This window comes from Phyllobates terribilis, unplaced genomic scaffold (assembly GCF_046119375.1).
Source record: "Phyllobates terribilis strain yellow unplaced genomic scaffold, ASM4611937v1 Scaffold_35__1_contigs__length_13245226, whole genome shotgun sequence".
Lineage (NCBI taxonomy): Eukaryota > Metazoa > Chordata > Amphibia > Anura > Dendrobatidae > Phyllobates > Phyllobates terribilis.
In genome coordinates, this window is record NW_027362795.1 from 6,718,828 (window position 1) to 6,790,916 (window position 72,089).

A 72,089-nucleotide genomic window follows, 5' to 3' on the forward strand; every position below is an offset into this window, starting at 1 on the left:
GCCCCGCCCATCAGTGACCCCATCACGTGATCGCGGGTCACCAATGGGTGGGCATGACAACTCAGGATCTGCAGCAGACGCCTGTGGTTGTCATGTCTCAATTGCTATGAGCGCCACCTAGTGGTCAGCGCTCATAGCAAGTGAGCATTTCTCCTGCATACAAGCGATCTGCTCATCGCTTGTATGCAGTAGAAGCAATCAGACAACTGCTGCTTCTAGTCTCCTCTGGAGACTATAGAAGCAAGCAGAAAGTGTAAAAAAAAGTTTTTAAAAATATTAAAAAAATAAAAAATATATAAAAGTTTAAGTCCCCCCCCTTTCGCCCCATTCAAAATAAAATATATATATATATTAAAAAAAAAACACATACACATATTTGGTATCGCCGCGTTCAGAATCGCCCGATCTATCAATATAAAAGAATTAATACAATCAGTAAACGGCGTAACGAGAAAAAAATTTTAAACGCCAGAATTAAGTTTTTTTGGTCGCTACAACTTTGCAATAAAATGCAATAACGGGCGATCAAAACATCGGATCTACCCCAAAATGGTATCAATAAAAACATCAGCCCGGCACGCAAAAAATAAACCCGGCCCCAGATCCCGAAAAATGGAGAAGCTAAGGGTCTCGGAAAATGGCGTCATTTTTTTTTGTTTTTTTAGCAAGCTTTGGATTTTTTTTTCACCACTTAAATATAAAAGAACCTATACATGTTTGGTGTCTATGAACTCGTAACGACCTGGAAAATAATGATGGCAGGTCAGTTTTAGCAATCTGTGAACGTGGTAAAAAAAGGACCCAAAAAACAACTGTGGAATTGCATTTTTTTTGCAGTTTCACTGCACTTGGAATTTTTTTCCCATTTTCCAGCACACGATATGGTAAAACCAGTGATGGTGTTTAAAAGTACAACTCGTCCTGCAAAAAATAAGCCCTCACATGGCCATATTGAACGAAAATTAAAAAAGTTCTGGCTCTGGGAAGAAGGGGAGCAAAAAAGGAAAACACAAAAACAGAAAGACCCATGGTCGTTAAGGGGTTAACATATTTCACAGGAAAGCACTTTCACTTTCGTTTTTGAACGTTTTATTGTGAGCCTGTAAAAGTGGCTTAATACCTCTGACCACGTTGTTGACAGCAGTGACCTGGGGGTCAGAAATGCTTCCAGGGCGATCCCCATGCTGTCCCCATGTCATTTGAGCACTGTCACTATCGTTTTGGGCACTTGTTAGGCTTTTAAAAGACTGCCGGGGGTGCCACCGCAAAAATGCTCGGGTCTCCCATAGACTAACATTGGGCTCGTTGCTCGGGTCGAGCACCCGAGTATCACAGTGAGCTCGGCCCGAGCTTCGAGCACCCGAGCATTTTAGTGCTCGCTCAACACTAATGTTTAACTTCAAGTTTACATCAAAACAATGTGTTTCCTTATTCAGGAATGTGGACATACAATTTACATAATGTTTAATGATCAGCTGTGATTCACTATATGTATCTCACAGTCGGACCCTGTGCACACGTTCAGTTTTCTTTTGTAAATGATGTATCTGCTTCCTGTGAATCACTATCTGATACACCATTCACACTTGTATTTTCTCCTAATAATTATCTGGCAATGCGTTTAGTAAGAGACGATAAAACTCCTTTATGAAAGCTTTATATATTTCTATCTGTTCTTTGCAATTGTATATATTTCCATCTGTATCTATTGCAGTAGTGTAGACGGCCGGTCCATTGGATCGTTGGCTTTTGTTTTACAATTCTTCCCATTCATTCCACTCACCTGCCATGTCTGCTGCATTGGTAGCAATGGTTCCTCAGCCAGGACTTCTGGGACCAGTTGTTCCTCAGAGGTTCCAGTATGGTGCTGGCAGATCCGTTCATCCAGGCCGCCGGTATAGTTTGCTTTTTAGACAGATATAATCATTTCTTACTTGTGACGTTGTGGTACTTGAGTTACATTGCTGGCCATGTTTGCCGTGTCCTCATTGGTGGACGTTTTTTGGGACTGCTGGGATATGTTGTCCTTTAGCAGAGTCCATCGCAGAGTCGGTGTATTTACAGTTGAAACAAGAAGTTTACATACACCATATAAAAAGACACATGATGTTTTTCTCTGACATGAAATCAGAATAAACCTTTCCTGTTTTAGGTCAATTAAGATTACCATCATTTTTAATATTTGCCAAATGACAGAATAATGAGAGAGAGAGAGAATGATTTAAGGCATTTTTATTACTTACTGCAAAGTCAAAAGTTTACATACACTAAGATTACTATGCCTTTAAACAATTCTGCCTATATGATGTCATGTGTTTAGAAGCTTCTGAGACACACCTGTGGATGTATTTTAATGCACACCTGAAACACACTGATTCTTTGTGCAGCATCATGGGAAAGTCTAAAGAAATCAGCCAAGATATCAGAAAGAGAATTGTGGACTTTGTAATGCAGCGGCTTGCGGCATTACTGTAATGGTCCAGGGTGTGTTTTGGCGGACCATGTACCTCCCCCAGGTGACTGGTCACATGACTGTGATATCGCACAGGTCCTGTGCACACCCCCATCTGGGAAGCCATAAAGCCACAGCTGTGTCAGAACAAACCTGAAGCAGCTAAAACCCGTCAAAGGTAAAAACACTGATTGATGTGGACATTGATATTGTTACCTTGCTGAAGGCTGTAACTGGAGCCATGTGGACATATCTGTCACTGGACATTTTATGTGTAATATGTCGGCGAGCCACTGAGATGGACTTGGTGATAAGCAGTAGAAACTGCTGGATTGTGAAATACCGGAAAGGTGTTGCCTGGTGTGCTTTAATTGACCCGGTGAAGCGAGTGTCCCCCAGCATGATGACTAGCGCTGCCTTACATGTGGTTGGAGAATGCGGGCAACTGCAGCCCGGTTGCTAGGGGCAACTACAGCCCGGTTGCTAGGGGTAACGGCACAGGACGACGAGTGTGGATACAAGCATCTTGCTGTGGCTCGGCGGGGTCACGAACATTAAAGCATCTTGCTGTAACTCGGCGGGTTACGAAAATTGTCCTCACACTCAAACCTGGTTTGCTGTGGCTCGGCGGGGTCACGAAAATTAAAGCATCTGGCTGTAACTCGGCGGGGTTACGAAAATTGTCCTCGCACTCAAACCTGGTTTGCTGTAACTCGGCAGGGTTACGAAAATTGTCCTCGCACTCAAACCTGGTTTGCTGTGGCTCGGCGGGGTGACGAAAATTAAAGCATCTGGCTGTAACTCGGCGGGGTTACAAAAATTGTCCTCGCACTCAAACCTGGTTTGCTGTAACTCGGCGGGGTTACGAAAATTGTCCTCGCACTCAAACCTGGTTTGCTGTGGCTTGGCGGGGCCATGAAAATTTTCCGGGGAGAGCGGTGTGAAGGGTCTAGTGTGAATAGTGTACCGCGATGGCTGTGAACGGAGCAGCAAATGAAACTGAAGCTATTGAGTGATTAAAGTGCCGGTTAAAACCGCAGCAGGTATTTGAGAAATGTCTAGAGGACATGGTGCAGGTACGGCAGGAGCTGTGGGCACCGTATAGAATGGCAGCAGTGGACCATTCTGTGAGATGTTGTGAACTGGATCCTAAGACTATTGTTGATTTTTTTTTGTAAAATTCCCCCTACAGGTGTGGGTGTCCAAAAGGGGGCAGAGTCTCAAAAGGGGGCAGATTTTCAAAAGAGCATGGAGTATAGAAAACCAAAATTTGTTACTGGTTGTGGGTTGGTACCGCCTAAAAATGACAATTTGACCATTGATAATGGGGTAGCTCCAGTAGAAGGGGTTGACGTCAAAGTGGGAGGTGACCTGTTAGTCCACAAAACCATGGGGAGTGACACAGAACCCATAGCTGACGGTGACACTACGAAAGTAGAAGGAGAGTTCAATCAGGAGGAGCTAGACGAGGAGAGAAAGTCCCCCTCTGGTCGTTGACGGCGCAATGGCCACAAAAAGGTTGCTCCTGCAGTCTTTGCTGAAAGTGAAAATAAAGAAAATGTAGTACTGTGTGCCTTTGTTTCAAGTGTGGATCCTCCTTTAGAGGCAGAAGAGGAGGTGACGTTGCCAGTAGCAACCTCCGGTACAGTACTGAGACAGTAGGATCAGGATCTGACAGCCCTGAAAGAGGAGGTGGCCAGTCATGACCAAGAGCTGGAGCCTATCAGGCAACAGTGTCAGAGTGATGTGCAGCAACTATGGGAAAACCTGGAGAAAGTGTCCTCAGACCAGCAGAGCCTGGAGTCTGAACGGCAGAAAATATACCAGGTTGTGAGGAACTTACAGCGAGACCTGGAGGGAAGCAACGAGGAAATTAACCAATGGAAGGAAATGTTGAAGGAAATTAAGGAGGACCGCCGCAAAACCAAGGAGGAGGTTTTGCAGTTGAAGCTTGAGAAGGAGGCGCTGCAGGATGAAGTTTCTGGGCGTGAACAAAACCTAGAACGACTGTGTGAACAGTTCAACCGGGAGCTGTGTGAATCCAAGAAGGAATATGGTGAACGCAGTGGGGAACTGCACCAAATTAAGAGAGACTATGAGGATCTCCTCAGGGTTAAAGAAAAACTAGAGGATGATAAGGCAGATGCAGAGCAAATGCGCCAAGTGGTTGAGACCACTCTGCAGGACAACCGTGATGAAAATGATGATCTCCGCAGAAAGACCCTAGGTCTGGAAGCTCAGGTGAAGGAGCTGCAGACATTCTGTGATAATCTCCAAAGGGCAGAGTCGTGCCTTAAGGAAAGAATCAGCAAGATGGAAGCTGAGCGGAAACAAATGGAGGAGTCTATCAGAAGCCACAGACCTCGGCCAGGAGTTGGCCACTGGAGATGGGAGGTATGAAACAGATACCTCCTCGAATAAAACGAGCTCGGGTGATTCCGTGGATGTAAGAGCAGAGATCAAGGAGCTCAAGGAGATGCTACAAGCCCATTTGAAGCAAGAGAAGCTTGAGAGACTGGCTGTTGAGAGCCGAGTGGGCGCATTGGAGACAGAGAGGTCTGAGAGAACTCTACTGTTAAAGGAGCAGTTGAAGCAGGAAGAGCTTCCGAGATGGGCTGCTGAGAGGCGAGTAGCTGAGCTAGAGGAAGAGGTTTTCGGGCTCAAAAGTCGCCTGGCAAAGTATCACTCAGTGAACGAGGCCTCCTTGGAGAAGGAAAAGGGAAAAAAAGTTGCACTTACTCCTTTATACCATGAGAAGGTGGACCTGAGGAGAGCTAAGAGAGTATTAACAGAAGATAAGTATGAGATGGAAGTGGTCAAGACAAAAATTCTTGAATTTGTAGCTGTGAGTCAGCTCAGGGGAAGCATACAGGGTGAAGAAGCTGAAAGTCAGTTGCCCCTGAAACCTGAGCTAGATGATCATTTGGAGACCACTGGTGAGACAGAAACCTCTCGGTACAAGTGCCTCATAGATGTACCCGAGGATTTGAGAGAAGAATGCACCAGTGAGTCCGTGCATGAAGAGTTTAAGAAGGCCGTGGGAGCCTATAAGGTGTACTCGAACTCAGAAGCTAAACAGCTGCTGGTCCTGTCCACAACCAAAGTCACAGTGAAGAGGGTGGCTATCCTAAGTGACATGCACTGGCGATGTATTCGCACAAAGCGGTTTCTCCGGTTGAAGACGGAACAAGCCGTTAGACAACTGGAGCTTATGAGAAAAGCTCAAAGTCTGCATGAAGAGGTCATCCAGGTGCCTCAGGCTCTGGTAAGAAAGCTTATTGGGAGAAATGGCCGAGCCATGCAGAGGATGGTAAAGAAGTCTGGTGTGATCAAAGTAAGCAGTCCACGTGATCGTCAGGACTGGATACCAGATGAAGACGGCATGGTGTCATTCTCCGCTTTAGGAACGGAAGAAAGTCTTGCATATATACACATGCTGATGGAGTACCGAGTGACCTACCTGCGAGAGGTAGAACAGTTGAATCTCGCTAGACTGCGAGTGGAAAGATAGCATCATCTGAGCAGCAGAAGATGGCAGCCATCTAGAAATGGTGAGACCAGACAGAGAAAGGGCCCCCTAAATAACAGAACAGCTACAGCTGAAGTTAGGGACCTTTCAAGATGTCCTGAGAGTAGTGGGCGTGGGTTTAGAGGTAGTGAGACCTCCAGTAACTCAGGTTTGAGAGGCCCATACAAACGACCCAATAGAGTATGGGACAGTACGGAGTCTAACCGGACCTTAGATACCAGGGCGTGTGAGTCGCACTGCTGTATGGACTGCTGGGAGCGGGGGAGGTCTGACAAGGTTACGACCCGGAAAGGTGACTTGACGAAGTCAGTGACAATGACAGATGGTAGGTCCCCAAGGAATGGGTTAATGTCGATGACTAATGTTCCAGGGGCTGAGCAGCGCAATTGTCAAGTACATGGTCTCTGTGTGAACTGTGGGTTATAAGGCGATTGTGTATATTATGTGTTCAACCCCACAAGTTTGAACAGAGGAGGGGGATATGTAATGCAGCGGCTTGCGGCATTACTGTAATGGTCCAGGGTGTATTTTGGCTGACCATGTACCTCCCCCAGGTGACTGGTCACATGACTGTGACATCGCACAGGTCCTGTGCACACAGAAGGTCTGATCACATGACTGTGACATCAGCACAGGTTCTGTGTGTGCACTAGAGGATAATAAAACCCTGGTAGATTTGAGACAGAGGTGAAAGGCGTGAGGCCTGTTCCCATGTGGGACACCGCTAGAGTGTGAGGCCTAGTGAAGGCTGGTGAAGCCTGAAAGGCAGAGGCTGGATCCTTATGTGTAAGCGATGCCAGTAGCCTTGGAGGGCAAGCGGCTTGGAAGACAAGAGTCCTGGAAGGCAGAGGCTGGATGTTGTTAGGTGTGTAAACATACCAGTAGCCTTTGAAGGTACGAGGGCTGAAGACCCCCATCTGGGAAGCTGTAAAGCCACAGCTGTGTCAGAACAAACCTGAAGCAGCTAAAACCTGGCAAAGGTAAAAACACTGATTGATGTGGACATTGATATTGTTACCTTGCTGAAGGCTGTATCTGGAGCCAAGTGGACATATCTGTCACTGGAAAGGCTCTTTGACATTATATGCGTAATATGTTGGCGAGCCACTGAGATGGACTCAGTGATAAGCAGTAGTGAAGTGTAATAAAACTGCTGGATTGTGAAATACCGGAAAGGTGTTGCCTGTTGTGCTTTAATTGACCCGGTGAAGCGAGTGTCCCCCAGCATGATGACTAGCGCTGCCTTACAACTTGCACACGTCTGGCTCATCCTTGGGTACAATTTCAAGATACCTGAAGGTGCCTCGTTCATCTGTACAAACAAATATACGCAAGTACAAACAAGATGGGAATGTCCAGCCATCATACCGCTCAGAAAGGAGACGGGTTCTGTGTCCCAGAGATGAACAAGCTTTGGTCCGACATGTACATATCAACCCAAGCAAAAGACCTTGTGAAGATGATGGCGGAAGCTGGTAAGATTGTGTCAACATCCACAGTGAAACGAGTACTATATCAACATGGGCTGAAAGGCCACTCTGCCAGGAAGAGGCCATTACTCCAAAAGAAAAATAAACAAGCCGGATTAATGTTTGCAAATGCACACAGGAACAAAAACCTTCATTTTTGGAGACCTCCTTTGGTCTGATGAAACTAAAATTCAACTTTTTGGGCATAATGGCTATTGTTACGTTAGGAGGAAAAAGGGAGAAGCTTGGAAGCCTAAGAACACCATCCCAACTGTGAAACATAGGGGGGGCAGCATCATGTTGTGGGGTTGTTTTGCTGCAGGAGGGACTGGTGCACTTCACAAAATAGATGGCTTCATTAGCAAAGAAAATTATGTGGCAATACTGAAGCAACATCTCAAGGCATCAGCCCGGAAGTTAAAGCTTGGGCGGAAATAGGTCTTCCAAATGGACAATGACCCGAAGCATACTGCCAAAATGGTTACAAAGTGGCTTAAGGATAACAAAGTCAATGTTTTGGAGTGGCCATCACAAAGCCCTGATCTCAATCCTATTGAAAATTTATGGGCAAAGCTGAAAAGGCAGGCGAAAGCAAGGCGACCTACAAACCTGGATCAGTTACATCAGTTTTGTCAGGAGGAATGGGCCCAAATTCCAACCAACTATTGTGATAAGCTTTTGGAAAGATATACCAAATGTTTGACCCAAATCATTCAGTTTAAGGGCAATGGTACCAAATACTAATGAAATGTATGTAAACTTTTGACTTTGCAGTAAGTAATAAAAATGCCTTAAAAACATTCTCTCTCTCTCATTATTCTGGCATTTGGCAAATAAAAAAATGATGGTAATCCTAATTGACCTACAACGGCAAAGGTTTATTTTGATTTCATGCCAGATATTGAGAAAAACATGCATATGTGTCTTTTTATATAGTGTATGTAAACTTCTGATTTCAACTGTATATATTGTATCATGTGCCCCCAAAAATCTGCACTTTATTCCTCGTTGGTTTTGAGTTAGTTACTCAAATCTATACCCTTGATGTCAATACAATGCAGTTTTTTATTCTAAGGCCCCGGTCCCACTATCAGTATTCGGTCAGTATTTTTTCTCAGGAATGGGGGATAAATGCAGAATTGGTGCACTTGTTTCTATTATAACTTTTCTCTGATTGTTCCTCACCTGATTTTGGCTCCCACTACGGAGAAAAAATACTGACCGAATACTGACCAAATACTGATAGTGGGGCCGTGGCCTAAGATCGCTAGTGTTTCTACACTGTGTTCCAAATTATTATGCAAATAATATTTTCTCAGATTTTCCCAAATTACCTATATGAATTGCAGTCATTGTAATTTTACAGTCAAATAACTATTAGAGTACAATTGAAAGGTTTTTTGTACAAACTGCCTATGATAACAGTATATTTAGAAAAATAAAAAACTCAAACTGCACTCAAAATGCATGTTCCAAATTATTATGCACAGCAGAGTTTTCAACCTTTTCATTTTAATAAAGAACAAAAAAATGGTCATTTTTGAAATTATAAGCATTAGCAGGTTATTACAAACTGAAATCAAACAGTTTTCAACTCAAAACTTTATTCTAGGTGATGTTACATTTGCACATAGGACCCCTTGTTCGAAAGGAGCTTCTGAACTCTCTCGTCCATTGAATTTGTCAGGTTTTGGATGGTTTCTGCTTTAATTGTTTTGCATGAGGACAGAATACCCTCCCAGAGCTGTTGCTTAGATGTGAACTGCCTCCCGCCATCATAGACACTCCTTTTGATGATGCTCCAGAGGTTCTCAATGGGGTTGAGGTCAGGGGAGCTTGGGGGCCACACCATAAGTTTGTCCCCTTTTATGCCCATAGCAGCCAGAGATGCAGATGTGTTATGTGCAGCATGAGACGGGGCATTATCATGCATGAAATGATCTCGATGGTCCAGATGGATGGAGTGGAGGATGGCTGGTTGATGGACACCCCATGCAAAAACGGCTACGGCGCTAACAAGGAGGAGGTGGAGTAATGTTTTGGGCTGGAATCATGGGGAGAGAGATTGTCGGCCCTTTTAGGATCCCTGAAGGGGTAAAGATGAACTCCATAATGTGTGTTGAGTTTCTGAAACAGCACTTCCTTCCATGGTTCAAGAAGAAGAACCGTGCATTCCGCAGCAAGATCATTTTCATGCATGGTAATGCCCCGTCTCATGCTGCACATAACACATCTGCATCTCTGGCTGCTATGGGCATAAAAGGGGACAAACTTATGATGCGGCACCCATGCTTCCCTGACCTCAACCCCATTGAGAACCTCTGGAGCATCATCAAAAGGAGTGTCTATGATGGCGGGAGGCAGTTCACATCTAAGCAACAGCTCTGGGAGGGTATTCTGTCCTCATGCAAAACAATTGAAGCAGAAACCATCCAAAACCTGACAAATTCAATGGACGAGAGAGTTCAGAAGCTCCCTTCATACAAGATGTCCTATGTGCAAATGTAACATCACCTAGAATAAAGTTTTGAGTTGAAAACTGATTTCAGTTTGTAATAACCTGCTAATGCTTATAATTTCAAAAATGACCATTTTTTGGTTCTTTATTAAAATGAAAAGGTTGAAAACTCTGCTGTGCATAATAATTTGGAACATGCATTTTGAGTGCAGTTTGAGTTTTTATTTTTTTAAAAATATACTGTTATCATAGGCAGTTTGTACAAAAACCTTTCAATTGTACTCTAATAGTTATTTGACTGGAAAATTACAATGACTACAATTCATATAGGTAATTTGGGAAAATCTGAGAAAATATTATTTGCATAATAATTTGGAACACAGTGTAGTTAGGTAAGGATGAGGTTGCTTTAATATTTAACTTTCATTGCAGGGGACATTGGCTTCAGCTGGAATGGGCATTATGGTAAGTAGGGTTTAATTTAGAACAATAAAAGGTGTCTGTTTATTTAAAATAAAATATTTTATTCATGATGTTGTTGTAGTTATATCACATTTCACTTTCACTATGGTATTAGTAATGGGGGCATCTTATAGACGCCTCTCCATTACTAACCTGGGCTTGATGTCAGCTGGCCTTATAAGCTGACATCAACCCCAGCCCTATAACCCCACTGCCACCGATACAGGGCAGTGGGCAGAGAGGAGGCTAAGTGCCAGAATTGGTGCATCCTATGGATGCGCCACCTCTGGGGCGGCTGAGGGCTGCTGTTTCTAGCCTCGGAAGGGGCCAATATTCATGGCCCCTTCCTAGGCTATTAATATCAGTCCCCAACTGTCTGCATAGCCTTTGCTAGCTGTTAAAATAGGGGACCCCAAGTCATTTTTTGGGGGTCCCCCATTTTAATAGCCTGTAAAGGCTAAGTATTCAGCTGGGGGGCTGATATTAGTAGCCTGGGAAGCTCCGTGGGTATTACCCCCTTCCCAGTCTTTAAACATCTGCCCCAGCCGTCTGCTTAACCTCTGCTAGACTATAAAATTACGGGGAACCCACACCAATTTTTTTTTTAATAAATCCTTTAATTTAACAATAAATGACAAGTACAGTAACCAACACTGTCATTGTACTAATTATATACATGACTGACACCTTTTTATCTATCTATTCTATGTGTATAGCTATTCTTTCTATTCTAAATTGTCGGGTACCGATGTATTGTAACTGTATGTGGCTGATGAATTGCCGGCTTTTAAAGAGACGGGTGCGTGAAAATCGAATGGCACTTGCATGGTTCGAGTGCTGTGCAATTTTTTTCACGCACTCATTGACTTGTATTGGCGAGTCTCGTCCGAGATACGTGGCAAATCGCAGCATTCTGTGAATCAGCCCGATTTCAGCTCAGAAAAAAAATCGCAGATGAGATGTCACTCATTCATTAACATTGGTCCGAGTGCAATTCAATTTTTTATTGCTCTTTCCCAAATAAGGCAGAGAGGGAAAGCGCGTGGTGGATCCTGGGCTGTCATGTGCGGTGAAACCCCGACCACAGTTCATCAATCAAGCGGGAGCGTCACTTGCTCACGTCCGACTGCAGCCGGAACTTGACGTGACATCAGTGGATATCGGAGCCGGCTGCAGCCGGGGTCACGTGATGGCTGGTGAGCGGCCAGCAATAGCGCCGCTCACAGGCAATAAAGAACAAGCAAGGTATTTACAAAGAGACTTGTTGGCACAATTTAAATCCATGGAGGCATTGATAATAGTAGTGGACAACCTCTTAAAGCCCTGGGGGGAGGTCAAAAGGTATCTTTTGGTAGATAGTGACTGGACCAAAAGAGTTGCTACCCGCAGACGTAGGAAGGCTCCTGTCTTTAGGGTGGGGGATTTTGTGTGGTTGTCCTAAAAAAATCAGCGCTTAAAGATCACATCTAGAAAGTTTGCACCTAAATTTGTAGGTCCTTATAAAATTATTAACATTTTAAATCCTGTGATATTTAAGTTCCTATTGCCTGGAAAATCAATAATTCTTTCCATTCTTCTCTTTTAAAAAAAAATTGAGGGGACCTGAAGACATAATTGAGGTGTATTTGGAAGGGTATTGGGAGTATGAAGTAAGGCGAATTCTTGGTTCCAGGTGGGTCAGGTACCGTCTGCATTATCTCGTCAAGTGGAAAGATTATGGTCCTTAAGATAATTCCTAAGTTAATTTGGGGTGTTATGGATAAATTTATGTATGATTATGGAAGTTATATGAAAATGGAACTCCATACTTTTATGTATTAAGAATTGCAGACAATCCAAAATGCCCTCCTCCTGCCCGTACCACATTGTACCAATAACCTCATAATGATCAAACATCCACATACTACGTGGAACATGGAATTATGGAAAATCCCTAATGATTATTGACTAACATATTAATCTGATAATAAGAGCTTGCTAATGATCTTTATTACTTTTAGGGAAATTACAGAATAATAAAAGATAAGTGACCATATTGATTGACCTTTGAACCTTACGTGCAAGACGGACTTAATTGATTTAATTGAGAGTCAGCTTGACTTAATTGTTTACATATTAAAAAAATGACCCATTAGCGACAGATGTCAGCCATAATTATGAGATAAGGCAATGAGGTAATGTGTGGAAAGGTCCCTGATTTTTCCTATAAAAAGCCTCTTTGAGGCACTTCTTAGTGTTCATTTGTGATTTCTCCGACCGTATAGATCCTATATACAATTTGACGGCAGACAACCAAGACGAGAACACACACATTTTGTGTGCCCCTAACAGGGGGATCTTCATGCAATCAGATAGACAGATTATTGGGTGGGGCTGGGGAAAACCCAGCAGTCATGGTACACGTTGGTACCAATGACAAAGTTAGAGGGAGGTGAAAAGTCTTTAAAAATGATTACAGGGAATTAGGAGAGAAGCTGAAGTACAGGTGGTGTTTTCAGAAATACTGCTGATTCCATTACGTCACTAGAAAGTCAGCGGGAACTTAAGGAGATAATTGTCAGGAAGAAAGGGTTTGGGTCCATGGAGAACTGCGCTGACTTCTCTGTCAGCTACAGGCTCTACGATAGGGACAGGCTGCACCTCAATGGGGAAAATGCAGATGTGCTGGGGGAAAAAATGATCAGATAGATGGAGGAGCTTTCAAATAGGATCTGGGGGTAGCTGGGTAGCTGTGCAAATAAGGGGATAGAGTAGACAGAGAGTGAGACATTCAAGGAAAGTAAGGAGGCGAGTAGCAGTAATAAATGTGCTAATAGTATTAAATATCCGCAGGCAAATGAAAGAAGTCTTGAAAACAAAATGAATGAATCAGAGACTCTTAGGTCAGCCACAGATTACAGAAACCTGGTTGGATGAAAGCCATGACTGGGTGACAAACAGAGGGTTACACTACATTCAAACGGATAGGAAAGAAAAATAGGTAGACGGGTGGGTATTTTTGTTAAAACCAACTTAAGACCTCAAGCTCAATGACGACATGGGGGGCAGCTTCGACAATGTACAGCACACATGCCCAACTCTTGGTGATTATATTTGACCCACGACACCAGAACCACACCTATGTGGGGCCATTATTCTGCATGGAGGACTTTGTGGGGCCGATTTTACTGTATGGAAAGCTATGTGGGGTCAATCATACTGTATGGAGGACTATGTGGGGCCCATTATTCTGTATGGAGGACTATGTGGGGCCCATTATACTGTGTACTGTGTAGCATCGGCGTCTCTGCCCCCTGCCAGGCTGAGACGCCGTCCCACTCACCTCCGTGCTCCCCGCGCTCCCCGCTCTGTGTTCTCCAGCGCTCCCCGCTCTGTGTTCTCCAGCGCTCCTCTTCCTACTGCCGGCGCGCGCAGCTCCCCGGGCACTGTGCTTAGGGCGCGTGCGCTTTCTCCATCTTAAAGGGGCCGGGCGCACCGTCCTAAGGAGTCCCCGGCCAATAGCTGTGGGTCCTCCCATATATTAGGCACCTCCTCCAAGATGGAGGTGCTCGAGCAAAAGTTGTTGCACAGTGTTTCTTACCTCTGCTTCAGCCCTCAGGTCCCGCTGCTAGCCTTACTACCTGTCCTGCCTGCCAGCCTGTTACCTGCCTGTTGCTTGCCGTACCTGCCAGCCCGCTCACCTGGGAGCACTTGCCTGTTACCGGCCAGTTACCTGCCTGTTACTTGCCGTACCTGCCGGCCCGCTCACCTGGGAGCACTTGCCTGTTACCTGCCAGCCCGCTCACCTGGGAGCACTTGCCTGTTACCTGCCGTGTCTGCCAACCCGCTCACCTGGGAGCGCTTGCCTGTTACCTGCCGGTTACCTGCCTGTCACTTGCTGTGACCACCTGACAGCCTACCTAGAGGCCCCTGCCCGTCACCTGCCGTATCCACCCGTCAGCCTACCTGGAGGCTCCTGCCTGTCACTTGACGTGACCATCTGACAGCCTACCTAGAGGCTCCCGCCTTCCGCCTGCTGTCTCTGACTGTTCATCTACCCAGATCTCTAGTCAGCCTGCCTGCTGTGCTCATCTGCTGTACCGGTCAGTCCCAGCTATCTGACCCGTAGGAGTCACCTGCTCTCTTACAAGGTCGTCCCAAGAGTAGGACCCGATCCCTCTGCTCGGTCCCTCCCAGGTCACGGAGTCGTTAGCCGCCGTTCGACCTGGGTCGGGCCGAGTTGATACTTAGTTACGCCCCTCTGGGTCCCTCCTTGCACCACAGCACAGAGGTTCCACCACCCGGATCCGTAACAGTTTGCTCGGGCCATGGAACCCGGTGGTCCCCAAGCCCCCTCGCTCTCTGACCTGTACCAGGAGGTTTCTCGTCAGAGATCCCAACAGTAAACCATCCTGAACTTCCTGCGGAGTGTCAACTCCCGCCTGGACACACTGACTGTTCCACCTGCGTCCGCCTCGAGTCGTGCGACTCCCGCTCTGGCAGCGCCGCTGCCCACCAATACCATGGCATCCAACCCAGGTCCCCGGCTTTCTGCACCTCCTCGTTTTGGAGGTGACCCCGCTCTTGCTCGGGGTTTCATAAATCAGTGAACCCTGCACTTTGAACTTTTGGCACACCAGTTTCCCTCCGACCGTGCCAAGGTGGCGTTCATCATGTCTCACCTCACTGGAGAAGCACTGGAATGGCTAAATCACCTGTGGGAGAGAGGGGATCCCCTGGTGTCCGATCTATCATCTTTCCTCGTTGCTTTCCGGAAAGTCTTCGATGAACCAGGACGAAAATCCTCTACTGCCTCCTCTCGGCTTCGTATCCGCCAAGGGAGTCTCACCGTGGGCCAATATGCCATATGGTTCCGTACCCTCGCTTCTGAGCTTGCCTGGGACATCGAGGCCCTTGTGTCCATCTTCTGGGAGGGCCTTTCCGGTTGGATTAAGGACGAGTTAGCTGGACGGGACATTCCTACCACCCTGGATGACCTGGTGTCGCTAGCTACCCGGATTGACATCCGTTTCCAGGAACGTGCTAAAGAGACTACCCGGGAGCGAAGATTTCCTCGTCTTGCTCCTACTTTCCAGAGACCTGTCTCTCAATTAGCCACTCCCCGGGCACGCTAGCCCGACCCTATGCAGGTCGACCAGGCCAAGATGGTCGAATCTCGCCAAGAGTCAAGCCGAGCCGAGGGGAGCTGTTTCTACTGTGGCAGTAAGAAGCACTTCATCCGTTCCTGCCCGGTGAGGCCGGGAAACGCCAGTGTCTAGGACCGCTCGGAGAGGTCATCCTAGGCAAAAGTAAACCCTCTCCTTCCCTGACTTTGTCTGTCTCCATCTCCTGGGGAGAGAACCGCTACTTTGAACTTGCACACCTAGATTCCGGAGCTGCTGGGAACCTCATTTCCCAGTCCCTGGTAGAGAAATATCACATTCCCACCAAACCTCTGGCTGAACCATTGGCAGTCGCCGCTGTGGATGGAAAACTTCTCCCGGTGACCATCCTGCTCGTCACTGAGCCTATAACCCTGCAGGTGGGAATGCTGCACTCTGAGAGGATCTCCTTCCATGTGCTTTCCGGTCTCTCTCACTCCCTATTGCTAGGCCTACCCTGGCTTCAGAGACATGAACCCGTGCTGAATTGGCACTCCGGCGAAGTTCTCCGTTGGGGGCAGGATTGCCATAAGACCTGCCTGGTCCCAGTTCGCCCTCCACTCACTCTGGCTAATCTACCCGGCACCTTACTGGTCCTATGCAGATGTCTTCGACAAAAAGGAAGCAGAGACACTGCCACCTCATAGGCCATATGATTGCCCAATCGACCTGGTACCCATAGCCACTCCACCCCGTGGGCGTATTTACCCATTGTCGTCGGCCGAAACCCGGGCCATGTTGGAGTACATTGAGGAGAATCTGGCTAGGGGATTCATCCGGAAATCTACCTCCCCGGATGGAGCCGGATTCTTCTTTGTCAAGAAGAAGGATGGCTCGCTACGCCCCTGTATTGACTATAGAGGACTCAATCAGATCACGGTCAAAAACAAATACCCCTTGCCGCTCATCTCCGAGTTGTTTGACCGCCTTAAGGGCGCCCGGATCTTTTCCAAGCTGGATCTACGTGGGGCGCATAACCTGGTCCGAATCCGTCAAGGAGACGAGTGGAAGATGGCATTCAATACCCGGGACGGTCACTATGAATACCGTGTGATGCCCTTCGGTCTCTGCAATGCTCCCGCCGTCTTCCAAGAATTGGTCAACGACATCTTCCGTGATCTTCTTTACTCTTGCGTGGTAGTGTACCTGGACGATATCTTGGTCTTCTCTCCGGATCTTCCCACACACCGGAGGGATGTTAGTCAGGTCCTGCTTAGGCTCAGGCAGAATCACCTCTATGCAAAATACGAGAAGTGCCTCTTCGAGCAGACCTCTCTTCCATTCCTGGGCTATGTTATCTCCCAGACAGGCCTACGAATGGATCCAGAGAAGCTCTCTGCTGTCCTAAAGTGGCCCCGTCCCGAGGGGTTGAAGGCGATTCAGCGATTCCTGGGCTTCGCCAACTACTATCGTCTCTTCATCCCGCACTTCTCTTCCCGGACTGCTCCCATATCTGCGCTCACCCGTAAGGGAGCAAATCGCAAGGTATGGTCGCCCGAAGCTGAGGAGGCCTTCCTTTCCTTAAAGGAAGCCTTCTCCTCTGCCGCAGTACTGCACTGTCCGGACTGCAACAAACAGTTCTACCTGGAGGTTGATGCTTCCTCCTCCGGAGCCGGAGCGGTGCTCACCCAAAAGTCTTCATCCGGGAGAATGGTAACCTGCGGCTTCTTCTCCAAATTCTTCCCCTCGTCTGAGCGCAACTACTCCATTGGAGACAGAGAACTGTTAGCCGTTAAATTGGCGCTGGAGGAGTGGCGTTACCTGCTTGAAGGGGCTCTATACCCGGTGATCATCTATACCAGAGGTCCCCAACCTTTTTTGCACCAGGGACCGGCTTTAAGTAAGACCAGTTTTCCATGGCCCGGTGGGGGTGGGGGCGGGGCTTTGGTCATATGGGGGTGGGGTTATGGAGGGGTGGAGCTGTATGGGGAGGATGCTGGCGGGACCTCGGTGTACAGCGCTGCTAAGTAGCAGCATTGTACATTGAGCGTCAGTGTATACAGCGCTGCTGCTTAGCAGCGCTCCACACTGAACACCGGTACCGGGAGCCGCGTCACTGAAGCCAGTCTGCTGCCCCAGCACGCCCCACATAACATGTTCTGCCGGGGGCGTGTCAGTGAGGAGAGCCTGCCGCCCCACCCAGTCAGGAACACACCATGCTGTGCAGGAGGGCCGCGTCACTAAGACCCGCCCGACGCCCCACCCCGTCCTGCATAATGTTCTCTGCCGGGAGCTGCGAGCTGCCACGGCTATGGCAGAAAACATTATAAATCCACACAGAGCGAGCTCTGACCAGGCGCAGGGCCGCGGAGCTAGCTGTCAGCGGCGCCGCGGACCGGCTGAAAAACCCCAACGGCCCGGTCCTGGTCCGCGGACCGGCGGTTGGGGACCTCTGATCTATACGGATCACAAAAACCTGGCATATCTCCAGAATGCCCAAAGACTCAATCCGCGTCAGGCCCCGTGGTCTTTGTTCTTCGCCCGCTTCGACATCGTCCTACATTTCCGCCCGGCGGACAAGAATGTCAAAGCCGACGCCTTGTCCCGATCCTTCCTGTCCTCCGATCAAGAGGAGGAGCCTATGCACATCATCGACCCCTCCAAAGTGATGAATGTGGCCCCCTTGGATCTGACTCGTCTTCCACCCCGTAAGACATTTGTAGCAGTACCAGATCATGAGAAGGTTCTTCACTGGGGTCATTCATCTAAACTAGCCGGCCATGCTGGCCAAAATAAGACCTTCCTGCTCATTACCCGGCATTACTGGTGGCCTACCCTGCGCAAGGATGTGGTAGACTTCGTCTCGGCCTGTCCGTCCTGTGCCCACAACAAAGTTCCCAGACATCTTCCAGCCGGTCGCCTCCTGCCTCTTCCCATACCTGCTGCCCCGTGGCAGCACATTGCCATGGACTTTATTACTGATCTCCCTGTTTCTGCCGGTTGTACAGTCATCTGGTGGTCGCCGACCGCTTCTCTAAAATGGCCCACTTCATCCCTCTGCCTGGTCTCCCGTCTGCATCCGAGCTGGCCAAGGATTTCTTCCGTCATATCTTCCGTCTCCATGGCCTACCCCTCCACATTGTGTCGGATCGAGGGGTTCAGTTCACCTCTCGTTTTTGGAGAGCTACCTGTAAGCTGCTGGATGTCACCCTGGATTTCTCCTCCGCCTACCATCCACAGTCCAATGGCCAAGTGGAGCGAATCAACCAAATCCTTACCAGCTACCTCCGGCACTTTGTTAACGCTCACCATACCGATTGGGTGGAGCACCTACCATGGGCCGAATTCTCCTACAACAACCATGAGAGCGAATCTACTTCTAAATCCCCGTTCTTCGTGGTCTACGGTCAACTTCCTCGGATTCCGTTTCCCATCTCTGCCTCGGTGGACAACCCTGCCGCAGAGGCTCGTCAGCGAATTCTCCTCCATTTGGGAAAACACCAGGTCCGCACTTCTTCAGTCATCCGAGCGGATGAAGAAACATGCTGACAAGAGACGTCTGGATCCGCCTCAATTCCGCCCGGGAGATAAAGTCTGGCTCTCTTCCAAACATGTCCAACTCAAAATACCCTCCTATAAGTTGGGCCCTCAGTTCATCGGTCCATTTGAAGTTCTCAAACAAATCAATCCAGTGGCCTACAAGTTAAAACTCCCGGCCACCTTACGGATTCCCAACTCCTTCCATGTATCTCTCCTCAAACCAGTTGTGTTTAACTCTTTTTCCAACAATCCAGGTACTCCTCCTGCTCCGGTTTCCGCTGAGGACGTTTTTGAGGTAGAGAACATTCTGGCCACTAAGAGGGTAAGAGGAAAGACCCTTTTTCTTGTGGATTGTAAGGGGTTTGGCCCAGAGGAGAGAACTTGGGAACCCAGGGAGAACATTCATGCCCCGCTTCTCCTTGGAAAATTCCTTTCTGGCCTAAAAAAGGGGGGGGGGGGGTACTGTAGCATCGGCGTCTCTGCCCCCTGCCAGGCAGAGATGCCGTCCCACTCACCTCCGGGCTCCCCGCTGTGTTCTTCAGCGCTCCTCTTCCTGCTGCCGGCGCGCGCAGCTCCCCGGGCACTGTGCTTAGGGCGTGCGCACGCTCCCTCCCTCTTAAAGGGGCCGCGCGCGCCGTCCTAAGGAGTCCCCAGCCAATAGCCGTGGGTCCTCCTATATATTAGGCACCTCCTCCAAGATGGAGGTGCCCGAGCAAAAGTTGTTGCACAGTGTTTCTTACCTCTGCTTCAGCCCTCAGGTCCCGCTGCTAGCCTGACTACCTGTTGCTTGCCGTACCTGCCAGCCCACTCACCTGGGAGCACTTGTCTGTTACCTGCCAGTTACTTGCCGTACCTGCCAGCCCACTCACCTGGGAGCACTTGCCTGTTACCTGCCAGCCCTCTCACCTGGGAGACTTGCCTGTTACCTGCCAACCCACTCACCTGGGAGCGCTTACCTGTTACCTGCCGGTTACCTGCCTGTCACTTGCCGTGACCACCGGACAGCCTACCTAGAGGCCCCTGCCCGTCACCTGCCATGACCACCCATCAGCCTACCTGGAGGCTCCTGCCTGTCACTTGCCGTGACCACCTGACAGCCTACCTAGAGGCTCCCGCCTTCTGCCTGCTGTCTCTGACTGTTCATCTACCCGGATCTCTCGTCAGCCTGTCTGCTGTGCTCATCTGCTGTACCGGTCAGTCCCAGCTATCTGACCCGTGGGAGTCACCTGCTCTCTTACAAGGTCGTCCCCAGAGTAGCACCGGGTCCCTCTGCTCAGTCCCTCCCAGGCCACGGAGTCGTTAGCCGCCGTTCGACCTGGGTCGGGCCGAGTTGATACTTAGTTACGCCCCTCTGGGTCCCTCCTTGCACCGCAGCACAGAGGTTCCACCACCCAGATCCGTAACATACTGGTTGGTCCACGACTTTGTCCAAGTTTTTCATTTTGGCCCGCTGCATGTTTTGAGCTTTACATCCCTGATGTAAAATCAGTATGGATAATGTACATGGAAATGGCAATAATGGAAAGCTGCTAATTGGACTTTGCTACAAGCCTCCTAATATAGCTGAACATGAAGAGGATGATATGCTGCAACATATTAAAAAGGCAACAAAAATAAGTCATGGTCAAAAGTGTTGGCTCCCTTGAAATTGTTCCAGAAAATGAAGTAATTCTCCCAGAAAATTATTGCAATTACATGTTTTGTTATACACGTTTATTTCCTTTGTGTGTATTGGAACAACACAAGAAAACGGAAAAAAAAGGCAAATTTGAACATAATTTCACATAAAATAGCTCCGACAAAATTGTTGGCACCTTGCCAAAATTGTGGGTAAACAACTTTGTTTCAAGCATGTGAAGCTTCTTCAAATGCAATTGTGGCAAGTAACAGGTGTGGGCAATATGAAAATCTTAACTAAAACCAAATAAGAAAGGGAGACGTTGATTCAATCTTTGCATTGTGTGCATATATGTTCCACACTAAGCATGGAGAAAACAGAAAAAGGAGAAGAGAACTGTCTGAGGACTTGAGAACCAAAATTGTTGAAAAATATCAATAATTTCAAAGTTATAAGTCCGTCTTTAGAGATCGGTATGTTCCTTCGTCCAAGGTGCGCAGCATAATCAATAAATTTACAACCCATAGAGTCAAATATGGTGGAGGTTCAAAGGTGTTTTGGGGTTGTTTTGCTGCCTCTGACTGTGTGCAAGGCATCATGAAATCTGATGTGTCAGAAAGCTGGGTTTGCGTCCTAGGTCATGGGTCTTCCAGCATGACAATGACCCCAAGCACTTCAAGAAGCACCCATAAAATGGATGGAAACAAAGAGCTGGAGAGTTCTGTCCTGCAATGAGTCTGGATCTAAATCCCATTGAACACCTGTGGAGAGATCTTAAAATTGCTGTATGGAGAAAAATAATAAAATTTGAGAGTCTTCAGTGGTTGATACCATCTTTTCAGTTAGTCATTAGTCAGTAAGCTTTCGAGACTACTCAGGTTTTTCATCAGACATAGTACAACACAAAATCTGAAGAGCCACATATTTATATGTAACAGGGCACAGGAATAATGCAATAGATAACACAAGTGACGTGAAGCAGAACTATCAGTTTCGGAAAGGGAAAAGCAGTTGTGGCCATAAATATGTGTGGACACAAGTAGATCTATTCTTTTTTTCTTTTTTTGTGTGGCGGTGAGAATTCATCCTTGTTTTAAGTTTTTGCCTTGTCTCCCCTACATACAGACCCCCAGTTGGACATTTGCTACATATAATTAAGTACATTACATTAGTTGTGATGCAGCTGAAAGTACCTGCGATCTTGTGGTCCTGATGTGAGTTGGGAATCTTTATCTTGTCCATGGTCATTATAAATGGACGGGTTTTACATATACAGTTGGTGAGGATGAATTTTGTAAGTTTCACCACAAAGGTGAAAACTATCCTCCCGGTCAGTTTGCTTTCCCTCCCAGTACCTTTTCATTCTAACAATGTTAGGTTTCTGGGAGATTATACTTGTTCCTTTTATTTTTGGTTCTCCTTAGCTTGCCTTCTTTGCCCTATATGAATGTGTTTTTGATTCTCATTCAGGGTTTTCGTATTTTACTTTATACTTTCCTTTCCCCTTGTTGATAGTGTGTTGCGGCCTCCCCTCTGGTTCCTCAGGAGGTATGAGAAACTCCTCAACGACTTATTAGGGAGTTAGATCTGAGGTGGCGATTTTAGTTGTGCAACTAGAGCCTTTCTTGTCTGTACAGACTAGTTGGGTGTAGTTGCGGCATTCTCCCCTGTGTGGGTTCTCCGGTGGTTATCAAGGGTATCTTTCTGTTTAAAACATTTTCCATATTCTGAACATGGAAAAGGCTTCTCCCCTGTGTGGGTTCTCTGGTGCTTAAGAAAACTAGATTTCTGGTTAAAACATTTTCCACATTCTGAACATGGAAAAGGCTTCTCTCCTGTGTGAGTTCTCTGATGTTTGATAAGAGTAGATTTCTCTGTAAAACATTTTCCACATTCTGAACATGAAAAAGGCTTCTCCCCTGTGTGAGTTTTGTGATGTTTGATAAGATTTGATTTCTCTGTAAAATATTTCCCACATTCTGAACATGAAAATGGCTTCTCTCCTGTGTGAGTTCTCTGATGGTTGTTAAGAGTTGATTTCTCTGTAAAACATTTTCCACATTCTGAACATGGAAAAGGCTTGTCTCCTGTGTGAGTTTTGTGATGTTTGATAAGATTTGATTTCTTTGCAAAACATTTCCCACATTCTGAACATGAAAAAGGCTTCTCCCCTGTGTGAGTTCTCTGATGTATATTAAGATATGATTTCTGTACAAAACATTTGCCACAATCTGAACATGAAAAAGGCTTCTCCCCTGTGTGAGTTCTCTGATGTATATTAAGATATGATTTCTGTACAAAACATTTGCCACAATCTGAACATGAAAAAGGCTTCTCCACTGTGTGGGTTCTCTGATGCTTAAGAAAACTAGATTTCTGGTTAAAACATTTCCCACATTCTGAACATGGAAAAGCCTTCTCCCCTGTGCGAGTTCTCTGATGTTTGATAAGAGTAGATTTCTCTGTAAAATATTTCCCACATTCTGAACATGAAAATGGCTTCTCTCCTGTGTGTGTTCTCTGATGGTTGATAAGAGTTGATTTCTCTGTAAAACATTTTCCACATTCTGAACATGGAAAAGGCTTGTCCCCTGTGTGAGTTCTCTGATGCATATTAAGATATGATTTCTGTACAAAACATTTCCCATAATCTGAACATGAAAAAGGCTTCTTCCCTGTGTGGGTTCTCTGGTGCTTAAGAAAACTAGATTTCTGGTTAAAACATCTCCCACACTTGGAACAAGAAAATCTATTCTCTGCTGTGTGAATTTTTTGATGTTTAAGAAAAGACTTTTTGAGAGGAAAACTATTTCTATATTCTAAATGTGAAAATGGCTTCTTTGCATTAGGAGCAGTTTGTTCTTTAATGCTTATTTTGTGACTTTGATTTTCCTTAGTAGTCGGTAATGAATCAGAAGACAGGACGTGTTTCAAAGGATCAGATGACAGATCTTTGCTGTGAAGGGATGATGGTAAATCTGGAGAAATGTCATTCATTTCAATTGTATCCTGTGGGATTTCGAGATCATCTGATTTAAAAATTGAAGATGTTGGCAGTCCCTCTGATCTCCTGATACAGTCATCTGCCAAGAATAAAACCAATTATTATTTTTTAATAAAAAATCCTTGAATTTTATATTTTTGAACATTTCTACTTAAACTGTCTGTAAAAAAGGCAAGTTATATTCACTTATTCACCAGGACAATGACCATCTAATAGAAAATCTCATAGGATGAACCAGTAGAGCGTGGTGTTCAACTGTTTGTTCATTCTGCCTCCCAAATATGGAGTAAAAGGTGCAGGCTCTGTCCAGCCACTAAGATTAGGGTTGCTGGGACCTGTAGTACCATCCAGTCTGGCAGTATGGGTGTGTGTTCTGTCCAGCTGGATTAATCCGCTCCCTGCTTCAGCAATTTGGAAAGCACCACACACTACTAAAGCTGGAAGCATATTGCTGGAAGCTGCCAGATACAGCCTTGTTCTCCTCTGGTTCAGTCCTCTGTGATCAGCTCCAGGCTTGTGTATTTGTTCCCTGTTGTGACCTCGGCCCGTTTACTGACTACTCTTGTGTCTTCTGATTTTGTATTTTCTCTGCCCTCTTCTGACCCGGCTACCTGACTATTCTTCTTCCCATCTCACTCCACCAAATAGCAGGTAACACCGTGGCTCAAGCCTAGGGGTCTCTGTGTAGGTTCAGATCCATGTAGAGGGGTTAAAGGGTGATGAGCAAAGTAATTTGTGAAATCTGTAAACAGGGTAGATAGTGACAAGCCTGTTCATGGTAGCCATCTTTTGAGCATTCCTAATAGCTAAATGTCACTCCTTACCTTCTTAACCTGCCATGTGCCCAAACAGTACTGTACAACCGTATATAGGACATTGTCAGAGTCAAAAGAAGTTGGAAAATAATTTGTAAGGTCCATTTGTTTCGTATTATCCTTTGTAAAGGATTCCAAAATTATCACCACATAAAGTGACACACGTCAGATTTGAAAAATGGGGCCTAATTAGGAACACAAAACTGGCTGCAGGTAGGGGTTAAAGCAGAGGATTACTGAAGTCAAAAACTGTGACTATACACAATAACACATCTACTGAAATGATCAAACTGAACAGTCTTCATCAGTAAAAATGAGTAACCAGTGGTGAAACCTCTCTGGGGTATTTGGAGTATGGGGCTCGGTGGCTGTTAGCAATCTAAACTATCATAAGGGACAATATTTTCTATCAGATGAGTTTCAAAAAGAAAAAATAGACATTCAAAGTGAACTTTTTATAATAGTGCAGAGCTGAGGTGTTTTAAATTTAGATCTTGGGCATCTGGAAGAGGCAATGGAGATCTTTTTGAAAGACTACCAGGGAGTAGAGATGAGCGTTGTTCTACTCGAACTGTTCGCCAATCTCAAATTCGAGCTGTTTTGGGCGGTGTTCGAGCCGTTCGGCGAACACGAACAATTTGAGAAAAATTCGGCTGTTCGAGGTTATGTTCGATAACTGTTCGTGCACCAAAATCATAACTGGATTTTTTCTCAGTAATGATGAAAATTAATGTTAATACGCAGCTTGAGTGTACAGCGGGGTGGGGGGAGGGGCAGGGGATGGATCTCTGCAGGAACAATGAAGATCTCCATTTTTTTTTTCTCTTTCCCGCATTTACAGTGGGGAGGTGCAATCTGTCAGCCTATCAGCAGCGCACACACGGAGCGAAGTGCTTTTTTTCACACAAGCAAGGGCATGTGTCATTGGCAGTGTATGTCACATGTCCTTGCCCTATAAGACCAAGCCATTTTCCCCGTCGCCACCATTTTCTCACTGCTGCAGCTGCGTGTTAGACGGCACTGCTGTTGCTGTGTGCGCTATACCTTGTTAATTTCAAGCCAATTTTCGCACAAATCTACAGATAGCTTGGGAGTAGGGAATAGTTGTGATTGCAGTCCTTTTAAGGACTAGGTTACAGCATTTCCTACGACTTTTATCAGGCAGGTCTGTGCTCTTAAATAGATAGATTGTGGGAGTAAAGACTAATTGTAATTGGAGTCCTTTTCAGGACTAGGTTACATCAGTTCCTATCAGTTTTTGCCAGGCAGGTCTGTGCCAGTGCTGTGCAAGTTTTTTTCACAGCATTTGGCTGAATCTAGCAAAGCTAATCCTTTTTGGCCTATTGCAGAGTGTGTTAGTCAGTGGAGTAGCCTATCTGTGTTGCAAGATATACCACCTGTGTATAGAATACCAATTTTTTTACTGCACCTAGTGAAGTAAAATCTTTTGGGCATAGCATCATTCTATTAGTCCATCTATACTGACCTCCATCAGGTTGCAAATTGAATATAATTTTTTTCTGCATCTAGCTCTGAAAAAATATTGGGCTTCTAGCTGTGTGTGGGACTTGTTCTATTAATCCATCTATACAGACCTCCATCAGGTTGCAAACTGAATATATTTTTTTCTGCATCTACCTCTGAAAAAATATTGGGCTTCTAGCTGTGTGTGGGACTTGTTGTATTAGTCCATCTATACTGACCTCCATCAGGTTGCAAACTGAATATATTTTTTTCTGCATCTACCTCTGAAAAAATATTGGGCTTCTAGCTGTGTGTGGGACTTGTTCTATTAATCCATCTATACAGACCTCCATCAGGTTGCAAACTGAATATATTTTTTTCTGCATCTACCTCTGAAAAAATATTGGGTTTCTAGCTGTGTGTGGGACTTGTTGTATTAGTCCATCTATACTGACCTCCATCAGGTTGCAAACTGAATATATTTTTTTCTGCATCTACCTCTGAAAAAATATTGGGCTTCTAGCTGTGTGTGGGACTTGTTCTATTAATCCATCTATACAGACCTCCATCAGGTTGCAAATTGAATATAATTTTTTTCTGCATCTAACCCAGCCAATAGTTTTGGCCTAATACCACAGTTTGGCCACTCAGCTCTGCTCGGTTCCCATCCATTGTTTTTTTGTGCAAACAACTCCAGAGTTGTTAATTAGTTAACCACAAAAATGAGTGGAAAAAGGCCTGCTGCTGGTGGAAAGGGGAATAGGCGTGTTGGGAAGGGGAAAAAAGGTTGTGTCCGTGGGGTAGGTGTTAAAGCAACAGTAACATCTGCAGAAGAAAGACCATCTTCCAGCCAAACTAAAATGTCTACTTCTTTTAGCGGACAATGTGATAAGATCCCTTTCTTACGGCCACGCCAATCGCTACAAATTCCAGATGAGGCACAAAAACAGCAGGTGCTTCAACGGATATCAAGTGCTCCTTTAAGTGGGCTCTCCTCCACATCAACTTCAACATCACAAATACTCCAGTCCTCAAAGGTGTCACCCCAATCGCACTTGCTTCCTCACAGCTCCCAAATCTCCAGCTGCCCGTCTGAGTATGAGGTAGAACAGATGGTTGAGTCTGCAGAGCTGTTTACTCATACTATAGCCTGGGAATCAGAGGTCGACTCCAGCGCTTCTGTGAATCCAGACGAGGAAATGATCTGCACTGATGCCCAGAATCTTTATGAGTCGGATCCAGGACCAGACGCAGAAGGTTCTGACCATAATGTAGACCCTCATTCCCAAACTGTAACTCCTGTTGGTGGAGACAATGAGGAAGACGATGATAAGACTCAAATACCTGATTGGAGCGACAACTTTAGTTTTTTGTCAGGGCAGGAACAGGTTGGCTCTGAGGACGACGGGTGTGATAAAGCACAGGGTGATGATGATGAGGTTGGAGATCCCACTTACTGTCAACCCACAGTCAGCCAAGAGATGAGGTCAGCAGAGGAGGTGGAGGAAGATGCTAGTGACGACGAGGTCAGGTTGCGCCTTCCTGGACAGAGACGTAGTACTGGAAGCACGTCAACAACTGCATCCTCAAACACAACTCTGCCTCTCACCACAAGTCGTGGTGGCTCTTCAGGTCGCATGGGTGCTAAGCCTTGCATAGCCTGGGCATTTTTTCAGATCGATAAAGATGACCCAACTCGTGTTATCTGTAACATTTGTCAGCAAAAGCTAAGTAGAGGCCAAAAAATACATAGTTTGAGTACTTCATGCATGAACCGGCACATGGACATGAAGCATAAGTTGCAGTGGGAAGCTCAGTGTGCTACAATGTGGCCTAGCCGGCCGGGCCAACCACCGTCTGCCATATCTTGTGCATCCGCGGCCTCTTCATCCTCTGTGACTGGGGGGACAGCAGTCACACCTGTTTTGGGGCGCAGACCTGCCACCTCTTTACCCGCAACAGCCAGCGTGATTGGCAGGTCATCATTTTCTTTGGAGGTGGTAACACCAGCTGGTGTTGAGCGCTGTCCGACATCGATAGCACCACCTTTGGATCAAGGCAACCTAACATGTCCGCCTGCATCTTCCTCACAGACCGGCAGTTTGCCGGGGACACCCTTATCAACCCCTTCTAAGCACAATAGCCAGCTCTCGGTCCCTCAGATGTGGACAAGTAAAAGACCATTTCCTCCTAGCCATGAGAAAGCTAAGAGGTTGAATTTCACCATCTGCAAGTTCTTGGCTACAGAAATGCTGCCTTTCCGCCTGGTGGACACAGAGGATTTTCGAGACCTTATGTCCGTCGCAGTGCCCCAGTACCAGATGCCCAGTCGGCACTACTTCTCAAAGAAAGGTGTGCCTGCGCTCCACCAGCATGTCGCACACAACATCACCGCTTCTTTGAGAAACTCTGTGTGTGACAGGGTGCATTTCACCACAGACACTTGGACGAGTAGGCATGGACAGGTGCGTTACATGTCGCTGACTGGGCACTGGGTAACTATGGTGACAGCAGGACAAGGGGCTGCTGTCCAAGTCTTGCCGTCCCCACGAGTTGTGCGTCAATCCTCTTTATGTCAAAGTTCCTCCACTGCTTCTGCCTCCTCAACCTCCTCTCGGTCTTCCACCTGCACCCAAAGCCTGTCTGGTCATGCCACAAGCTTTCTAACTGCGCAGAAGGGATCCTGCACACCTCCTTACTATGCTGGCAGTAGGGCTCAACGTCATCAGGCGGTTTTTACATTGAAATGTCTGGGAAATGTGAGTCACACAGCTGAGGAGTTGTGGTCAGCTCTGGAGAACCAATTTCATGAATGGTTGTCTCCACTGGACCTGAAACCAGGGAAGGCCGTGTGCGACAATGCTGCAAACCTGGGTGCGGCCCTTCGCTGGGGCAATGTCACACACGTGCCTTGTATGGCTCACGTGTTGAACCTGGTTGTCCAGCAATTTTTAGCCCACTATCCCAGACTAGATGGCCTTCTGCAGAGGGCACGGTCGCTGTGTGCTCACTTCCGCCGTTCGCATCCCGCAGCTCAGCGACTTACATCTCTACAGAAGTCGTTGGGCCTGCCACTTCACTGGCTAAAATGCGATGTGCCTACCCGGTGGAATTCAACTCTGCACATGTTGCAGCGACTGTGGCAGCACCGACAAGCCCTGGTGCAATACGTTCTGACGTATAGCCTGGGCCAACGAGATCCAGAGGTGGGGCAAATCACGCTGGAGGAGTGGTCTCAGATCAGGGACCTATGCACCCTTCTGCACAGTTTTGAAATGGCGACGAAGATGTTTAGTGCTGACGATGCCATTATCATCATGACTATTCCGGTGATTTACATGCTGGAGCACATGTTAAACAGAATTCGGAGTCAGGTGGTGGCACAAGAGGAGGTGGAGGAAGTAGAGGAGGAGGAGTTGTATGCGGAAGGGCTAACATCTGCAATGTCCAGACGGTCGGCAGCACCAAGGCGGCAGGCATGTGAGGGTGGGGGAGATGGTTTTACCAGGGCGCATGGTAGCAGCCAAACTAGTGAGGAAGGTGCAGGAGCCCAGGAAGAAGTGGAGGACGAACTGATGGAAGACTCATCAGATGAGGGAGACCTTGATCACATTTCTGTTGTGCGAGGTTGGGGGGAGAGGACAGAGGAAGGAAGCATGATTGTTACCTCGCCACCAACACAACAGGGACTTGGTGCTCCTGGATGCGCAACACACATGAGTGCCTTCTTGCTGCACTACCTGCAACATGACCCTCGAATTGTGAGAATTAGAAATAATCCTGACTACTGGGTTGCCACACTGTTAGATCCCCGGTACAAAAGTAAATTTGCAGAAATTATTCCTGCCATAGAAAGGGATGCACGCATGCAGGAGTATCAGCAGAGACTGATTGTTTTTATACAAATGCACAAAGCATGGGCAACAAACAAGGAGAATTGGAACTACTAATGCAGGAAAAGAAATATGATGTCATTGGAATCACTGAAACTTGGTGGGACGATACACATGATTGGAATAAAAGGCTAAAAGGATACAACTTATTTGCAAGAAACAGACTTGATAAACGAGGAGGAGGTGTCGCATTGTATGTTAGAAAAGCGTATATCTGCACAGAGATTGAAGTTTCAGAGACTGGGAGTTCTGTGGAAACTGTTTGGGTAAGAATACATGGAGAGAACAACGGAAAGGACACCATTGTAGGCATTTACTACAGGCCACCTGGGCAAGCTGAAGATATGGATGAACTCTTTATGTATCAAATGACCAAGTTCTCAAAAAAATATGACGTAGTGGTCATGGGAGATTTCAACTATCCAGACATTTGTTGGGAATCTCTCTCAAGTAAAACTAACAGGTCAAGCAAATTCTTATCCTCTCTTGCTGACAACTTCATCTTCCAAAAGGTAGGGGAGAAAACAAGGGGATCTGCTACTTTGGATCTAATCCTTATAAACAGGGATGAAATGGTTGAGGAGGTAAAGGTGGCTGGGACCCTAGGAGGCAGCGATCATGCTATTATAGAATTTTCGATAACTAGAGGAGGAAGACATGTGAAGACTCAAACTTCAAGGTTAGATTTTAGAAAGGCAGATTTTAAGAGACTCAGAAAGAGAATAGGAGGGATCCAACGCCTGGATGTCCTTAAGGACAAAAATGTCCAGGAAGGATGGGAAATTTTTAAAACTGAGATTCTCAAAGCACAATCGTTAACAATCCCGAAAAGTAGGAAGAATGGGAAGCATTTAAGGAAACCAGGATGGATGAACACAGAACTTAAACACATGCTAAAAAGAAAGAAAGAAATGTTTATTAAATGGAAAGAGGGAGGCATATCTAAAGAAGATTATAATGCAGTCTGCAGATCCTGTAGGGCACGTATCAGGTTAGCTAAAGCTGACAATGAATTAAGGCTTGCAAGAGATGTCAAAAGCAACAAAAAAGGATTTTGGGGGTATGTCAAAAGTAAAAGAAAAGTCAAAGATGCTATAGGATTTTTACAGGATGAAAATGGAGAAATGGTAAGAGAGGATGTTGAGAAGGCCGAACTTTTTAATTCCTATTTTGCATCTGTTTTCTCTCAGAAAGAAAATGTATCATCAACTGATCTTCACTGTCGTTTTAAAGGAATAGAAGAATCCAAGTTATCTGTAAACAGAAAGATTGTGAGGGAATATTTAGCTAACATAAATGAGTTCAAGTCTCCAGGTCCAGATGAATTACACCCCAGAGTACTGAAGGAGATCGTAGAAGAAATTTTAGAACCACTCTCCATAATCTTTGAAAATTCTTGGAGAACAGGAGAAGTCCCAGAAGACTGGAGAAGAGCAAATGTTGTTCCTATCTTCAAAAAGGGGAAGAAGGTGGACCCAGGGAACTATAGGCCGGTGAGTCTGACTTCTATACCAGGAAAGATCTTTGAACAAATTATTAAACAACATGTAGGTAAGTACATGGATAAGAATGAAGTGATTAACCAGAGTCAGCATGGGTTTGTAACGAACAAGTCATGTCAGACTAACTTAATTTCCTTCTATGACAGAATCACTGACTGGGTGGATCAGGGAAATGCTGTAGATATAGTATATCTTGACTTCAGCAAAGCATTTGACAAAGTATCTCACACCATCCTTATTGAAAAAATGACCAAGTATGCAATGGACCAGGCAACTGTTAGGTGGATTCATAACTGGCTTAGTGATCGGACTCAAAGGGTGGTTGTAAATGGCTTCACATCCAGCTGGATGAATGTCTCAAGTGGGGTACCACAGGGCTCCGTCCTGGGACCTGTATTGTTCAACATCTTTATCAATGATTTAGATGAAGGAATTGAGGGTAAACTGATTAAATTTGCTGATGACACAAAGCTAGGAGGGATAGCTAATACTAGAGAAGAGAGAGAGAGGATTCAAAAAGACCTAAATAAACTGGAGCAGTGGGCAGCAACCAACAGAATGGTTTTTAACAGGGAAAAATGCAAAGTACTACATCTGGGCAATAAAAATGAAAAAAGCTTATACAGAATGGGAGGAATAGAGCTAAGCAACAGTACATGTGAAAAAGACTTAGGTATACTAATAGATCATAGACTGAACATGAGTCAACAGTGTGATGCAGCAGCAAAAAAGGCAAATACAATTCTGGGATGTATTAACAGAAGCATACAGTCTAGATCACGTGAAGTCATTATCGGACTTTACTCCTCTTTGGTCAGACCTCATCTGGAATACTGTGTACAGTTTTGGGCACCACATTTTAAAAAAGACATAGACAAACTGGAGCAAGTTCAGAGAAGAGCGACCAGAATGGTGACTGGTCTGCAAACCATGTCCTATGAGGAACGGTTGCAAGATTTGGGAATGTTTAGCTTGCAAAAAAGAAGACTGAGAGGAGACTTAATAGCTGTCTACAAATATGTCAAGGGCTGTCACATTGTAGAAGGATCATCTTTATTCTCATTTGCACAAGGAAAGACTAGAAGCAATGGGATGAAACTAAATGGGAGGAGACACAGATTAGATATTAGAAAAAACTTTTTGACAGTGAGGGTGATCAATGAGTGGAACAGGCTGCCACGAGAGGTGGTGAGTTCCCCTTCAATGGACGTCTTCAAACAGAGGCTGGACAGACATCTGTTTGAGATGATTTAGTGAATCCTGCTTTGAGCAGGGGGTTGGACCAGATGACCCAGGAGGTCCCTTCCAACTCTACATTCTATGATTCTATGATTCTATGACTGTTGCAGAATCTTACATGTGCTTTTCCACAAAATACCAGTGGTGCACGTAGTGAATCTCACAGTTCCAACTTGCCAACCGTGGGACCGTCAAGTGTTCAGCACTCAAACCGTAACAGAACCACAGTATCTGCTGGTAACATCAATTTTGCGGAATCATTTCACCACTTTTTTAGCCCATCCTTTGCAAGGCCACAGGAGACAAGAAGTCTGACACATCGTCAACGCCTAGAGACGATGGTACAGGAGTATCTCCAAGTAAACATTGAAGCCATGACTGTGTCACTGGACCCTTGCTCTTTTTGGGCTTCCAATCTGGATAAATGGCCGGAGCTAGCCACTTACGCCTTGGAGATCTTGTCATGCCCCGCAGCCAGCGTTCTGTCTGAACGTGTGTTCAGCGCTGCTGGTGGTGTGCTGACAGATAAGCGCACGCGGCTCTCCACTGATAATGTAGACAGACTCACGTTCATAAAGATGAACAAATCATGGATCCGAAACGACTTTTCTACCCCTGTGTCATCCTGGGGAGAGTAAAAGCTTGATGATTGGTTAAAATCACCCTACCAACCGTTTTAAGCTTTCAAATTACTAATCATGTTTATCTGTATCTTGGCTGGAAAATAATTTGGGCTTTGTAGCAGTGTGCAGCACTGATTCTATTAGGCCATCTATACTAAAGCTTCACCAGATTTAAAATGAATAATAATTTTTAGCTGCATCTAGCCCGGAAAATAATTTTGGGGCTCCGAGATGCGCAAGACACATAAGTGCCTTCTTGCTGCACTACCTGCAGCATGACCCTCATATTGTCAGAATTCGAAGTAATCATGACTACTGGGTTGCCACACTCTTAGATCCCCCAAACTTTTCGATCAACCTTTTCATTTTAATAAAGACCAAAAAAATGGTCATTTTTGAAATTATAAGCATTAGCAGGTTGTTAGAAACTGAAATCAAACAGTTTTCAACTCAAAACTTTATTCTAGGTGATGTTACATTTTCACATAGGACCCCTTGTTCGAAAGGAGCTTCTGAACTCTCTCGTCCATTGAATTTGTCAGGTTTTGGATGGTTTCTGCTTCAATTGTTTTGCATGAGGACAGAATACCCTCCCAGAGCTGTTGCTTAGATGTGAACTGCCTCCCGCCATCATAGACACTCCTTTTAATGATGCTCCAAAGGTTCTGAATGGGGTAGAGGTCAGGGGAGCATGGGGGTCACACCATAAGTTTGTCCCCTTTTATGCCCATATCAGCCAGAGATGCAGATGTTTTATGTGCAGCATGAGATGGTGCATTATCATGCAGAAAAATGATCTTGCTGTGAAATACACGGTTCTTCTTCTTGAACCATGGCAGGAAGTGCTGTTTGAGAAAATCCACATACATTATGGAGTTCATCTTTAGCGCCTTCAGGGATCCTAAAGGGGCCGACAATCTCTCTCCCCATGATTCCACCTCCTCCTTGTTGGCGCTGTAGCCGTGTTTGCGTGGGGTGTCCATCAACCAGCCATCCTCCAATCCATCCATCTGGACCATCGAGCGCTGCACGGCACTCATCCGTGAACAAAACAGTTTTGAAATCAGTCTTCATGTAATGTTTGGCCCACTGGAGCCGTTTCTGCTTGTGTGAAGTGGATAGAGGAGGTCGACAGGATGGCGTATGCACAGCTGCAAACCTCTGAAGGACCCTGCATCTTGTTGTTCGGGGGACGTTGGAGGCACAAGCAGCTTCAAAAACTTGTCTGCTGCTATGACAAGGCTTTTTTGCCGCTGCTCTTTCAACCTGACGTAATTGCCTGTAGGAAAGAGTCCTCAATTTGCCCTTATCAGCACGCACACGTGTGTACTGTGAATCAGCTACATACTTCTTGATTGCCAAGACACTTCATCCTGATCATCGCACAATGTTGATTGTAGTCATGCCTTGACCTAAACACTCCACAATTTGTTGCTTCTCAGCAGCCGACACATCCTTTTTCTTTCCCATTTTGGCAGAAAATGTAGGCTGCTTTAATAATGTGAGACAGCCTTCTTAAGTAGTCTTGCCTTTCATTGGACACACCTGCCAAACTAATTAGCACAGGTGTCTGCAATTGCTTACAGTGATATAAAGAGCCCTGACACACATCACCATCAATGAGTTTAACTGACAAACAAACAAATTCTTCCCTTATCACTCCTAAACACTTTTTGCATAATAATTTGGAACACAGTGTACATGTGCTTTTCCACAAAACACCAGTGGTTCACGTAGTGAATCTTACAGTTCTAACTTGCCAACCGTGGTCTGTATGGAGTTGTTCAATAAAGGGCCCAAAATTAAGATAACATAGATGGGAGAGGTCTCTATGAATAGGAATTCCTAAGTATTTGATACCCTGTGAGGGCCAGGCAAAGGGAAAGTTGTACTGGATGGAATCCTGTATGGATTTGGGGAGGGAGACATCGAGGGCCTCAGACTTCGCTGCATTGATTTTAAAATTTGACCATGTAACAAAGTGATCTATTTCAGCCATAACAGCATGGATGGATATATGTGATTGAGTGATATATACTAGGACATCATCAGCAAATAGAGAGCACTTGTACTCGGTGCCTCCCACCTCAATCCACCTAATATTGGGGTTATGGCGAATTGATGAGAGCAGGTGCTCCGTCACTAGGATGTATAAGAGAGGGGACAGAGAACATCCCTGCCTTGTCCCATTGGTGATTGTGAAAGGTGATGAAAATGTTCTGACGCGCCCCCTGGGCCTTGGGACACCCGGAGCCGGACCCTTTTTGGTGGATGCTGGTGGTTGTAGTCTCCGTGGCGGCAACCCGGTTCCGTGGCTCAGGGCGGTCAAACCAGTGGCGGAACTATTTATGTGGTTTTGATGTTTAAATGTCCGACTACGCCACCCATGGATTGCGGTCAGAGTGAACCGCCGCTCCAGGGCAGACCGCTGAGGCTGGTGTTGTGGGTGCAGCAGAGCGTAGCATAACTCCCCACGGGAGGAGTATAGCCTCAGGGCAGTGTATGCGGAGGATGGGGGTGATGGTGCAGGGCAGCAGCAGTAACGACACGGAGTCAGTGATGCAGTCCAGGGCCTTTACTCACAGTTCTTATTATCCAGACCACGTCTGCAGGTAACGGCTGCCCACGTCGTACTGTGCTCACCAGGTGAGGGGCTCAGACAACTCCCAGATAACTTTGGAGTGCTTCACAGGACCCCCTTTGTGTGTCCTTTGTCTGGCCTTTCTTACCAACCCTTCTGTCCGGCTGCCTCGGGCCTCCTCTTGGTAAACTTGGCGCCAGTTTCCCTGACCCTATGTGGTGCCTTCCTAGCGGGTGTAGCGAGGGGCTGCGCCACATAAAATGTCACAGCCTCCTGTTTCTAGCTGAGAGTCGTTTCCTGCCTCCACTAGTTTCGGGGACCGGTCTCCCCCTTTGGCCTGACCCCTCCACGCAGGTGGATTCGGGCGTGCGGTGGCGACTCGCCCGTCCACACCCCTGAGATCCCTTCGTTCCTCGTTCCTGGAGCCTTCTCCGCTCCTCTTCCTTCCTTCTGCTTCTTACAGGCCTGGGCCTCTGTTACTAGGCCCGCCTCCGGAGCAGAGCTCATGCAGAGCCCCTGCTCCCTGCCACTTCTGCTCAGACTTCTCTGCACTGAACTAAGATGGTGCCCACCTTTTATACTCCCTTCTCAATGCACCCAGGAACTGCTTCCTCCCTGCTCCTGCACTACAGGGTTCCCCTTCCTCAGTGTTCCCTCCCCCCACTCCAGCCAGGGACAGGGACTGTCGTGCCCATCTCAGGGGCATATTGGTTGCCCTGCCCCACGGCAATGTGGTGTAATGCATGCAGGTGTCGGGTCCTGATCCACACTACATCCTTACCTGAGAGTGAGATATCACACCTCTGGGTGAGGTGCAATACCTCTGTAGCAACCGAGCCCTCAGGGTGCTACAGTTCCATTTATCTTCAGCCTAGGTGACGTATTGCGATACAGGGCCGTGATTTTGGCTATAAAAGGGTACCCTAGACCCCTACCCCAAGCTTTTTAAGAGAATCATATATGGCGTGCCAGGAGACTCTATGGAATGCTTTCTCAGCATCCAACGAGAGTATCTAATTACAAATTTTTAACTGCATCTAGCCCAGGAAATACTTTGTGCCTAGTAGCAGGGTCTGCTAGTCAGCGGATTATCCCGGCTGTTAAGCAAGCTACACCACCTGTAGTTTGGACACTTCATTTTTTCAAAGGAAATGCTTCGGGACCACGGGATACTCAGTGAAGAGCATCAGGAGGCACCCCAAGGCATAGGGGCTCGGACTGGCAGTAGGATGCCTTGCGGTGGACAGCCGAGCTCGATCCTTATAAAAGCTTTTTAACTGCAGCAGCTTTAGTGGACGCTACTGGAGCTGGAATTACGCGGCTGCTGGCATGAGACTTGCCCTCCAATAGATCCTTGTAAATGGATTTAAAGTGTATTTATTCAAATTAGAGAGACAATTTAAATTAAAAAGCTTAGAGCTGCCTCCACCACAGGGGGGCTCGCTCGACCCACCAGCGGACAGGCACCAGTATTGGGAGAGGGGGGCTGGCCGTCAGGGTTCACCACGGCTCTGGCACAAACCCGGCGACACGGAGGTGGCACGGGCAGGAGCGGACTGAACGTGTCGGCTTCTCACTTTTTGGATTTTAGAAGGGCATGACATGCCTATATCTGTGTCTCCCCCTCCTTTTACTCCTCCACCTCTTTTATTTTCGCATGACTATATGTACTTGTCACTTTTCCATGTGTTAGTTGTGTCTTCTGAGCAGTCTGTCAGCTTTTGGACACCTTTGAAGGTGTTTTCTATGTGTTTCTATGTGTTTTTGTTTGCCTGCCATTGGTTTTAACGGTGTTCGACGAACAGTTCGACGAACAGTTCGGCGAACACACGGGTGTTCGACGAACCGAACCGAACTCGAACACTACGGGGGTGGCTCAACACTACCAGGGAGTTACAGACTCACATAAGTGAGGCAGGCCGATCCCACCACAATCAAACTATCATACAGAATGAACCTGTAAAAAAAAGAAAGAATATAAAAACATGTAACATCCCCAACAACAACGTATGTATGAAGGGAGAAATCCAACACTAAACTGGAGTAGCACTCATTTATGGTTGACCATTTGGAGCGAACAAGCTGGAACCCCGAACAGGAACCGGAATTCGAAATGCCGAACAAATTCGCCCAATACTATTTATGATGTGGAGTGAATCCATGAAACCAGGGCTGGAGCCACCACATCTCCTGCAGGCGTGAATAAATGTATATTACAGCCATCAGCCACGCACAGCTTAGAGATATATCATGGCACAGGTGTAATGATTTTTATGTAGTTTATCACAATCCTGTTTGAAGTTAGTTGGTTTTAAAAGAAATTGAAAACTCAGGATAAAGGGAAACTCCGCTGTTATTGTACAGAAATTCACACTCAGCCCTCACTGCACATTTAATGTTGTCGATCATAAAAGTGAAGTTCAGTCATAAAGAGCACATTCAGCAGCACAGAAGGGAGAGAAGGTAGATTCATCCAATAAGATATCAGGGATCTAGGAAGCCAACAGCATCATTACACTCCACTTTTTCTTACAGACCCATCATAATATTTTTCTTCAAGTGATTTTCTAACTTGTCAGCACATTCTACACACGCTGTCATTAGGCTTTGTAGTTTACAGATCTGGGCAGGTAACGGTCAGCGTCTCCTAATCCCAGGGAGTAGGTGGATCCTCCAGGTTGTAAGTTCTATAGAAAAGGGCTTTCACAATTACACAAAGTAATTTGAATATTTTCGGACGGAGGAGAATTTTGTGGTCTAGCGGCAAAATGGTGATCACACGATTGTGATATGGCCGGACCACACCACTGATAAAGAAGCCACAGCCGGTGACTGAGAAGAATCTGTGACTTCTCTGTATTTAGTGGTTACTACTCACCTGGGTAGTCATATGTAGGAATCTCCTCTTTACACCGCTCATCACCCCTCACATATGTTTCTGTAGTATTAATATGGGTCAGATCTTCACCCTGAAACAAATACTATAAAAGTCACAGACAGAAGGAGAAGTCACAAGTTTGATCGGCTCTAATCCTGTTATCTCCACCATTCTCATAACACAAATATAAAACATAATAATGGTGGATAAAACAAAACTGAAGACATGACCTTTACAGCCGTTTACACATCATAGGGGAAATCTCATGACACCTTCTCTCCATCTACCTGATGATCCTGAGGAACATTGGGATCTTCTTGTTTACAGTCCTGTGGAAGAAGAGGACGTGGACATCTCTCTGGTGTTGTCCTCGTACTGGATAGATCTGGAGGAAACACATACAGGGACTGAATTCATTCTTTACATACAGATAATTATAGGCCGTGTGTATTTAGTGCTGTCTATTACCTGGTGATGTGAGGGAATGGGGAACCTCCATCATGATGTCCCTGTACAGATCTTTGTGTCCTTCTAAATACTCCCACTCCTCCATTGAGAAATAGATGGTGACATCCTGACACCTTACAGGAACCTGACACATACAATGATACCGTCAAGCACCTAATCACTCCATAGCGTTACTGTATAATGTCCCATGATTCACCTCTCCAGTCAGCAGCTCAATCATCTTGTAGGTGAGTTCTAGGATCTTCTGGTCATTGATGCCCTCATGTATCAGGGGGTGAGGTGGAGGCCCTGTGATTGGGCTCAGGGGTCTTCCCCATTCCTCAGACACAGGGTCCTGACAGTGCTCACTAGAGGTCTTCTTCACTACTGTGTAATCCTAGTTATGGAGAGACACATTAATAAATCTCACTACAGACATTTTCAGAGTCCTCACCTCTCCAGTTCTGTTCATCTGTTATTCCCATAGATAAGAATGATGTAATGTGACGTCATCAGAATCTCTCACCTCTCCAGTAATCCGGAAGAGGATCTCTAGGGTGAGGTGTAATATCCTCTCCACCATCTTGTCCATCATTTTCCTGGATAAATCAGGAAAATTTTCTTATATAGACGATCTTCACTGAGAGGATCCGGTATTTTAGAGATCTGAATGAGAAAAAGATAAGCTGATGGATAAGACCATTTTTCTGCAAACGATGATGCGGAATCCAAAATGTACCATGAGTACACTTTATCCCTTAATCTGGAGTTCAGGTCTATTGCCTGTATATTAAAATCTGTGACATTCGATCAGTACCTTCTTAACTGTAAAAATTGGCCCTTGGGTTTTCCTCTTTTTATGGGGATGGTGGTGGTTATCCCACTTCAATAGTTTATTAGTGCTTGAAGGTTTATGGTAGATGAGTGTCTCTAGAGTCCCATTACAATCCTTCTTGATCAGTACATACAGGAAAAGCAACTGGTAAGAATTGGTGTTGGTCTGCTCCTTTAAACAAAATGTACTTTTCAGGTTATCCCCCCAGTACCCTCACTTTTCTTCCCTTCTTTTGAGGCCTACACAGTCAGACTCTACCGGCCCTTCTCCCTGCGAGTGGCAGTTGTGTATCGCCCTCTGGGCCCCTCCCATCAGGTTGTGGATCACTTTGCCACTTGGCTTCCAAACTTTCTATCCTATGACATCCCCCACCCTCATCATGGGAGACTTGTTAACATCCCAATTGGCGATTCCCTCTCCCCATCTGCCACTCATCTTTTATCGCTAACTTGCTCCTTCGGCCTTTCACAGCTTACTAATTCTCCTACACATAAAGATGGAAATATTCTTTGACCTGATCTTCGCCCGGCTCTGTTCAATGCATGACTTTACTACCTCTCCTCTTCCGCGCTCTGATCACAACCTTCTTTCATTCTCTGTCAAGAACTGTCACCCTGCTCAAGACACCCCCACTTTCCACACTTACAGAAATATACATGCCATTAACACCCAGAAATTTATGAAAACGTTGCAATCATCATTGGCCCCAATCTCCTCCATCTCATGCCCTGACTCTGCACTGAAGCATTATAACGAAACATTGCAATGCGCCCCGGATGAAGCTGCACCTCCTACACAGAGAACAACTCGGCACAGATGGCGACAACCCTGGAACACGCTGCAAACACGTTTTCTTCAGCGGTGCGCCAGGTGTGCTGAACGGCTGTGGACAAAATCTAATCTGACCGAAGATTTCCTCCATTATAAATTTATGCTTGAAACTTATAACTCCGCCCTTCACTTCTCCAAAGAAACCTACTTTAACAACCTCATCATCTCATGTTCCAATAATCCTAAACACCTGTTTGACACTTTTCATTCTCTTCTTAATCAAACAGCACAGTCCCCAACCACCAACCTCAGCACTGACGATCTGGCCAATTATTTCAAAGAAAAAATTGACCATATCCGATAGGAAATTTTCTCTCAATCCCCAAATGTTATGCATGCTCCTCCCTCCAACACTGCATCTTGCTCATTTTCTGACTTCGAACCAGTCACGGAAGAAGAAGTGAAAAGGCTCCTTTCTTCCTCTCGCTCTACCACCTGCACCAGTGACCCTATTCCCTCACATCTCCTTCAGTCCCTTTCTCCAGCTGTCACCACTCACCTAACTAAAATATTCAACCTCTACCTCTCATCTTGTATTTTTCCCTCCGTTTTTAAACACGCCAGCATACATCCATTACTTAAAAAAACATCCCTCGACCAGAACTGTGCTGTTAACTACAGACCTGTTTCCAATCTTCCCTTTATCTCTAAACACCTGGAATGACTGATCCACTCCTGTCTAATCCGCTATCTCTCAGATAACTCCCTTCTTGACCCTTTACAATCTGGTTTCCGCTCTTTACATTCTACTGAAACTGCACTCACTAAAGTTTCTAATGATCTACTAACAGACAAATCTAATGGTCACTACTCCCTGCTGATTCTCCTGGATCTCTCTGCAGCATTTGACACTGTGGATCTACCTCTCTGACCGCTCCTTCACTGTGTCTTTTGCTGGCTTTTCTTCTTCTCCCCTTCCCCTTATTGTCGGGGTTCCTCAAGGATCAGTCCTAGACGCTCTTCTTTTCTACTTATATACCGCTCCTATTGGACAAACAATCAGCAGATTCGGTTTTCAGTACCATCTCTATGCTGATGACACCCAATTATACACCTCTTCTCCGGACATCACCCCTGCATTATTACAAAATACCAGTGATTGTCTTTCAGCTGTCTCTAACACTATTTCCTCCCTCTATCTAAAATTGAATCTGTCAAGAACTGAACTACTCGTATTTCCTCCCTCCACTAACCTACCTGTACCCAATATTGCCATTTCTGTTTGTGGCTCCATCATTACTCGCCAGCAACATGCCCGCTGTCTTGGGGTCATACTTGATTCAGACCTTTCGTTCACTCCTCACATCAAATCACTTGCTCGCTCGTGTCTTCTACACCTCAAAAACATCTCTAGAATCAGAAATTTTCTTACCTTTGACTCGGTAAAAACTCTTACTGTAGCTCTTATTCATTCTCGTCTGGACTATTGCAACTCTTTACTTATCGGTCTCCCTCTTTCTAAACTTTCCCCTCTCCAATCCGTCCTGAACGCAGCTGTCAGGGTCATATTCCTCACCAACCAATACAACGATGTATCTTCCCTGTGCCAGTCATTTAACTGATGGCCCATCCAATACAGAGTTCAATATAAACTTATTGCTCTTACCCACAAACCTATCCACGATTCAGCACCGCCCTACATCTCCTCCCTCGTCTCAGTCTACCACCCTACCAGTGCCCTCCGTTCTGCTAATGACTTAAAACTAAAATCCTCCATAATCCGATTCTCCCACTCCCGTCTCCAAGATTTCTCGCATGCTGCACCAATTCTTTGGAATTCACTACCCAGGAATATTTGATTAATTCCCAATACCCACAGTTTTAAGCGTGCCATAAAAACCCATTTCTTTAAACTAGCCTATCACCTCAACACACTTATCTAACTGTCCCAGTTTTGGCCCATATTAAAATTTTCTTCAAAATCATGCTCATACCATCCATGCACTGAATAGCCTCTGTCTGTACTGTACACATACTGGCTGGCGACCAGTTCATGTAGTGTTATGTACTTACCCTATTTAGTATATTAAGGCGGTATTATACAATATATGTACATTTTACCTTTTGTGTCTCCCCTATTTCCTTATAGACTGTAAGCTTGTGAGCAGGGCCCTCACTCCTTTTAATATCTGAGTTATGCTTATTCTGTAAAGTCTGTATTGTCTGTATAAGTCCTCCCTAAAATTGTAAAGTGCTGTGGAATATGTTGGCGCTATAAAAATAAAAATTATTATAATTAAATTCAGATGTAAATCTAAGGCCCACTCTATTGATGTTGAGTTCCCTGACAAATTCAAAAGATTGTTCACTCGTCCCTGACCAGGTGATAAAAATGTAGTAAATATATCTGTACCATACCCCAATATTTGGATGCCACCACTTATCATCATCCCTGAATATTGTGGATTCCTCCCACCAGCACAGGAAAAGGTTAACATATGAGGGGGCACAGGGGCTCCCCATCGCAGTACCCCTGAGCTGGTGGAAGTACTTCCTGTCAAAAAGAAAGACGTTATGAGTAAGAGTGAATTTTAGAAGATCCTCCATGAAGTCATTATGTCTGCTACACTCTATTGATCTCGATTTCAAGAAATGTCTTACTCCTCTGATACCGTCCTCATGCGGAATATTACTGTACAAAGCCTCGATATCTAGTAAGGCCTGCTCCCCTACATGCCTGTATACATGCTCGAGGGTCTACATTGAGGGGAGCAGGCAAAGGGAAAACCAATCCCAGAGGGAATATTCCAACTGTAAAACCTCAGGCGGTAGTGGGGGAACATTATACTGTGGGGGGCATCATACATCCTGCATAATGGGGGCATTATACTGTGTGGAGGCATCATACATCCTGCATAAGGGGCATAATGGGGGCAATAAACTGTGTGGGGGCATCATACATCCTGCATAAGGGGCATAATGGGGGCATTACACTGTGTGGGGGCATACTACATACTGCATAAGGGGCATAATGGGGGCATTACACTGTGTGGGGGGCATCATACATCCTGCATAAGGGGCATAATGGAGGCATTACACTGTGTGGGGGCATCATACATACTGTATAAGGGGCACAATGGGGGCATTACACTGTGTGGGGGCATCATACATACTGCATAAGGGGCATAATGGGGGCATCACACTGTGTGGGGGCATCATACATACTGCATAAGGGGCATAATGGGGGCATTACACTGTGTGGGGGCATCATACATCCTGCATGAGGAGCATAATGGGGGCATTACACTGTGTGGGGGCATCATACATCCTGCATAAGGTGCATAATGGGGGCATTACACTGTGTGGGGGCATCATACATAAAGCATAAGGGGCATAATGGGGGCATTACACTGTGTGGGGGCATCATACATAAAGCATAAGGGGCATAATGGGGGCATTACACTGTGTGGGGGCATCATACATCCTTTATAATGGGCATACTGGGGGCATTACACTGTGTGGGGGCATCATACATACTGCATAAGGTGCATAATGGGGGCAATACACTGTGTGGGGGCATCATACATACTGCATAAGGGGCATAATGGGGGCATTACACTGTGGGGGGCATCATACATCCTGCATAAGGTGCATAATGGGGGGCATTACACTGTGTGGGGGCATCATACATACTGCATAAGGGGCATAATGGGGGGCATTACACGGTGTGGGGGCATCATACATACTGCATAAGGGGCATAATGGGGGGCATTACACGGTGTGGGGGCATCATACATACTGCATAAGGGGCATAATGGGGGGCATTACACGGTGTGGGGGCATCATACATCCTGCATAAGGGGCATAATGGGGGCATTACACATCCTGCATAAGGGGCATAATGGGGGCATTACACTGTGGGGGCATCATACATCCTGCATAAGGGGCATAATGGGGGCATTACACTGTGTGGGGGGCATCATACATACTGCATAAGGGGCATAATGGGGGCATTACACTGTGTGGGGGCATCATACATCCTGCATAAAGGGCATAATGGGGGCATTACACTGTGCGGGGGGCATCATACATACTGCATAAGGGGCATAATGGGGGCATTACACTGTGTGGTGGGCATCATACATACTGCATAAGGGGCATAATGGGGGCATTACACTGTGTGGGGGGCATCATACATACTGCATAAGGGGCATAATGGGGGCATCATACATCCAGCATAAGGGGTATAATGGGGGCATTACACTGTGTGGGGGCATCATACATACTGCATAAGGGGCATAATGGGGGCATTACACTGTGTGGGGGCATCATACATACTGTATAAGGGGCATAATGGGGGCATTACACTGAGTGGGGGCATCATACATACTGCATAAGGGGCATAATGGGGGCATTACACTGTGTGGGGGCATCATACATACTGCATAAGGGGCATAATGGGGGCATTACACTGTGTGGGGGCATCATACATACTGCATAAGGGGCATAATGGGGGCATTACACTGTGTGGGGGCATCATACATCCTGCATAAGGAGCATAATGGGGGCATTACACTGTGTGGGCATCATACATCCTGCATAAGGGGCATAATGGGGACATTACACTGTGTGGGGGCATCATACATAAAGCATAAGGGGCATTACACTGTGTGGGTGCATCATACATAAAGCATAAGGGGCATAATGGGGGCATTACACTGTGTGGGGGCATTATACATCCTTTATAATGGGCATACTGGGGGCATTACACTGTGTGGGGGCATCATACATACTGCATAAGGTGCATAATGGGGGCATTACACTGTGTGGGGGCATCATACATACTGCATAAGGGGCATAATGGGGGCATTACACTGTGGGGGGCATCATACATCCTTCATAAGGGGCATAATGGGGGCATCATACATCCTTTATAAGGGGCATAATGGGGGCATTACACTGTGTGGGGCATCATACATACTGCATAAGGTGCATAATGGGGGGCATTACACTGTGTGGGGGCATTATACATACTGCATAAGGGGCATAATGGGGGGCATTACACAGTGTGGGGGCATCATACATCCTGCATAAGGGGCATAATGGGGGCATTACACTGTGGGGGCATCATACATCCTGCATAAGGGGCATAATGGGGGCATTACACTGTGGGGGCATCATACATCCTGCATAAGGGGCATAATGGGGGCATCATACATACTGCATAAGGGGCATAATGGGGGCATTACACTGTGTGGGGGCATCATACATACTGCATAAGGGGCATTACACTGTGTGGGGGGCATCATACATACTGCATAAAGGGCATAATGGGGGCATTACACTGTGTGGGGGCATCATACATCCTGCATAAAGGGCATAATGGAGGCATTACGCTGTGTGTGGGGCATCATACATACTGCATAAGGGGCATAATGGGGGCATTACACTGTGTGGGGGGCATCATACATCCTGCATAAGGGGCATAATGGGGGCATTACACTGTGTGGGGGCATCATACATACTGTATAAGGGGCACAATGGGGGCATTACACTGTGTGGGGGCATCATACATACTGCATAAGGGGCATAATGGGGGCATTACACTGTGTGAGGGCATCATACATACTGCATAAGGGGCATAATGGGGGCATTACACTGTGTGGGGGCATCATACATCCTGCATGAGGAGCATAATGGGGGCATTACACTGTGTGGGGGCATCATACATCCTGCATAAGGTGCATAATGGGGGCATTACACTGTGTGGGGGCATCATACATAAAGCATAAGGGGCATAATGGGGGCATTACACTGTGTGGGGGCATCATACATAAAGCATAAGGGGCATAATGGGGGCATTACACTGTGTGGGGGCATCATACATCCTTTATAATGGGCATACTGGGGGCATTACACTGTGTGGGGGCATCATACATACTGCATAAGGTGCATAATGGGGGCAATACACTGTGTGGGGGCATCATACATACTGCATAAGGGGCATAATGGGGGCATTACACTGTGGGGGGCATCATACATCCTGCATAAGGTGCATAATGGGGGGCATTACACTGTGTGGGGGCATCATACATACTGCATAAGGGGCATAATGGGGGGCATTACACGGTGTGGGGGCATCATACATACTGCATAAGGGGCATAATGGGGGGCATTACACGGTGTGGGGGCATCATACATCCTGCATAAGGGGCATAATGGGGGCATTACACATCCTGCATAAGGGGCATAATGGGGGCATTACACTGTGGGGGCATCATACATCCTGCATAAGGGGCATAATGGGGGCATTACACTGTGTGGGGGGCATCATACATACTGCATAAGGGGCATAATGGGGGCATTACACTGTGTGGGGGCATCATACATACTGCATAAGGGGCATAATGGGGGCATTACACTGTGTGGGGGGCATCATACATACTGCATAAGGGGCATAATGGGGGCATTACACTGTGTGGGGGCATCATACATCCTGCATAAAGGGCATAATGGGGGCATTACACTGTGTGGGGGGCATCATACATACTGCATAAGGGGCATAATGGGGGCATTACACTGTGTGGTGGGCATCATACATACTGCATAAGGGGCATAATGGGGGCATTACACTGTGTGGGGAGCATCATACATACTGCATAAGGGGCATAATGGGGGCATCATACATCCAGCATAAGGGGTATAATGGGGGCATTACACTGTGTGGGGGCATCATACATACTGCATAAGGGGCATAATGGGGGCATTACACTGTGTGGGGGCATCATACATACTGTATAAGGGGCATAATGGGGGCATTACACTGAGTGGGGGCATCATACATACTGCATAAGGGGCATAATGGGGGCATTACACTGTGTGGGGGCATCATACATACTGCATAAGGGGCATAATGGGGGCATTACACTGTGTGGGGGCATCATACATACTGCATAAGGGGCATAATGGGGGCATTACACTGTGTGGGGGCATCATACATCCTGCATAAGGAGCATAATGGGGGCATTACACTGTGTGGGCATCATACATCCTGCATAAGGGGCATAATGGGGACATTACACTGTGTGGGGGCATCATACATAAAGCATAAGGGGCATTACACTGTGTGGGGGCATCATACATAAAGCATAAGGGGCATAATGGGGGCATTACACTGTGTGGGGGCATTATACATCCTTTATAATGGGCATACTGGGGGCATTACACTGTGTGGGGGCATCATACATACTGCATAAGGTGCATAATGGGGGCATTACACTGTGTAGGGGCATCATACATACTGCATAAGGGGCATAATGGGGGCATTACACTGTGGGGGGCATCATACATCCTGCATAAGGGGCATAATGGGGGCATCATACATCCTTTATAAGGGGCATAATGGGGGCATTACACTGTGTGGGGCATCATACATACTGCATAAGGTGCATAATGGGGGGCATTACACTGTGTGGGGGCATCATACATACTGCAGGAGGGCATAATGGGGGGCATTACACAGTGTGGGGGCATCATACATCCTGCATAAGGGGCATAATGGGGGCATTACACTGTGGGGGCATCATACATCCTGCATAAGGGGCATAATGGGGGCATCATACATCCTGCATAAGGGGCATAATGGGGGCATCATACATACTGCATAAGGGGCATAATGGGGGCATTACACTGTGTGGGGGCATCATACATACTGCATAAGGGGCATTACACTGTGTGGGGGGCATCATACATACTGCATAAAGGGCATAATGGGGGCATTACACTGTGTGGGGGCATCATACATCCTGCATAAAGGGCATAATGGGGGCATTACACTGTGTGTGGGGCATCATACATACTGCATAAGGGGCATAATGGGGGCATTACACTGTGTGGGGGGCATCATACATACTGCATAAGGGGCATAATGGGGGCATTACACTGTGTGGGGGGCATCATACATACGGCATAAGGGGCATAATGGGGGCATTACACTGTGTGGGGGGCATCATACATACTGCATAAGGGGCATAATGGGGGCATTACACTGTGTGGGGGCATCATACATCCTGCATAAGGGGCATAATGGGGGCATTACACTGTGTGGGGGGCATCATACATACTGCATAAGGGGCATAATGGGGGCATTACACTGTGTGGGGGGCATCATACATACTGCATAAGGGGCATAATGGGGGCATTACACTGTGTGGGGGCATCATACATCCTGCATAAGGGGTATAATGGGGGCATTACACTGTGTGGGGGCATCATACATCCTGCATAAGGGGCATAATGGGGGCATTACACTGTGTGGGGGCATCATACATCCTGCATAAGGGGCATAATGGGGACATTACACTGTGGGGGCATCATACATACTGCATAAGGGGCATAATGGGGGCATTACACTGTGTGGGGGCATCATACATACTGCATAAGGGGCATTGCACTGTGTGGGGGGCATCATACATACTGCATAAGGGGCATAATGGGGGCATTACACTGTGTGGGGGCATCATACATCCTGCATAAAGGGCATAATGGGGGCATTACACTGTGTGTGGGGCATCATACATACTGCATAAGGGGCATAATGGGGGCATTACACTGAGTGGGGGCATCATACATACTGCATAAGGTGCATAATTTGGGCAATACACTGTGTGGGGGCATCATACATACTGCATAAGGGGCATAATGGGGGCATTACACTGTGGGGGGCATCATACATCCTGCATAAGGTGCATAATGGGGGGCATTACACTGTGTGGGGGCATCATACATACTGCATAAGGGGCATAATGGGGGGCATTACACTGTGTGGGGGCATCATACATACTGCATAAGGGGCATAATGGGGGGCATTACACGGTGTGGGGGCATCATACATACTGCATAAGGGGCATAATGGGGGGCATTACACGGTGTGGGGGCATCATACATCCTGCATAAGGGGCATAATGGGGGCATTACACATCCTGCATAAGGGGCATAATGGGGGCATTACACTGTGGGGGCATCATACATCCTGCATAAGGGGCATAATGGGGGCATTACACTGTGTGGGGGGCATCATACATACTGCATAAGGGGCATAATGGGGGCATTACACTGTGTGGGGGCATCATACATACTGCATAAGGGGCATAATGGGGGCATTACACTGTGTGGGGGGCATCATACATACTGCATAAGGGGCATAATGGGGGCATTACACTGTGTGGGGGCATCATACATCCTGCATAAAGGGCATAATGGGGGCATTACACTGTGTGGGGGGCATCATACATACTGCATAAGGGGCATAATGGGGGCATTACACTGTGTGGTGGGCATCATACATACTGCATAAGGGGCATAATGGGGGCATTACACTGTGTGGGGAGCATCATACATACTGCATAAGGGGCATAATGGGGGCATCATACATCCAGCATAAGGGGTATAATGGGGGCATTACACTGTGTGGGGGCATCATACATACTGCATAAGGGGCATAATGGGGGCATTACACTGTGTGGGGGCATCATACATACTGTATAAGGGGCATAATGGGGGCATTACACTGAGTGGGGGCATCATACATACTGCATAAGGGGCATAATGGGGGCATTACACTGTGTGGGGGCATCATACATACTGCATAAGGGGCATAATGGGGGCATTACACTGTGTGGGGGCATCATACATACTGCATAAGGGGCATAATGGGGGCATTACACTGTGTGGGGGCATCATACATCCTGCATAAGGAGCATAATGGGGGCATTACACTGTGTGGGCATCATACATCCTGCATAAGGGGCATAATGGGGACATTACACTGTGTGGGGGCATCATGCATAAAGCATAAGGGGCATTACACTGTGTGGGGGCATCATACATAAAGCATAAGGGGCATAATGGGGGCATTACACTGTGTGGGGGCATTATACATCCTTTATAATGGGCATACTGGGGGCATTACACTGTGTGGGGGCATCATACATACTGCATAAGGTGCATAATGGGGGCATTACACTGTGTGGGGGCATCATACATACTGCATAAGGGGCATAATGGGGGCATTACACTGTGGGGGGCATCATACATCCTGCATAAGGGGCATAATGGGGGCATCATACATCCTTTATAAGGGGCATAATGGGGGCATTACACTGTGTGGGGCATCATACATACTGCATAAGGTGCATAATGGGGGGCATTACACTGTGTGGGGGCATCATACATACTGCAGGAGGGCATAATGGGGGGCATTACACAGTGTGGGGGCATCATACATCCTGCATAAGGGGCATAATGGGGGCATTACACTGTGGGGGCATCATACATCCTGCATAAGGGGCATAATGGGGGCATCATACATCCTGCATAAGGGGCATAATGGGGGCATCATACATACTGCATAAGGGGCATAATGGGGGCATTACACTGTGTGGGGGCATCATACATACTGCATAAGGGGCATTACACTGTGTGGGGGGCATCATACATACTGCATAAAGGGCATAATGGGGGCATTACACTGTGTGGGGGCATCATACATCCTGCATAAAGGGCATAATGGGGGCATTACACTGTGTGTGGGGCATCATACATACTGCATAAGGGGCATAATGGGGGCATTACACTGTGTGGGGGGCATCATACATACTGCATAAGGGGCATAATGGGGGCATTACACTGTGTGGGGGGCATCATACATACGGCATAAGGGGCATAATGGGGGCATTACACTGTGTGGGGGGCATCATACATACTGCATAAGGGGCATAATGGGGGCATTACACTGTGTGGGGGCATCATACATCCTGCATAAGGGGCATAATGGGGGCATTACACTGTGTGGGGGGCATCATACATACTGCATAAGGGGCATAATGGGGGCATTACACTGTGTGGGGGGCATCATACATCCTGCATAAGGGGCATAATGGGGGCATTACACTGTGTGGGGGCATCATACATCCTGCATAAGGGGTATAATGGGGGCATTACACTGTGTGGGGGCATCATACATCCTGCATAAGGGGCATAATGGGGGCATTACACTGTGTGGGGGCATCATACATCCTGCATAAGGGGCATAATGGGGACATTACACTGTGGGGGCATCATACATACTGCATAAGGGGCATAATGGGGGCATTACACTGTGTGGGGGCATCATACATACTGCATAAGGGGCATTGCACTGTGTGGGGGGCATCATACATACTGCATAAGGGGCATAATGGGGGCATTACACTGTGTGGGGGCATCATACATCCTGCATAAAGGGCATAATGGGGGCATTACACTGTGTGTGGGGCATCATACATACTGCATAAGGGGCATAATGGGGGCATTACACTGTGTGGGGGGCATCATACATACTGCATAAGGGGCATAATGTGGGCATTACACTGTGTGGGGGGCATCATACATACGGCATAAGGGGCATAATGGGGGCATTACACTGTGTGGGGGGCATCATACATACTGCATAAGGGGCATAATGGGGGCATTACACTGTGTGGGGGCATCATACATCCTGCATAAGGGGCATAATGGGGGCATTACACTGTGTGGGGGGCATCATACATACTGCATAAGGGGCATAATGGGGGCATTACACTGTGTGGGGGGCATCATACATACTGCATAAGGGGCATAATGGGGGCATTACACTGTGTGGGGGCATCATACATCCTGCATAAGGGGTATAATGGGGGCATTACACTGTGTGGGGGCATCATACATCCTGCATAAGGGGCATAATGGGGGCATTACACTGTGTGGGGGCATCATACATCCTGCTTAAGGGGCATAATGGGGGCATTACACTGTGTGGGGGCATCATACATCCTGCATAAGGGGCATAATGGGGGCATTACACTGTGTGGGGGCATCATACATCCTGCATAAGGGGCATAATGGGGGCATTACACTGTGTGGGGGCATCATACATCCTGCTTAAGGGGCATAATGGGGGCATTACACTGTGTGGGGGCATCATACATCCTGCATAAGGGGCATAATGGGGGCATTACACTGTGTGGGGGCATCATCCATCCTGCATAAGGGGTAAAATGGGGGCATTACACTGTGTGGGGGCATCATACATCCTGCATAAGGGGCATAATGGGGGCATTACACTGTGTGGGGGCATCATACATCCTGCATAAGGGGCATAATGGGGGCATTACACTGTGTGGGGGCATCATACATCCTGCTTAAGAGGCATAATGGGGGCATTACACTGTGTGGGGGCATCATACATCCTGCTTAAGGGGCATAATGGGGGCATTACACTGTGTGGGGGCATCATACATCCTGCATAAGGCGCATAATGGGGGCATTACACTGTGTGGGGCATCATACATCCTGCATAAGGGGCATAATGGGGCATTACACTGTGTGGGGGCATCATACATACTGCATAAGGGGCATAATGGGGGCATTACACTGTGGGGGGCATCATACATCCTGCATAAGGGGCATAATGGGGGCATCATACATCCTTTATAAGGGGCATAATGGGGGCATTACACTGTGTGGGGCATCATACATACTGCATAAGGTGCATAATGGGGGGCATTACACTGTGTGGGGGCATCATACATACTGCAGGAGGGCATAATGGGGGGCATTACACAGTGTGGGGGCATCATACATCCTGCATAAGGGGCATAATGGGGGCATTACACTGTGGGGGCATCATACATCCTGCATAAGGGGCATAATGGGGGCATCATACATCCTGCATAAGGGGCATAATGGGGGCATCATACATACTGCATAAGGGGCATAATGGGGGCATTACACTGTGTGGGGGCATCATACATACTGCATAAGGGGCATTACACTGTGTGGGGGGCATCATACATACTGCATAAAGGGCATAATGGGGGCATTACACTGTGTGGGGGCATCATACATCCTGCATAAAGGGCATAATGGGGGCATTACACTGTGTGTGGGGCATCATACATACTGCATAAGGGGCATAATGGGGGCATTACACTGTGTGGGGGGCATCATACATACTGCATAAGGGGCATAATGGGGGCATTACACTGTGTGGGGGGCATCATACATACGGCATAAGGGGCATAATGGGGGCATTACACTGTGTGGGGGGCATCATACATACTGCATAAGGGGCATAATGGGGGCATTACACTGTGTGGGGGCATCATACATCCTGCATAAGGGGCATAATGGGGGCATTACACTGTGTGGGGGGCATCATACATACTGCATAAGGGGCATAATGGGGGCATTACACTGTGTGGGGGGCATCATACATCCTGCATAAGGGGCATAATGGGGGCATTACACTGTGTGGGGGCATCATACATCCTGCATAAGGGGTATAATGGGGGCATTACACTGTGTGGGGGCATCATACATCCTGCATAAGGGGCATAATGGGGGCATTACACTGTGTGGGGGCATCATACATCCTGCATAAGGGGCATAATGGGGACATTACACTGTGGGGGCATCATACATACTGCATAAGGGGCATAATGGGGGCATTACACTGTGTGGGGGCATCATACATACTGCATAAGGGGCATTGCACTGTGTGGGGGGCATCATACATACTGCATAAGGGGCATAATGGGGGCATTACACTGTGTGGGGGCATCATACATCCTGCATAAAGGGCATAATGGGGGCATTACACTGTGTGTGGGGCATCATACATACTGCATAAGGGGCATAATGGGGGCATTACACTGTGTGGGGGGCATCATACATACTGCATAAGGGGCATAATGTGGGCATTACACTGTGTGGGGGGCATCATACATACGGCATAAGGGGCATAATGGGGGCATTACACTGTGTGGGGGGCATCATACATACTGCATAAGGGGCATAATGGGGGCATTACACTGTGTGGGGGCATCATACATCCTGCATAAGGGGCATAATGGGGGCATTACACTGTGTGGGGGGCATCATACATACTGCATAAGGGGCATAATGGGGGCATTACACTGTGTGGGGGGCATCATACATACTGCATAAGGGGCATAATGGGGGCATTACACTGTGTGGGGGCATCATACATCCTGCATAAGGGGTATAATGGGGGCATTACACTGTGTGGGGGCATCATACATCCTGCATAAGGGGCATAATGGGGGCATTACACTGTGTGGGGGCATCATACATCCTGCTTAAGGGGCATAATGGGGGCATTACACTGTGTGGGGGCATCATACATCCTGCATAAGGGGCATAATGGGGGCATTACACTGTGTGGGGGCATCATACATCCTGCATAAGGGGCATAATGGGGGCATTACACTGTGTGGGGGCATCATACATCCTGCTTAAGGGGCATAATGGGGGCATTACACTGTGTGGGGGCATCATACATCCTGCATAAGGGGCATAATGGGGGCATTACACTGTGTGGGGGCATCATCCATCCTGCATAAGGGGTAAAATGGGGGCATTACACTGTGTGGGGGCATCATACATCCTGCATAAGGGGCATAATGGGGGCATTACACTGTGTGGGGGCATCATACATCCTGCATAAGGGGCATAATGGGGGCATTACACTGTGTGGGGGCATCATACATCCTGCTTAAGAGGCATAATGGGGGCATTACACTGTGTGGGGGCATCATACATCCTGCTTAAGGGGCATAATGGGGGCATTACACTGTGTGGGGGCATCATACATCCTGCATAAGGCGCATAATGGGGGCATTACACTGTGTGGGGCATCATACATCCTGCATAAGGGGCATAATGGGGCATTACACTGTGTGGGGGCATCATACATACTGCATAAGGGGCATAATGGGGGCATTACACTGTGGGGCCAGTAAAGGGGTCCTGTACTATGAGAACAATACGTTTCCTCCCTTCCTGTCTCCATAGTTGGGCCGTATGTATCTATTACAGGAAACAGAACAAAAACCTTATGATTCGTATAAAGGGGCAACACAAGACCCCAAAAGAGTCTCCGTGCTGAAGGGGTTAATGCCCCCTGCGCCCAGTAATGGGGGTCTCCACATACCTCCACCTGCAGAGCCGCCGCCACATATATGGCTGCTCTGTGCGCACAGGAGCTGTGATGAGGTCACAGGAGGGGAGGAGTCAGGGGTCACATGATCAGGGGCCTCAGTGGATGCAGGACTCTGCTGTGCTGGTTGTCATGGTGCTGGATGAGCTGAAGTTTATGTGTGGGGTCAGGAGGGGTTTACAGTGTGGATGTAGCAGAGCCGCGTGTGTACGAGGTGTACGGAGCAGAGCCGCGTGTGTACGAGGTGTACGGAGCGGAGCCGTGTGTGTACGAGGTGTACGGAGCAGAGCCGCGTGTGTACGAGGCGTACGGAGCAGAGCCGCGTGTGTACGAGGTGTACGGAGCAGAGCCGTGTGTGTACGAGGTGTACGGAGCGGAGCCGCGCGTGTACGAGGTGTACGGAGCGGAGCCGCGTGTGTACGAGGTGTACGGAGCAGAGCCGCGTGTGTACGAGGTGTACGGAGCAGAGCAGCGTGTGTACGAGGTGTATGGAGCGGAGCAGCGTGTGTACGAGGTGTACGGAGCAGAGCCGTGTGTGTATGGAGCGGAGCAGCGTGTGTACGAGGTGTACGGAGCAGAGCCGTGTGTGTACGAGGTGTACGGAGTGGAGCCGCATGTGTACGAGGTGTATGGAGCGGAGCAGCGTGTGTACGAGGTGTACGGAGCGGAGCCGCATGTGTACGAGGTGTATGGAGCGGAGCAGCGTGTGTACGAGGTGTACGGAGCAGAGCCGTGTGTGTACGAGGTGTACGGAGCAGAGCCGTGTGTACGAGGTGTACGGAGCAGAGCCGTGTGTGTACGAGGTGTACGGAGCAGAGCCGTGTGTGTACGAGGTGTACGGAGCGGAGCCGTGTGTGTACGAGGTGTACGGAGCGGAGCCGCGTGTGTACGAGGTGTACGGAGCAGAGCCGCGTGTGAACGAGGTGTACGGAGCAGAGCCGCGCGTGTACGAGGTGTACGGAGCAGAGCCGCGCGTGTACGAGGTGTACGGAGCAGAGCCGCGTGTGTACGAGGTGTACGGAGCAGAGCCGTGTGTGTACGAGGTGTACGGAGCAGAGCCGCGTGTGTACGAGGTGTACGGAGCGGAGCCGCGTGTGTACGAGGTTTACGGAGCGGAGCCGCCCGTGTATGAGGCGTGCGGAGCCGCGCGTGTACGAGGCATGCGGAGCGGAGCCGGGCGTGTACGAGGCGCATGGAGCGGAGCCGCGCGTGTACGAGGCGTACGCAGCAGAGCCGCGCGTGTACGAGGCGTACGCAGCAGAGCCGCGCGTGTACGAGGCGTACGGAGCGGAGCCGCGCGTGTACGAGGCGTACGGAGCGGAGCCGCGCGTGTACGAGGCGTACGGAGCGGAGCCGCGCGTGTACGAGGTGTACGGAGCGGAGCCGCGCGTGTACGAGGTGTACGGAGCGGAGCCGCGCGTGTACGGAGCGGAGCCGCGCGTGTACGAGGCGTGCGGAGCGGAGCCGGGCGTGTACGAGGCGCGTGGAGCGAAGCCGCGTGTGTACGAGGTGTACGGAGCAGAGCCGAATGTGTACGAGGCGTACGGAGCAGAGCCGTGTGTGTACGAGGTGCACTGAGCAGAGCCGCGTGTGTACGAGGCGTACGGAGCAGAGCTGCGTGTGTACGAGGTGTACGGAGCGGAGTCGTGTGTACGAGGTGTACGGAGCAGAGCCGCGTGTGTACGGAGCAGAGCTGCGTGTGTACGAGGTGTACGGAGCGGAGCCGCGTGTGTACGAGGCGTATGGAGCAGAGCCGCGTGTGTACGAGGCGTATGGAGCAGAGCCGCGTGTGTACGAGGCGTATGGAGCAGAGCCGCGTGTGTACGAGGCGTATGGAGCAGAGCCGCGTGTGTACGAGGCGTATGGAGCAGAGCCGCGTGTGTACGAGGCGTATGGAGCAGAGCCGCGTGTGTACGAGGCGTATGGAGCAGAGCCGCGTGTGTACGAGGCGTACGGAGCAGAGCCGCGTGTGTACGAGGCGTACGGAGCGGAGCCTTGTGTACGAGGTGTACGAAACGGAGCCGGGCGTGTACGAGGCGTGCGGAGCGGAGCCGGGTGTGTACGAGGCGTGCGGAGCGGAGCCGGGTGTGTACGAGGCGTGCGGAGCTGCGCATGTACGAGGCGTGCGGAGCGGAGCCGGGCGTGTACGAGGCGCACGGAGTGGAGCTGCGTGTGTACGAGGCGTACGGAGCAGAGCCGCGTGTGTACGAGGCGTACGGAGCAGAGCCGGGCGTATACGAGGCGCACGGAGTGGAGCCGCGTGTGTTCGAGGTGTACGGAGCAGAGCCGCATGTGTACGAGGCGTGCGGAGCGGAGCCGGGCCTGTACGAGGCGTACGGAGCGGAGCCGGGCGTGTACGGAGCGGAGCCGCACGTGTATGAGGCGTACGGAGCGGAGCCTGGCGTGTACGAGGCGTGCGGAGCGGAGCCGTACGTGTACGAGGTGTACGGAGCGGAGCCAGGCGTGTACGAGGCGTGCGGAGCGGAGCCGCACGTGTATGAGGCGTATGGAGCGGAGCCGTACGTGTACGAGGTGTACGGAGCGGAGCCAGGCGTGTACGAGGCGTGCGGAGCGGAGCCGCGCATGGACGGGGTGTACGGAGCAGAGTTGTGTGTACGAGGTGTACGGAGCGGAGCCACGCGTGTACGAGGCCTGCGGAGCCGCGCGTGTACGTGGAGTGCGGAGCGGAGCCGGGCGTGTACGAGGCGTACGGAGCGGAGCCGGGTGTGTACGAGGTGTATGGAGCGGAGCTGGGCGTGTACGAGGCGTGCGGAGCGGAGCCGGGCGTGTACGAGGTGTGCGGAGCGGATGCTGCCCCTCTCCATGAGCGATCACAGCAGCACGGCATGAGATGTTTTTGTACTACACAGACTGTCCTGACAGAACACAGCTCGTCAGCACATAGCCCCGACCTCAAGCGACAGCCGGACAGTCCCATTGGATCTGGGACGGTTGGGAGGTTTCTGTATATAAGTTGTGTGTGATAATTGTAGAATTATTAATGTCTTAGTATAAAAGGATGTACCTGAGTGTTTGTGCCGGGGTCCACATGCATGGAGGGGTTGAGGCGGTGCTGGCTGTATTATGCAGACGGCATCTGCCTGTAACAGTAGTAACCAGAAACTACTAGAAACTCTGCACCAAAATGAAGCAAATCCTTATTCTGGGACCTTCGCCTTGTACGTAACACCCCCGGATCCGGTACAAGCCGGGCAGATGTTCTCATTCATGTCATTTTCTGCTTAAGGTTCTGCGGTTTTCTGGCCAACTATAAAAAAGAAAAAGCGTAAAACAATATTTGTTGCTGCTGCATTGACATAAGTACAATCTTTCATTATATATAAATCTATTACACGTCGGGTCAATGCTGTAAAGGACAGTAAAGTGCCATGGTTGTGGTTGTGGTTTTTGGGTCAGTCTACTTCCCTCCCAAAAATGCAATCAGAAATTTGTAACTACTGATCTCTCCACAAGAAAAAGCCGACAACTCCATCAATGGGATCATTCTATAAAATTAGGTCTTCGCAAGATGAAAATGGTCTCACAAACCACATTTTTTTTTAAATGTTCATAAAAAAAAACCAAACAAACAATAATAACCTTACTTTGATTTTTTCCCCCATTTTTCAATACTTTATGTGCTAAATTGAATATTGTCATTCCTAACAACAACTAGTCCCACAAAACACAAGCCCTCCGTCTATGTGAATGAAAAAACAAAGTTATATTTTTTGGGAAAAAGGGGAGGAAAAAAAACAAAAAATTGCTCTTGTCAGAATAATGTAATTGCTATATATATATATTTTTAAAATTGAATAATTTTACCCCAAAATTGTGATCTCTTATAATATTATCATTCTTCATGCAAGATTAATCATTAGTCTGTAGATAAATCCAAACATCTGGAAGATGTAGAACAATATATCTGTGACTCTCTTCTGCCGGGATAAGCGCCTCCTTTCTGTCCTTTCTGTGATGGAGAAAACGCTTGAAAGATTCAGAAAGTCCGATGAGTTTTTGGAGCTTCTTGTAAAGGGTCTTAATGACGACCTGGGAAAGAAACCACCAGAAACAAAGGATCCAACCAGGTAAGGTCTAATGATCCCGTCTGATAAAATGATCAGCTTTATTTCCATGGGATTGTTCTGTAGAAGAGATGGGACCTGCAGCGTTTTGATCCTGAACTTCACTATGTATAGATGTAGCAAAGCTTAATGTGACAATTCACACAGCGCATTGATAAACTGTCTCAGAAGGTTAGCTCTCATAACAGAATTAACATCACTTATAGTGGAACTAAACTTACAATTTGTTTTCAGAATTGTGAAAATTCTGGCACTTTGCAAAGCACTTCATTAGTTTCTTTGGCGTCATATCCATAAAATGATCATATTAAAGTGGCCTCCAGACCCTGCTTTTCCCCAGTGCAGGAGCGTTGCTGGGGTCCTAAGAGATCAGGGACCCCAGCCCCAAAGTACATGTTTCCCCATATAACCTCCCTGCCACTTAAAAGAGGATTTATACATATATAATTACAGTATACCACTGTTACTAATCTAAAATACACTATACAAAGACCAATATTCCCAAAATTACTACTATACAAGGCCAAAATGATCCTGCTACACAATGTCCTCTACCATCACCACCACACAGTGAGTCCATATATGAAAGAAAACCCCGCAGGGTAAAAGACCATCAAAGGAGTCCAGGGAGTATAAAATCTATCATATCTATTCAACAATAGAAAAATAGGATGATGGGGGAAGGGACACAACACATATGTGATTGTTAGACATGTAAGCAAAAAAAAGCAAGGCACGCAAGGAAGGGGCCATTCCAGGTATAATGGCTGTCTATAGTATCATCTTGGGTGTACTAAAATATCCCAAAATAGACACCGCATATATTCCACTGGGGGGAACAGTCATCATATGCAGCTGCATCTCACTAAATTAGAATGTCATCAAAAAGTTAATTTATTTCAGTTCTTCAATACAAAAAGTGAAACTCCTATATTATATAGAGTCATTACAGACAGAGAGATCTATTTCAAGTGTTTATTTCTGTTAATGTTGACGATTATGGCTTACAGCCAATGAAAACACAAAAGTCATTATCTCAGTAAATTAGAATAATTAACAAAATACACCTGCAACGGCTTCCTAAGTGTTTAAAAATGTCCCATAGTCTGTTTCAGTAGGCTCCACAATCATGGGGAAGACTGCTGACTTGACAAATGCCAAGAAGGCAGTCATTGACACCATCCACAAGGTCCCAGTGAAGAGGCCACAATCCAAGCTGCTTGAGGTCTAGTGTGAAGTCTCCACAATCAGTGATGGTTTGGGGAGCCATGTCATCTGCTGGTGTAGGTCCACTGTGTTTTATCAACACCAAAGTCAGCGCAGCCGTCTACCAGGAAATTTTACAGCACTTCATGCTTTCCTCTGCCGACAAGCTTTTTGGAGATGAAAATTTCATTCTCCAGCAGGACTTGGCCCCTGTCCACACTGCTAAAAGTACCAATACCTGGTTTACAAACAACAGTATCACTCTGCTTAATTGGTCAGCAAACTCACATGACCTTAACCCCATAGAGAATCTATTATAGAGAATCTATGGGGTATTGTCAAGAGGAAGATAAGAGACACCAAACCCAACAAAGCAGACGAGGTGAAGGCTGCTATCAAAGCATCCTGGGCTTCCATAACACCTCAGCAGTGCCACAGGCTGATCGCCTCCATGCTACGCCGCATTGATGCAGTAATTGATGCAAAAGGAGCCCTGACCAAGTATTGCGTGCATTTACTGAACATACATTTCAGTAGGACAACATTTCGGATTTTAAAAACATTTTTCAAGCTGATGTTATAAAGTATTTTAATTTACTGAGATAATGACTTTTGTGATTTCATTGGCTGTAAGCCATAATCAGTGGCGTACCGCCAATGGTGGCAGGCCACACCACTGCTATGGGGCCCGTGAGCCTCGGGGGGAGCGAGGAGGATAGGTGAGTATTGGGGGGGTGGGAGGTTGCGGCGGAGGAGCGGGCACACGCAGTAGCGGCTGCTGTAGCTACCACGTGTGCCCGCTGCTAAAGGGACATGAATATTTCCTCTTCTCCACTTCCATGGGCGTGGAGAAGAGGGAATATTCATTCTCTTTAGTAGCGGGCACGGAGGAGCTCTGAGCCGTGGCTCCTGCTTACAGTGCCCGCTACTAAAGAGAATGCATATTCACGCTTGTCAACGCTCATAGTCCCGGCATGGAGAGGAGTGAATATGCCGGCAGCAGCAGCAGCAGCTCACCTCGGCAACTGAGAGCGCGCGCTACTCAGATACCAACATGAGCTGCTGGCAGACAGAACACAGCAGCTCTGGAGCAGAGGTGAGGAAGGAAAGTGAGTATAAGTGTTTATTTTTTGTGTGTGCAGTGATGGGGGGTGAGGAGGCCATACATACCAGAATTGGGGGATGAAGGGGGCCACACATACCAGGATTGGGGGATGAGGGGGGCCACACATACCAGGATTGGGGGATGAGGGGGCCACACATACCAGGATTGGGGGATGAGGGGGCCATGCATACCAGGATTGGAGGATGAGAGGGGCCACACATACCAGGATTGGGGGATGAGGAGGCCACACATACCAGGATTGGGGGGATGAGGAGGCCACACATACCAAGATTGGGGGATGAGGAGGCCACAGATACCAAGATTGGGGGATGAGGAGGCCATACATACCAGGATTGGGGGATGAGGAGGCCACACATACCAGGATTGGGGGATGAGGGGGCCACGCATACCAGGATTGGGGGATGAGGGGGGGCACGCATACCAGGATTGGGGGATGAGGGGTGCCATGATGCATACCAGGATTGGGGATGAGGGGGGCCATATATACCAGGAATGGGAGATGAAGAGGCCATGCATACCAGGATTGGGGGATGAAGAGGCCATACATACCAGGATTGGGGGATGAGGAGACCATTCATATTAGGATTGGGGGATTAGGAGACCATGCATACCAGGATTGGGGGATGAGGGGTGGCCATGCATGCCAGGATTGGGGGATGAGTGGTGCTATGCATACCAGGATTGGTGGATGAGGGGTGGCCATGCATACCAGGATTGGGGGATGAGGGGGGGGGCATGCATACCAGGATTTGGGGATGAGGGGTGCCATATGTATCAGGATTTGGGGATGAGGAGTGCCATACATACCAGGATTGGTGATGAGGGAGCCATACATACCAGGATGGTGAAATTTTCCAGTAGCTGCTGCCTTTCCTACCCTAGGCTTATACTCAACTCAATACGTTTTCCCAGTTTTTTTGTGGTAAAATTAGGGGCCTCGGCTTATACTCGGGTCGTCTTATTTAAAACATACGGTATTTTAAAATCAGTGAGTACGTGGTGCCCATAATACTGCAGGACTGTGTGGTGCATTATACTATATGGGGGCTGCATTTTACCCTTTGGGGTGTGAAATATACTGTATGGAGGACTATAGGGAGTGCATTATATTCTATCGAGGACCATGGGAAGTTCATTATACTATATGGAGGATTATGGGGGGTGCATTATACTATATGGAGGATTTTGGAGGGTGCATTATACTATATGGAGGATTATGGGTGGCATATTATACTATATGGAAGTCTATGTGGGGCCATTATGATATTTTGTGGGCTATGTGGGGGGCCGTTATACTGTATGAAAGCAATTATACGGTGTGAAGGTTTGTGTGGGGTCCATCATACTGTTTGGAGGGCTGTGTGGGGTCCATCATACTGTTTGGAGGGCTGTGTGGGGCCATTATACTGTTTGGAGGGCTAGTGTGGGCCGTTATACTGTATGTAGGCCCATTATACTGTATGGAGGGTTGTCTGGGAGTCACAGTTGGGGGAATCATACTGTGTTAGGGTCACCATACTTTGCCTTGGGAGTTGAAGTGGGGTACAATAAGGTCATTATACTGTTCATGTAGAGGCTAATGTGGAGGAATGCACCATGGGGGTATCATACTGTGTTTGGGGGGCACTTTTAGGGTATCATACTTCATGGGGGCAATGAAAGAGGGATCTAGGACTTCAGTAGGAGGAAAATTAGAAAAGCGAAGTAAAGGCTGGAAAGTTGTGAGATCGGCTCTTCTGTGACACAGACAAATATTTCTTTATTTTTTTGGTGGGTGGGTCCAATTAGAGCTTCTGCTATGGGGTCTCATGATTTCTATGTGCGCCCCTGGCCATAATCATCAACATTAATAGAAATAAACACTTGAAATAGATCACTTTGATTGTAATGACTTTATATAATATAGGAGTTTCATTTTCAGCATTGAAGAACTAAAATAAATAAACTTTTTGATGATATTCTAATTTAGTGAGATGCACCCGTATATATAAGGGGTGTGGGTGCCATCATACTATAAGGGGCTATGGGAGTCATCATGCTATATATAAGGGGCAGTGGGGCCATCATATTATATAAAATGGGGAGTGGGTGCCAGAATACAGTTTATAAGGGGCTGTGGGGCCATCATACAGTATAAAGGGAGCTGTAGGGGCCATAATATAGTGTACAAGTGGGTGTGGGGGCCATCATACAGTATATATTGGGCTGCGGGGGCCATCATACAGTACTGTATATATGGGGCTGTGAGGGCCATTATACAGGATATAGGGAGTTGTAGGGACCATCATGCCAGTTATAAGGAGTTGTAGAGACCATCATACAGTGCATAGGGAGCTGTGGGGACCATCATACAGTGCATAGGGAGCTGTGGAGACCATCATACAGTGCATAGGGAGCTGTGGGGACCATTATGCAGTACATAGGGAGCTGTGGGGACCATCAGACAATGCATAGGGAGCTGTGGGGACCATTATGCAGTGCGTAGGGAGCTGTGGAGACCATCATACAGGGCATAGGGAGCTGTGGGGACCATCATACAGTGCATAGGGAGCTGTGGGGACCATTATGCAGTGTATAGGGAGCTGTGGGGATCATTATGCAGTGCATAGGGAGCTGTGGGGACCATTATGCAGTGCATAGGGAGATGTCGGGACCATCATACAAGGCATAGGGAGCTGTGGGGACCATTATGCAGTGCGTAGGGAGCTGTGGGGACCATTATGCATTGCATAGGGAGCTGTGGGGACCATTATGCAGTGCATAGGGAGTTGTGGGGACCATCATACAGAGCGTAGGGAGCTGTGGGGACTATCATACAGTACATAAGGAGCTGTGGGGACCATCATACAGTGTATAAGGAGCCGTGGGGACCATCATACAGTATATAAGGAGCCGTGGGGACCATCAGACAATGCATAGGGAGCTGTGGAGACCATCATACAGTGCCTAAGGAGCTGTGGGGACCATCATACAGTGCATAGGGAGATGTGGGGACCATCATACAGGGCAAAGGGAGCTGTGGGGACCATTATGCAGTGCATAGGGAGCTGTGGGGACCATCATACCGAGCGTAGGGAGCTGCGGGGACCATCATACAGTACATAAGGAGCCGTGGGGACCATCATACAGTGCATAAGGAGCAGCAGGGACCATCATACAGTGCGTAGAGAGCTATGAGGACCATCATACAATGCATAGGGAGCTGTGGAGACCATCATACAATGCATAGGGAGCTGTGAAGACCATCATACAGTGCATAGGGCACTGTGGGGACCATCATACAGAGCATAGGGAGCTGTGGGGACCATCATACAGTGCATAGGGAGCTGTGGGGACCATCATTCTGAGCGTAAGGAGCTGTGGGGACTATGATACAGTGCATATGGAACTGTGGGTACCATCATACAGGGCATAGGGAGCTGTGGGGACCATTATGCAGTGCATACGGAGCTGTGGGGACCATCATACAGTGCATAGGGAGCTATGGGGACCATCATGCAGTGTATAGTGATCTGTGGGGACCATCATACAGTGTGTAGTGAGCTGTGGGACTATCATACAATATACAGGGTGCTATGGGGGCACTCAGGACATTATTTCTTTTAAATGGGTGCATCATCAGAAATTTCTTCTTTCACCACCCCGAAATCATCGTCCATAGACTTGAAGAAGAACTTTGTAGTTGGGTGTAGTTTGATTGTGGCTTTAAGGGGGCATTATTACTTAAAGGGGATACTCAACGGTATTTGTTGCTTGGAGGGAACACATCAGATATTGAAACTTTCATAAGGGCATATCTGGCATTATTACTTGCTAGGTAGCACAGTGGGGTCTTTACTACTGTCTATGGGACGCTATTATTTTTATAGGTCCCCTCTATCTGGCACACAGTCTTTGTAGCATTAATTGGTGGAGGGTAATCATAGTAATGACATAATTTTTGAAGTATTGAGGTTCCTATTCCACGTCGGAGGAGCAGGCAGCATGGGGAGGTTGTGCAGGGTGGGAATAGATGGGGACGGTGCTGGAAATGTGAGAAGTCAGATGGTCTCTGTACAGTGTGTTTTTTTATGTAGAGGCAATGGTCATATCATAATACTATGTACTCACTGTGTAGTGTTGATGGTAGAGGGCATTGTGTAGCGGGATTATTATTGCCTTGTATAGAAGTAATTTTGCGAATATTGGTCTTTCAGTTGTGTATTTTAGGTTAGCAACAATGGTGTACTGTAATTATATATGTATAGGTTCTCTTTTAAGTGGCGGGGAGGTTGTATGGGGAAACACCTACTTTGGGGCTTTGACCCCTGATCTTTTAGGACCCTAGCAACGTCCCGGCATACAAGGGATATCGGGCACAAATTGTTCTGGAGGTTTCCTTTACAGTATGAAGCATTTTCCACACAGTATCCTTCCTCTGTAATATACTCCAGGACTGGTGAGGCGCACTGTCGCTCCCTATTTCACCATAACTCGGCCTCAGCACTGCAGTGCTGATCAGCAGGTCTGCTTACTTGTTCTTCGGTTTCGCGCACTATGTCTTCCACTACTGGCGCCCTTGAACCCTTGCACTCGTGACTCCCACTAGTACATCATATTCAGTGCTGCTTTGGGGTCCGTAACTCGGCGTCCAATCCAAGGACCCTTCTCTGTAAGGACACTCTGTCTCATCGGTCCAAAAAACTTGGGCGCACTTCATGGCCACCTCATATAGAATGAATGGAGCAGCATTTTAGCATGCGGACCACCGTTCCAATCTAAAGGGGATGAAGGTTCCTGTAGATTGGAGCTTGTTTTCATTGGACAACCCCTTTAATTTTTCACACACTGTTTCTGCATTTAAGTCTATTTTTTGGTAAATATTCGGTGACCTGGTGTAATTTGTGATGTGTTGTTCTTCACCTGAGGTTGTATTGACCTCATTTTATAACTTCTAAGGACCAGACTTTTTTTAATATATCCTGAATAGAGCACAATAGAATTGTATGGAAACATTATTGTGTCCTTCACAATTCAAGGCAACGTGTCCTTATGAGATCTTTTTCTTGAAGGTATATGGCCCTCAGGTTCTTTATCACCATGCAATCTGAAGAGCCAACTTAGACTAAGAGTGGCCACCACTGGGCATACACCATGGTGCAGCGAGGGCTAGCAATCTGTCCCTCCAATTGTGTGGGTACTTATTGCTTAGGGAATGTCAGTCCAATTCTTCTTTTTAAGAGGGTTCACTGTCTGTGCATCTCTGTGCCCGAAGAATATTAACCTGGTGTTACTGTATTACTGCTGTTCCAAGTGGCAAGCACATGGTTCTCTTAGAGACAGGACCCTTGTTTAAACCCAAGTAGACTTGAATTGGAAAGGCCACTGGTCTGGACCAGGACTCTGGTTGTGGACGGTGATGGCGGCATGCACGGTTTCTATGTACGTGTCTGTGTGTAGTCAGAAAAGAATCTCAGTGGTGGCCTAATAACTGCAAGGAGCGACGGAGGTGTTGGAGAAAGGTAAACGAGTGGCTGCAGAACGGTTGGTAAATGTGGCCACTTCATGCGAATATTGGCCACTGATGACTGAGGCCTCCCTCCTGATTTGGTCCTGGAGCCCCCCGGCCACTTGTTGAACATCTTTCCTGTTTTTTACTGTTACACAAGCCCCTGTGTCTCCTGTATTCTGCGGCTGCGTCCCGTTCTTCAGTCTTCTCTCTGTAGCATGGTGTGTATGACGTCCTGGATACAATGTTACTGCTCCATCACAGACTGAACCCCAGAACAATTGTCATGGAATTTGGTACCAGAGTTCTCTCTGTGTATGGAGCCCCCATATTTTGTGATTACTCTTATCATTCTCACTGTGTAAGGTGAAATCCAGGAAAAAAACACACAAAGCAATATATATATATAATTAATTTTTTTATTGAAATAGCAATAAGCAACATTGTAATGAAAATATTACTGGTCCTTTAAGAAATTAAACTATGGTCACAGTCACTCTCAGATTGGCCCCGGTGGAGACCACAAAACGAGCTGCGGTCATTGGGGACCACCTGAGAGTCATTGGGACCCAAAGATCCAGAAGAAGGCAAAGAAACCCCCCCAAAAGAATTCTGATTCAGGGGGGAAAAAAATTCCTTCCTGACCCCATTTTTGGCGATCGGATATTTCCCTGGATCTCCTGTATCCTGCTGCATATTGCTGTATATAACATAGGCTTACGTCATGTGAACAATGGCCAAATAGCTGTTGGCTGAGAACTCGTCCTGTATGATAAAATCTGCGATGGAGGTTCCTAATACGGCTTTCAACGAAGATGTGACATCATCCAAATGTGTATAAGAACTAGCGAGTGATGAAGGAGACAATGGCTGGTAGGTAATAAGTCATTACCTGTCTGCCAATATCTTCTTCTGGAAGACTTCAAGATATCATGTATTACATATTACATATTATTCTGAAAGAGCACCATGTAATACCACATGTGTCCTGAAGAGGCCGCTACGTCCAGCAAAACACAGCTGATTGCTGAGGGTGTTCACTGCCGGACCCCCGACTATCAACTGATCGCCTGCAAGTCCTCATTTGGGGACAGGAGTTGTTCACACTTGGCATATTTTGTGATTCATGAGGGGAGGACAGTAGCCGGATATAGACTTTTTCTATAAAGTCAGATTAAAGGGGTTTTCAGGAATGTTTTTATGTAGGAGGTTCCCAGTGGTAGAGAAAACACACAGAGCTTTACTTTCTCCTGCTGCTCCAGCTCTGGATCTTCAGCGCTTCCTGTGCTCTATTGTGACAGGCTGCAGCGGTGATGGCTCAACTTCAGCACACATCATTGCTGCAGCCAATCACTGAGCTTAGAAGCTCTGTCAGCATGGCCCACTGAGCCAAGTGATTGGCTGCAGAGCTGCAGTCATGATGTCACCCTTGCAGCCAGTGACTAAAGATCAGCGGCAGCGGTGAAGTGCTGGAGCTGGAGCAGGAGGTAGTAAAGCTTCATCTCTTCTACTTAAGTGACGATTTATAGGATTTATATTTAACACTAGAACTACTGATGGAGTCATTTTGACTCCTTTCGTTTTTTATTTCTCTTCTGTGACTACATTTTTCAGAATTCCAGCTTGAAACTCGGTGACTTTTCCTCAAATATGATGTGAAAAAAGATTTTGTGAGAATAAATAATTTTGGTGAAAAATTTGCGCGTTTTTTTCAAAATTTACCAAGAACTACTGAAGGGAGTCATTTTGACTCCCTACTATATTTTGAGGTCCTTTTGTCACTAAATGTTGCTATAAAGTTTTGTGCATAATTTTTTCACTCTGTCTTATTTACCCTGATGTTCATATAGATGTAGTTCAATTTACATGTCAACTTTTCACATTTTCCTTGTGTTTTACCTGCTTGTATTACTGTGTAATGTGTATTGACACATATAAAGAACTGTACGCTTGCAGAAGCATGCAGGAACAATAATTTACAGTTTACTCTATCTGATGAGGAGCTAGATGCATTCATTGCGATATTCTATGCTCGTGGAATATCTGGCACGAACCGTCACTCGATTAGCAGTATTTGGTGTAATGACTGGGGAATACCGTTTTGCAAAGCGACAATGTCTAGGGACCGCTTTGTTGAAATTATGAGGTTTCTCAGATTTGATGAGAAATCTACTCGATCGGAGAGACTGCAAACGGACAAGTTTGCTCTATTTTCTACTGTGTGGGACAGGTTTATTGAAAATTGTATTGCGTGTTACAAACCTGGCCCATACATAACGGTGGATGAGCAACTTTTCCCAAGCAAAACTAGGTGTCCATTCACGCAGTACATGCCTTCCAAACCAGATAAATATGGCCACAAATATTGGCTAGCTGTTGATAAGAGGAGCAAATATCTGGCAAATGGCTTCCCTTATCTAGGCAAAGATGACACACGCCGTGCTGAGGACCGTTTAGCTGACCATGTGGTAATGAAGTTATTGGACCCGTTTTTGAAAAAAGGTCGCAATGTTACAACCGATAATTATTTTACTTCAGTAAAATTAGCTAAACAGCTAAAAAGCAAAGGAACAACCATCGTGGGAACACTGAACAAGATAAGGCGAGAAGTGCCTAAAGAAATAAAATCCATGAAAGAGGAATTGTACAACACTAAAGTGTTTAGAAATGAAGACAATTTTACACTTACAGTAGATCAAGGAAAGCCCAACAAAAATGTTGTTATTTTGAGTTCCGTCCATCCAGATGTTGCTGTTGCGTCTGATTCCGCTAAAAAAACTCCAGAAACGGTAAAGTTTTACAATGAAACAAAATATGGAGTAGATGTAGTGGATCAGATGGCACGAAAATATACCACACGAACATGCACAAGGAGATGGCCTGTTCATGCATTTGAAAATGCCTTAGACTTTGCGGGTATAAATGCATGGATAATATTCAAGGAGATTACCCACCAAAAAATGTCACGCAAGGCATTTTTGCAAACGCTTGTGAGAGAGTTGAGTGGTCCTTATGTCACAGATAGGGAAAAGGGTTCCACGTCCCAAGTTTCTACATGCTCAGAAGTGATGGTTCAAACAAAATTTTGCCAGATCAAAGAAAAGTGCAAGAAAAATAGATCTGTCGGAAATTGTAAGACTTGTGGTAAGTCTTTGTGTGGGCAATGTACTGCCATAAATCAAAGGCAATGCCTAAAATGCGAAACACCAAATGTTTAGAAGGTGAATTCTGCGCCATGTTTTCATTTTTATGCTCCTCCACCTACATTTTCTCTGCTTTTTGTTCTTCAGTTGTTGTTTATATGTGTGCACTTGAATAAAAAAAAATGTTTGAAAAACGTCTATTATAATTATTGTTATTTTCTGTAGAAAAATAAGAAAAGCAGAAAAAAAACATTCAAAAGCATTACTGTTGGATCTCACAATAATAATACATTACAAAAAATATAATTATTAATAAATAACCACAAATGAAACTCTAAAAATAAACGAAAACAAGCAAGGAGTCAAAATGACTCCTTTCAGTAGTTCTAGGCGGGGTCACGAGTCCAGTAGTCCTAGTGTTAAGTGATGAAAAATAATTTGCTTGTGTCGCCACTTTCCGAGATCCGAAAGCCGCGGCGTTTTCATGTTTCGGGAATGGGGCGGCGTGAGGGCGAGTGTTTTTTGCACCACAAACTGATGGTTATATTGATATCATTTTGGGGTATATACAATGTTTTGATTGTCTGTTATTATATATTTTTTTCTTGTTGCAACGACTGAAAATCTGTAATTCTGGCATTTTATTTAATGTTCTAGTTACGCCGTTTACTAAATGGATTAATTTATTTTATATTTTGATGGATCTGACTTTTACAAACGCAGCGATACCAAATATGTGTATTTTTTAAATGTTTTATATTTCTTAATTTTTAATGGGGGGAAAACTGGGATGATTTGAACTTTTATACTTTTTTCATTTTTTTTTACTTTTCACTGTATTTGTTCGTCTCTTTAGGGTGCTTGAACCTGCGATCATCTGATTGCTTGTGCTATATACAGCATTGCTATATATAGCAGAGATCACGGTCTCCTATGAACACTAGCAACAGGCTGGCTGTCACAGGAATCCAGTGATGACAGACACAGGGATCTTCAGTGATCAAGTCACGAGTGCGCCAATGAAGAGATGGAATGGTGCACCCCCTGCTGGCTCACATTAAATGCCGCTGTCACAGACTGATAGCAAGATTTAATAGGCTAACTGTCGTGGGCAGAGCTCCGCTCAACCTGCGACTGTTAGAGGCATATGATTGCTGAATAACACAGCCATCATCTGCCGAGAAAGATGCAGACTCGGCGTGTGAGCCTGCAAGAAATGCGGGGAGCAGAATTATGACGGATATAGTCCTACATAAGTTAAGATGCATTTCTTAGTTAAAGAGTGACCGTCATTAACTGTATTTTCTAGACTATATGACGCACTTTTTAACAACAAAAAATCT

The 72,089-nt window shown here is 47.0% G+C and overlaps 1 protein-coding gene across 1 annotated transcript; it reads right to left on the reverse strand.

Moving 5' to 3' along the window:
• Positions 1-21,519: 21,519 nt before the first annotated feature.
• Positions 21,520-55,785, reverse strand: LOC141182626 (uncharacterized). Its single transcript, XM_073660790.1, has 7 exons — positions 55,693-55,785; positions 39,582-39,721; positions 39,273-39,452; positions 39,077-39,200; positions 38,896-38,993; positions 38,609-38,699; positions 21,520-23,692 (listed from the first exon to the last, which is right to left on the reverse strand). Exons 2-7 carry the CDS (start codon positions 39,648-39,650, stop codon positions 22,248-22,250), a joined length of 2,007 nt encoding a protein of 668 aa, XP_073516891.1. The 5' UTR covers positions 39,651-39,721; positions 55,693-55,785; the 3' UTR covers positions 21,520-22,247.
• Between the last annotated feature and the right edge of the window lie 16,304 nt (positions 55,786-72,089).

Excerpts from the sequence above, each read along its gene's own strand:
- LOC141182626 (XM_073660790.1), bottom strand. The coding sequence starts at position 39,650 with ATGATGGACAAGATGGTGGAGAGGATATTACACCTCACCCTAGAGATC. Across the intron at positions 39,453-39,581 it reads TCTTCCGGATTACTGGAGAG|GATTACACAGTAGTGAAGAA; the intron begins GTGAGAGATTCT and ends CTCCATAACTAG. Across the intron at positions 39,201-39,272 it reads TTGAGCTGCTGACTGGAGAG|GTTCCTGTAAGGTGTCAGGA; the intron begins GTGAATCATGGG and ends TGTATGTGTCAG.